Source organism: Argentina anserina, chromosome 3 (genome assembly GCF_933775445.1).
Source record: "Argentina anserina chromosome 3, drPotAnse1.1, whole genome shotgun sequence".
In the NCBI taxonomy this organism is placed as follows: Eukaryota; Viridiplantae; Streptophyta; class Magnoliopsida; order Rosales; family Rosaceae; genus Argentina; species Argentina anserina.
In genome coordinates, this window is record NC_065874.1 from 21812391 (window position 1) to 21884479 (window position 72089).

The window sequence follows — 72089 nt, forward strand, 5'->3', positions numbered from 1 at the left end:
GTTCAAAACATGTTTCAAGCCGGCATTACCCGACCAGCTAAATATTCTCAGTGGTTGTCAAACATAGTACCAGTGCGGAAGAAGAATGGCTAAATTCGTGTGTGTGTAGACTACAGGAATCTGAATGCTGCAACACCAAAAGATGTCTATCCCATGCATGTGGCGGATATGTTGGTAGATGCAGTCGCAGGACACGAGCTACTGTCTTTTATGGATGGCACAGCTAGTTATCACCAGATCCCTGTTTATGAACCAGATAGGCATAAAACAGCATTTAGATGCCCAGGGTTCACGGGAGTGTTTGAGTATAACAATATGCCATTTGGGCTGACCAATACAGGGGCTACGTACCAGCGAGCGATGAACCTGATTTTCCATGATGTGCTTGGGGGCATTCTTGAAGTATATATAGATGACGTGGTGGTTAAGTCTAAGAAGAAAGAAGATCACATCGAGAATTTACGGACAGTGTTCACCAGGATGAGGAAGCACAAGCTCAGGATGAACCCAGCTAAATGCATTTTTTGGGTTCGAGCAGGAGACTTCTTGGGTTTCATAGTGCACGAAAGAGGTATTGAAGTCGCAGAGGACAAAGCAAAAGCGGTTCTAGATACGCCGGCACCTAGGAACAAGAAGGAGCTTCAGAGTTTGCTTGGGAAAATAAACTTCCTTCGACGCTTTATTTCTAATTCCGCTGGCAAAACCACAGTCTTTTCCCCTTTGCTGAAGCTTAAAGCGGATCAAGAGTTTCAGTGGGGACCTACGCAACAAGCAGCTTTTGATAAAATCAAGGAATACCTTACTCATCCACCTGTTCTTAGACCCCCACGGCATGGCATACCGTTGAAGCTATACATCTCAGCTTCCCCCTACTCAATAGCAGGACTCTTAGTATAAGATGGTGATGGAGAGGGGGGCAAGAAGATTGAGCAAGCGGTTTATTACCTGAGCCGAACCTTATTAGACGTTGAAACTAGATACTCGCCAATTGAAAGGTTGTGTTTAGCTTTGTACTTTGCTGGTACTAAGCTCCGCCATTACATGTTGTCCTTCACTATAGTGGTAGTGGCACAAACCGATTTAGTGAAGTATATGCTTACCAGACTTATGCTTAGGGGTCGGATTGGCAAGTGGATCTTGGCGTTATCAGAGTTTTCTTTACAATATACACCCTTAAAGGCGCTCACAGGATAGGCAGTGTCCGACTTTTTGTTGCATCATCTTGTTATCGAGGATATCGAAGACCAGAACTTAGCCGTTTCCTTTGTTCACACTCAACCTTGGGTTCTGTATTTTGATGGCAGCAACATTGATCATTTATCAGGAGCGGGTGTTACATTGGTTAATCCCTCTGGGGCAAGACATTGTTATTCCTTTCAATTAGAATGGAAGTGCACTAACAATCAAGCAGAATATGAAGCAATCATCATCAGACTCGAACTTTTGCTTGATCTGGAAGTAACTGAGGTGGAGGTATTAGGTGACTCACTCCTAGTCATTAACCAGCTCAAGGGTGTTTACAAGTGCAACAATTTTACATTACTCCCTTTTTGGGAGCGAGCATCGGAATTGTTAGACCATTTTGCAGACGTTGTGCTTGATTATATTCCTAGGGAACGAAATTTCGCTACCAATGAATTAGCGCAGTTGGCTACGGGTATTCGCTTGGCAGATGGCGTTCGTGAAAGGATTCTGAAGGTTCAAAAACGCACCTTACCTTCCTTTATGGCAAGACAAAAAGTTAACGATGACTGGTTGGTTGCTATTATCCACACTATTGACGTAGATTGGCGACAACCAATTATCCAGTACCTCACTGATCCTTATGCACCGGTGGACAAGAGGGTTAGATATTTTGCTACTAACTACGTCCTTCGAGGCGGTGAACTATTGCGCAGGGCAGAATATGGCTTGTACCTGCGATGCATCTATGGAGCTGAGGCTAAGAGGTGCTTACGAGAGGTTCATTGTGGCAATTGTGGTTCTCACCAAGCTGGTCTAAAGATGAGATGGCTCATTCGCGGCTATGGTTTCTATTGGCTTACCATGCTCAAGGATTGTATCAGCTTTGCGCAAGGTTGCATCGAATGTCAAATGCATGGACCAATCTAGCATGTGCCAGACGTTCCTCTACAACCAATAATTAAACCTTGGCCGGGTCGCGGTTGAGCTTTAGACTTTATTGGGGAGATTCATCCAAATTCTTCCTTACAACACAAGCATATCTTAATGGCTACAGATTTCTTCACCAAGTGGGTCGAGGCCATACCAGTCAGGACGACATATTCAGAGGTGTCATTGACTTTATCTTCAAATATATTATCACCAGGTATGGCATTCCAGAGTGTCTGGTAACAGACAGGGGGGCAGGATTCATGGCTGAAAAGACTCAGAAGTTCTAGCTGGCTATGGGATCAAGTTTCTGATTTCCAGTCCTTATTATGCTCAAGCAAATGGTCAAGCAGAAGCTAGCAACCGCGTCATTATGTCTATCCTCAAACGAATGTTGGATGCAAATCCGCGATCTTGGCATACAGAGTTGGATCACACGTTATGGGCTTATAGAACTTCCAAACGAACTCCAACTGGTACTACACTTATGCCTTGATGTATGGACATGATGCAGTGCTTCCTATTGAGCTTAATGTTCAGTCGCTGAGGGTTTGCGAGCAGCACCAGTTGATTGGCGAGGACTATGTCCAGGCTATGTATCAAGAGCATGAGGATTTGGATTCTCGTCGGATGGAAGCCTTTGACATCCTTATGGCAGAAAAGCAGAAGATATCACGACTATATGACAAACGCACAAGAAGACGCAGCTTTGGAGTTGGGGACTTAGTGTGGAAAACTTGTTTGCCCTACGGCGAGCGAGTTGATGATCGTGGTAAATGGTCTGCTAAGTGGGAAGGTCATTTTGTGATTGATCGAGTAATGGGCAAGGGCGCTTACTATCTTCGCGACACTGACGGGAATGTTCACAGGAATCCCATGAATGGTCGTCATCTTAAGAAGTACTTTCCTAGTGTAAGGGAGTATGAAGACCCACCGGCAGCGGTGCAATCCCAGTAACTGGTGTTCGGACTTAGTGTTTCCTTGGTTTTTATCCTTTCAACCAAGTAAATAGGGGGGGCAATACCATGGATAATCAGTACTTGTACTTAACGGTCGCGAACCCAGAAAATTTTTTAGGCTCGCGAGTGGCACTTATGGTCGCGAGTGTTATTTACGATCGCGAACCCAGAAAATTTTAGAAACTAAAATTTCGAGTTTCTGTAACTTTATGAGTTTCTTTATCATGCTCCGGCATTTTTTTTAAACACATTGGACCAATACTTGTGGTCCAGAATTGGTTGTAACTTTTGTTACGTAGCAATGAAATAATACAAGTGTTTTTGAAACAAATTGTGTTTTATTTATATGGCTTTGTGGCCAGAAACTTTATACAAGACCTATACTATTACATGAGAGCTTTAACAAGCTCTGATACCATCTATGCTAGGTGGAAAGGTCTTCGCGATTCCTCCTGTTCATCCCACCACCTCGAGAAACTCGAGATTAAGCTGCACCACTTGAAGGCCAATTGGAACCAGCTTGGTGCCAAACATAGGTTCTAATTGGATCCCGTAGAAAGTGATGCAACAAGGGCACGCAGAAATAGATTTCCATTATTAGCTAGTAGTCAAACTGACCGGGCATAACATGCAGCAATCTTCTTAAGAAATCAAGGTACGTCCCACGATTATTAGGAGGTAGTTCGTAGCCGCACATATTACATACAATATATATAGCAAATCAAGCAACCTGCAGTTTAATCTCCATAGCTTATTTCATGAGAGGCTATGGTGGTTTTCGCCTCTAAGGCTTTGCGTTTCTTTTGAGCTTCAGATGGTTGTTTTACCTCAGTTGCTAACCCTAGAACTTCAAGAAATTTTATGAAGTACCAAGTTGTATCAATCTGCCACCATTCAAGGCCTAGCCGAGCCGAGTATTCGAAAGCGTGGTGATTGTTGTGCCATCCTTCTCCATCTGCAAGCACTCCCAACCACCTAACCAAGAGAAACACATGCCTACTCATTAATCTAAAATCTCATTATTAGTCGATATTGATCACTTGGTTTAGGATCTTTACTTAAATTCTCAATAAGTACGTAGGAACATACCAGAGGTTCTTAGATAGATCGCCGGTATTCCAAGCTTGATACCCCCATGTGTGACCAGCCGAATTCACTGCTAAACTGCCGTGGTAAACAGCGACCATCCTCACTCCCTGATAAAATTATTTTAATTGATTCATTTATCCAGTTTAAGGATTCCTTTATCAAATTAAGGGCAATATAATGATAAATGACCAAGAGAATGAAATATAAGAGAAGGAAATAAATACGATCTCACATACCATTCCCCAAACGATGAAGGGAAACCCACCAACGGCATATAGAATTACACCCAGAATAAACGAGTGTAGAAGAAACGTATGATGAAGAAACTTATAGAATGACTGCCTTTTCAAATCGTCAACATTCCTTAGTCCTCCATACTACAATTTAATTGATTGAACAAATTAATTAGTTCTCAACTTCGTTCTTCGGTCCTTTTCAAGTGTACATACAACTATTAAAATGCTTGGTATATGCATTTAGTTATGAAAGTGTAATACGTACTCTTCCAAAACGCCTATTGCTATCAAGAATCCATCCCATATGGCTAAACCAGAAACCCTTCAGAGGGCTGTGAGCATCTTTCTCTGTATCCGTATACTGATGGTGGTGGCGGTGTGTACTCACCCACTCAATCGGGCTACCCTGCAAAACCACAGTCAAGTACATACGTATCAATCTACAGATCGAACGCATACATATATCTCATAATTAAGCTACTCGAGTATACGTAGGTACTTACATGACCCGAAAGGACGGCGATATAGGCAAAGAAGTACTCAAGAAACTTGGGAAGCCTGAAACTCCTGTGCGCAAGGTTTCTGTGGTAAGACAGAGTTACTGCCATTGCTGTGGTATTACCGAGAACCAGAGCGAGGAAAAACCCAGTCCAGCTGAGATAAAAGGGCGCAAATAAACAAAGGATATGGATCGACACGAACATCGCAGCTGTGACCAAGTCCAGTAAATTCCATTTCCTTCCCCAGAAATATGCACAAGGCGTCATGAGAATGGTTGCCCAGATTCTCGCAAGCCCCATATCTGAATATCTGAGATAAGCTTAACTCTCCCTCGACTATACTAATGCACAAGTACGTACGCAGCTAACTGCCTCTGCATGAGAAGCTATTGTATGCAGAGACCATTACATATAGTGGTGAGCCAAGTACGGTAATGAAGAGAGTGGAATCTATTCATCAATTAAGACGTCTGAGGACAGGGCAGGTGAGACCATTAATTCTTACAGCGTGTTGGGAGAAACATTGAAAGGAAAATTGACTGTATGCTTTTTTTTTGGCCGTGAAATTGACTGTATGATAGATCTATATGTATTATATGTCAGATATAGGTAACCTAATCCCCCACTCATATAGCTAGTCAAATTGCTTCCAACTTGAATGCATGCTCTTGAGTACTCTTGGCTATCCTTCAGGGAAGAAAAACATGCATGTTCTTGGATCACAGCTACCACTGCAACTCTGCGAGTACACATGAAGGATCACACTATCCTTTATGTTTCTATTTATTTCAATACAGTACACATGATAGGGATTGATGCATGAAACCCGATCACTTTGGATTTGTTCAAAGGGAGCTTAATACCGGAGTATGGACACCATCAGAACTTTAATTGTAGCTTTTAATGTTTACATTAAATAATTTTTTTATTTAAGGTTTTCCATTCTTACCCTCTTGACCTTTTCTCATCATCATCTCTCATCTGTTATTGAAGTGATTAAACCCAAGGTTCAAAATATCGGTATCGGAGGATATATCATTTTTTTTTTAAAAATGGAGGTATCGGAGATATATCGGGGATATTGGAAAAAAAATATTGTTCATCTTCCGAAATTATTTATTTATTTATTATTAAATTACATAAACACAAATACAATTATTAATTTTATCTAGTACTAGAAAGAGGCTCTAGGTGCTTGAAAAGATGCACGTTGGTCAACAAAACTACAATACTTTGTCCACGGCATACGAGCCATATAGTACGAATTGTAATGGTTAACATGATAATCATATATCTCTTGTGAACTACTAATAGTTTCTCTGAGTATGGGATAGTAAGGATGAACCCAACTCGATAATTGATTATAAACGTCTCCAAATTGACCATAATTGTAAATAGGATGAACAAATTGATAGTTGACTTCATGTGATTCGTTTGACATCCCACTGTGCTATGTGCCTAAACTGATAGAATCAAAATTTAAGGCAACTGAACTAACATCAGATGAAATATTTTGATCATCAATGGCTCCAACTTGTCCTCCTCCTGCACCTATTTTCCTGTTGCGCACCATGACTGCCTGCTCTAGATCCATGATTCTCATCTTGGGTAGCATGATCAAAATTATTTTCACAAGTAAACTGCTCAAATTCTCCACCTACATAAAATTGTCCATATTCAAACCTTGTATCTCCACCACCTTGTCGACTTCCACCACTACCATCACCATTACCACCATCACCACCACCACCATCATCATCATCACTATCTGAACTATCTGGAGTTGCTATACCGCCCCACACACTAGCATTATCAGAATCATCTCCCGGGTCTCCAACTTCATCAGATAATACCTTGTTTACATCAATTCCAAAATCAGTTGCATTTTCTACGACATGTGGAGGAGGATTGCCATTTTCATCATCGTGGTGTGCATGCATAATCCAATCATGAAGAGGATCAATGTCATTTTGAAGTGGTTCACTAGCAACATGAAGTAGATCGATATAGTTGTTTTCATTGATCACATTATACTTTACTCGTTTATCATGTAGTCGTAACTTCATGTTATAGTAGTAGTATACGAGTTTTTCCAACTTCTGATATGCAAGACGGTTCCTTTGCTTTGTATGAATAAGAGCAAAAGTACTCCACTTTCTTTCACAAGCATAAGAGGAAGCCGTTTGTGTTAAAATACGCATGTCAAATTTCAGTATTATCATCATTCCAGGATGGGTTCACAAGTTGCTAGCAATCTATGAAGGTATGAGGGAACTTCTAGGAGACAAAGACTACAATGTGACTTATGTTTTCTTACTTTCCCCAATAGTGCTCAAGGATAACACTCCTTATCTAGATATCCTTTGAGAGGACGTCAGGAGATAAAGATTACTACTCTTTCTATATTCCTCGAGGAGAACACTTGTTACTAAAATTATGGATATTCTCTTATGATCGTCATGAGAGTGTGAGACTATGTTGTGACCCTTTATTTTGGATTCTCTCAAGGTTAAGGAGAGTACTTGTCACTGATATGGCTTGACTTTTAAGAGTTAAGACTTGAATTTTCACTCCTCACGTCGATATCTTTTACGAAAATTTAAAATTAGTCGATTGAATGACTACTCTTCTAATCTTATTTTTTATATCTCTCGAGGCTCGAGGTGATTAATTAATCAAAAAATCCAGATCAAGGAGAGTACGAGACATCCTCAAATTGAGTTAAATTTTTTTAAGTAAAAATTTTCAAATATTTCTCTAAAATATCGAAGATATATTGGATATATCGTAAATATCGGAGAAATATCGGAGATATTTTATGTTATCGGAGAAATATCGCAGATACGGGAAAAAATAAGATATTTACCCCTAAGATATATCATTTTTTAAAAAAATAGGAGATATCGGAGGATATATCGAAAATATCAGGAGATTTTGTTCCTTGATTAAACCCAGTGTATGCCAGGAATTTTTTTTTTGTCTAGGCTAGTTAACTCCCTTATTTGCAATTGATTTGACAATATAGTTTTGGTGTTTATATGTTAGTTTTTTTCTTTGATCAAAATGATATGCAAGCTCAACTTTAGAAAAAAATTGGGAGAGTTTAGAAAAAAAAACTGGGAGAATTACTGTAAAAATACTAGGAGAATAAAGGTTTTAGAGAAAAATTAGAAAAAAAAAAGGAACTAAAAGAAAGAGAAGAGGAAGAAAGAAATGTTAAAAAGTGGGGAAATGGAGAGAAGCAGGACTCGAACTGGGGTTCACTTATAAGATGCAAAGTCACCGACTAACGGATCTGCTCAGTGCTTTGGTAGTACCCATGCAAACATTCTTATTATCGCATTTCTGTCTGGGCTGCATCTCAAGTGGCCATTCAAGTAGGTCCGTCACTGAGTGTATGATGAAACTCTATCAAAAGGATTTCAAGAGGATACATGTTCTAATCATGATATGCACTATTTTCATTGAAACCTAGGAAAAAAAAGAAGATAGCTAGACATCTTTTGCACAAACCTAAAAAATCTAAGGATCGATATCTGCTGCAGAGGTAACCCAGATCATCCAAAGCCCCTGCACCGAATTAACCTTGATTTTACGATGAAATCGGAGTCGTGCTCCTTTAAATTTGGGGTGGTGGAGTGAGGGAGAGGGAGGTTGGTCATGGAGGAAGTTCATCACCTTAATGGCTGCTCCGACGTAATTCGAATGCAGAGAGAGAGAAGAACAAGATGAATTAAAGGAAGAAGCCGAGGAAACGAGGAGGGTATAAGAGGAAAATGATGCAATTACTTAATAGTGGGAAACCATGTGTCAAAATCACAATGGTAGGTGTCCAAACAACATAAATACGAAAGGTTATGTGCCAATATTTTACCTACTAGAGCAGGGTTACAAAGGAAAGGTTACGAAGGAGAAATGAGTTGTCTGATGTGTAATCGTACTGTTGAGGATATTATTCATGAGTTTTTTTCACCAACAGTCCTTTAACTCTGGTGTACCTACCAATGTGATACCTCAACTCTTAATCGTACCAATGTGATACCCAGACTCTAGTATTGCTATCTGATGATTGCTCGATTACTCGACATCAATATTTAACCCTGAACACATCATAGTAGTATAAAGCAAGAGGGTATCGTTCACAAACCGGGGATCCAGCCAGGGCTTAGGATCACAATACTTACACGAATTCATAAAGGTTTTAAGGTTTGATATAGATTTTGGATTGAATCATAAAAACAGTAAATAAAACCTAAACTAATATATACATGTGATCAACCAACCAACACATAAACAATCACCAAAACAAATCACATAGAGGGAATCGAAACAAGCTTCATGTCTTTCTTATAGCATCATGCCGAGACTATGCAATAAATCACCAAGGATGGATCATGCATTTAGGGTTCTAAGCAGTAACCTAAACACATAGACACTTAACACATTCAATCACAACCAAGCAGCCATAATCGAAATTCTAACATGCTCATCTTAATCATGTAATTCCAAAGCCATGCACATTGAATTCATCAAGTATGTCACTTACTTAACCAACAACCATGCAATTCGAAAATCACATAAACAAGAATAAACATGTTCTTAGCATAAGTCTTTAATCCAACAACCTAAATATCATGCTACAAGCATAGTCATAACACATAGGTATCGAAAATTGATCACACATGCATTCGGCAGAAACCAAAAACAGAAAATCATAAAACCAAAACAATTTTCGAATCCTCTATATAAATTGAATCAAGTAGCTATTTCATAGACAAAATTGATACAAGACTACACTACACAAATCGCAAGCTTCATCCAAGAACAAGAACAAAACCAAAACCGAAATTAAACAAGAGTGAATCATGGTTACACTTTATAAATCAAGCAATCCACAAGTGTAGCCGAGACTTCTATGGATGAAACCTCCTTCACAAGCGTGTTTGAAGGCTATAGATTGGTGGGGAATGATGGAATCGGTTTTAGGATTTCTTGGAATGGTGAAGGATGAATTCGGCAGAGCTATGGCTGTGTTTGTGTGTAGGGTTGATGATGTTGCTGAATGGAGAGGCCGGCCTCTATATATAGAGGTCTAGGAAGCCTTCTTGCGTGCCAAAAGGAAATAGAATCCAATTGGGAAACTGAAATCCTCTTTGTTATGGATTTGATTTATGTACTCCATATCCAACTTGATGTAGGAAACCAAGTCCAATAGGGAGATCTCTAAAGGGCAGCTCGGCAACAATCTTGGTCCAACTAGGAGTAGCTAGGCCGGCCTCCTCTTCTCCTTCTTCAACTCGAATATGATTTCCTTGTTCAACTAGGAATGCAACTCGGCAACTCTTCTTCCTTTCCAAATATGATTTGTCTTTCCTGAAAAGAAATCATCGATTAAGGAATAGGAAAGAATGAAAATAGGAAAGTAGAGTCCTAGTCGAGTAAGGAATCCTAGTTCAATCAGGAGTTCTAACACTTAGCACAATTTCATCATCAAATCATCTAAATTCGAAATAGCTCTACCTATAGCATACATATGACAAATATGAACTTAAAACAACTAAATACGAAGTAACAAAGCATAAGAATAGGGCATATAAACATTAAGAACGTCACACTTTGTGCTCCTATCACTATCATTGAAGTACTTCCGTCAGTTTTTTTCAACTTCTCCGTCATCTTAGTGACGTGGCAAGTACGTGAGGCCCACAAAGAGGGTTAAAAGACAAAATTAACCCCATCTAAGAGGAGCAATGTTTTTCCCGCCCTTTACTTTGAGAAAGACACCCAACAATTCCAATTTTGGCGCCAATTTTCCCTCCATACTCCTTAATTTGTGTCTCTTATCTAAACTAAAGAACTACAGCCAACCAGTCGACCACAATCTGATAAAACCTAGATCAATCTCATTTTCTATTTTTACCCTAGCACTTGTTAAACTAACAGAATAAATATAGAAATTTATATAGAACATCTCATTTCCACAATCTCATAAGAATATAGAAACACATAACTTAACGAAATTCAACTACATGTTTAAGTACCATTAGTTCTTACAAGCAAAAATCATGGCAGATCAACATAAAAGGTGGCAACTAATGGTACTTAAACATGTATTTGAATTTCGTTAAGTTATGTGTTTCTATATTCTTATGAGATTGTGGAAATGAGATGTTCCATATAAATTTCTATATTTATTCTGTTAGTTTAACAAGTGCTAGGGTAAAAATAGAAAATGAGATTGATCTAGGTTTTATCAGATTGTGGTCGACTGGTTGGTGGTAGTTCTTTAGTTTAGATAAGAGACACAAATTAAGGAGTAGGAAGGGAAAATTGGCGCCAAAATTGGAATTGTTGGGTGTCTTTCTCAAGGTAAAGGGCGGGAAAAACATTGCTCCTCTCAGATGGGGTTAATTTTGTCTTTTAACCCTCTTTGTGGGTCTCACGTACTTGCCACGTCACCAGGATGACGGAGAAGTTGAAAAAAACTGACGGAAGTACTTCAATGATAGCAATACTAGAGTCTGAGTATCACATTGGTACGATTAAGAGTTGATGTATCACATTGATAGGTACACCAGAATTGAGGCACTGTTGGTGAAAAAAACTCATTATTCATTTGTTCCTTCACCGTCCTTAATGCTCATGAAACATGGAGGGCTGCATCTATCCAAATTGATGGGGCCAATCATGGGACTATGCAAGAGTGGTTGAGGTTATTCATGGACACAATCAATAAAGATATTTTTGCTAAGATTCTTATCATTTTGTGGACTCTTTGAACAAATAGAAATACTCAATTATGGCATGGTAAGAGACAAAGACCCATTGAAGCTACTATGCTTAGTTTAGGATGGCTAAATGAGTTTTCGAAGGCCAATACATCTTGTGGTGGAACTATTGTTCGTGAGCAACAAAAATGAAAAAAGCCAGAGCACAGCTGGTATAAATGCAATTGTGATGGAGCTTTTGTGGCTGGTAGTGTTCAAGGAGAAAGTGAGACTGTGTTCCGAGATGAGCATGAAATTTTTCGTGCTAGGACTGGCAAAGTTTTTCCGCAAATAACATCTCATTTCCGTGCAGAATTGTTAGCGTTATTGGAGGGTGTGACTCTTGCTGAAACTTTGCAGTGCACAAAAGTTGTTTTTGAAACAGATTGCTTGCTACTTCAGTGAGCAGTATTACAACATGAAATTGATATGTCTATCTTGTGTACTATCATTGCTGTGGTGAAAGAAGTTCTTCACCGGAATCCAGATTTTCAAGTTATTCACGTTCCTGAATAACTTGCAAATCATTTACTTACAAATCATGCTTTGAATTATAGGTTAAGCCAAAGTTTGTTTGTCATCACTCTTAAACTTAATTCCTAGTTACAAAACAAAAGAGCATCCGAATTCTCTCATGAGAGATGGAGAGTCTGAGACACTTGTTAGAAAACTTGGAGAACTGCATGTCGTAAAACTTTTAACTTGAATTAAAGCCCTAAACCAGAACTTGCCCTAAACCAACCACTGGTGTACATTTTTGGTATATACCAACTCAACCCCTAGTCATATATTCGAAGCAGTTCCCTCTTAAATGCATGGTCTTGGATCACATATACTCGAGTACATGAAATCATACTAGTGTTCTTATTTTTAGTTATTTTGATCGAGTACGTACTCATGATAGGGATATAACTGATTTCTTACTTTGGGATTTATTTCTTTTTTCTCAAACACCACCGTCTAGTTTCTATAGCACCGATGATTACTGTGTACTCATGATTCCTAGCACAGCTCTAGCGAGCTTTCCCTTCCTCAAGGGTTTCCTCTCATCTCCACTAACTATAAAGCAAACCACATCTTTTAATTCCTTCTTCTCTCCTTGGCCACCACCAGCAGCGCTGCCGCGTGGGTTTAGTCTAGGAGAGGATTGTAGCTTTTAGCTTTTAGTTTGCTGTGATGTTTTTAGACAATTGTAGTTTGGGTCTCTTTTCAGTTGTCATCGGAGCTTGATCTGGTGATTTTCTGGGTTGTTGCCTCAAATGCCCTGTTTGGCGTGCTTAATCATGGCAAGGCTGTTGCATCTTTTCCGTTTGGTTTGAATCAGTGGCGGACCTAGGATTGGAATCTAGGGTGGACTTGAGTTTGCCGATAGACAAAAAAAACTTTGGGAGGAAATTCATTAACTTGAAAGGAGAGATATACCGAAAAGGGGAGGATATAGTCATACCCCTAAAATGTAATTAAAGAGAATAAACTAGCTAAATTTAACTTTACGGTTCAATTAAACGTCAAACTCTTGTATGACATCCTCATTGAAAGTCATGTATGGCTCAGTGGCTGCACTCAATATTAGAGAAGAAACTTCTATTAGGCTAAGTTTAATAGTTTAGTGGGTTTATATATATATATATATATATATATATATATATATATATATATATATAACATCGTAGAACGAGAATCTGAAAACAAACAAGAATGTAGACACGTGTACAAATAAAATGTAATTTATTGAATATCAAGCGCGGGGTTATAATCTTTGTGAACTCCTCTGATTCTATCTCCGTATATGACTTGACTCAAGTGTGACGTGCACTTGATCTTGAGAATTTGAGTTTGACTTGAGTTTGGATTTGGATTTGATGAAGAACGAGCGATTTGGCCGCTTGACGATTCTTCGTGGATTTGAGTTTGGATTTTGATTTGATGAAGAACGAGCGATTTCGTGGCTTGATGATTCTTCGTGGATTTGATGATCTTCGTGGACTTGAGAGACTTCGGGATTTGTCGAGAGTGATTTTGTTTAAGTGATTTTCTCTCTTCTTCTCAAGTCCATTCTCTTCATGTTGGAAGGGGTATTTATAGTGTCAAGACTTCTATTTTGTAGAATATTTTAATGACACTAAAATAATAAATTTCTTTAATTGTATAATTAAATCAATATGTATTTTTTCGATTAATTTAAAATTAGTTATTCCCATAACTAAATTACACAAAAAATAATTAACTTAATTATAACCGTTAAAAAATTAATTATTAAATTAATTAAACGTCCGATTACCATTTCGAATCGTCAATGACATTCAATTTTTCGATTTACGTCTGAATTACGTAGCTTCAATTACGATCATCCATTTATGTGCTGACACGAGTTTTATTCGGATCCGCACCAACTTTGTTGACTTTTGGGCCACGTGTGCAATTTTGTCGGGCTCTTGGTTGATTTAATCATTTAATAAAGATGATTTACTTCATTATATTTCATGTATCTACAAGCATTAGAAAATTTTTTTGCCCGTGAGAACTGGGTGGACTTGAGTCCACTTAGGCCTCATCATTTAGCCCGCGGAGGCCCGCAAGCCCGACGGGCTTTTACCCGGCCCGGCCCGCGAGAAAGTCTGCCAAAGCCCGCTTCCGTGGGTAGAGGGCCGGGCTTAAATTAGAGGTGTGAAACCCGGCTTGGCCCGTGGGACCGGCCCGCCAAAAGCCCGCAAGGCCCGTGAGGCCCGGCCCGTCAAAATCCCACAAGGCTCGGCCCGTAAAATCCCGCCAAATAATAAAATATTATACATACATATTTTATTAGGTTTAGAATAAAACTATTGCATTATGAAGCAACTATATTAAGGAAACTTCTTGGGATCGTTCGACACCAGTAGATATGATCGGTATATATATTTAGTGACCCTGTAAATTTCATCCAATTCGGAACTCGTTTGACCGTCGGAATTTCCGGTAAACCGAAAACAACACTAATATGTCATAAGGGAATACCCATTACCAAAATGCGAATACCAAAAGTCGTTTGCATATCTGAAATCACCTAATTTTTATCACCGATTGTGTGTGGTCGCACCAAGAAAACCAATTTGGCAAACCCCCGGTCAAAGAGGATTTTAATATGTCAAAACGCCTTTTTCTTTGTTAACCGTAGGTACGGACGGTCAAACAATATCCAAAACGGACGAAATTTTTACGGGTTCCCTAAATATATATACCGATCACATCTACTAGTGTCGATCGACCATATTTTGAACTAGAGTTATTGATCGCCGAAGCGTCAACTAATGTATCATACCCTTTATATTAGGCTTATATTAAAACTAACGCATTATGAAGCGACTATATGAAAGAAACTTGTCGGGATTGATCGACACCAGCCGATGTGATTGGTATATATATTTAGTGACCCTGTAAAAAAAATTTCATCCAATTCGGAGTTCGTTTGACCGTCGGAATTTTTGGTAAATCGAAAACACCACTATTATGCCCTAAGGGAGGACCTATTACAAATATGTGAATGCTGAAAGCCGTTTGCATATATGAATCACCTAATTTTTGTCACCTATCCTACGCAGTCGAACTGAAGAAATCTATTTGGCAAAGCCCCGGTCAATGAGGTTTAAATATGTCAAAACGCCTCTTTTTTAGTTGACCATTGGTACGAACGGTCAAACCATGTCCAAAACGAACGAAATTTTTACAGGTTCCCTAAATATATATACCAATCATATCTAGTGGTGTCGATCGACCATATTTAGAATTTGAGTTGCCGATCGTCGAAGTGTCCACTAATGTATTATAACCTTATATTAGGTGTATTATAAAACTATCACATTATGAAGCGACTATATGAAGGAAACTTCTCGGAATCGATCGACACCATCCGATGTGATAAATATATATATTTAATGATCATTTTAAAATTTCATGCAATTCGGACCTCGTTTAACCGTCGGAATTTCCGATAAACCAAAAACAACACTAATATGCCCTAAGGGGGGACCAATTACCAAGATGCGAATGTGGAAATTTGTTTACATATTTGAAATCACCTAATTTTTGTTACCTATCGTGCGCGGTCGAACTGAAGAAATCTAGTTGGCAAAGCCCCGGTCAATGAGGTTTGAATATTTCAAAACGCCTCTTTCTTTGTTAACCGTTGGTACGAACGGTCAAACCATGTCCAAAACGGACAAAATTTTTACGGGTTCCCTAAATATATATACCGATCACATCTACTGGTGTCGATCAACCATATTTTGAATTTAAGTTGTCGATCGCCAAAGTGTCCACTAATGTATTACCTTATATTAGGTTTATAATAAAACTATCACATTATGAAGCGACTATACGAAGGAAACTTCTCGCAATCGATCGACACCATCCGATGTGATAAATATATATATTTAATGATCATTTTAAAATTTCATGCAATTCGGACCTCGTTTAACCGTCGGAATTTCCGGTAAACAAAAAACAACACTAATATGCTCTAAGGGGGGACCAATTACCAAGATGCGAATGTGAAAATTTGTTTACATATTTGAAATCACCTAATTTTTGTTACCTATCGTGCGCGGTCGAACTGAAGAAATCTATTTGGCAAAGCCCCGGTCAATGAGGTTTAAATATGTCAAAACGCCTCTTTTTTAGTTGACCGTTGGTACGAACGGTCAAACTATGTCCAAAACGGACGAAATTTTTACTGGTTCCCTAAATATATATACCGATCACATCTACTGGTGTCGATCGACCATATTTTGAATTTGAGTTTTCGATCGCCGAAGTGTCCATTAATGTATTATAACCTTATATTAGGTTTATAATAAAACTATCACATTATGAAGCGACTATATGAAAGAAACTTATCGGAATCGATCGACACCATCCGATGTGATCAATATATATATTTAATGATCATTTTAAAATTTCATGCAATTCGGACCTCGTTTAACCGTCGGAATTTCCGGTAAACCAAAAACAACACTAATATGCCCTAAGGGGGTACCAATTACCAAGATGCGAATGTGGAAATTTGTTTATATATTTGAAATCACCTAATTTTTGTTACCTATCGTGCGCAGTCGAACTGAAGAAATCTATTTGGCAAAGCCCCGGTCAATGAGATTTTATTATGTGAAAACGCCTATTTTTTTTGTTGACCGAAAATTCCGACGGTTAAACGAGGTCCGAATTAGATGAAATTTTTACACGGTCCCTAAATATATATATCGATCACATCTATTGGTGTCGATCGATAATATTTTGAAACTAGAATTTATTTGTGACTTTTGTTTTAGAATGTTTTCTAACAATTCTTTTATTGTTTCAAACCCTTAAATTAAAGTATTATATTATTTTTCTAATACAAGCCCGTAAGGCCCGGCCCGTAAAAGCTCGCAAGGGCCGGCCCACCTTTGGTGGGCGGGCTTGGATCTTCGTATTTTTGAAAATACCCGGCCCAGTCCGGCCCGTCACTTATTTAAATTTATTAAGGCCCGGTCCGGACCGACCCGGGCCCGTCACTCATGGGCCGGGCCGGGCCGAGCTCGGCCCGTTGACGAGTCCTAAGTCCACTCATCAATACACTTGGGTCCGCCCCTGGTTTGAATAAAGTCCGCCGTCTCGTGGTCGGCTCGGATGGTCACTTTTGGTGGCTCCCCTCGTCGATTCAGTTCGGGTTCAGATGATATGTTGTTCTCTCTTGGGGTTCATCCCCTTTTTCCTGCTCTGCTGCTCTCCATTGTTTTCGGGTCTTCTTGGAGCATGGGTATCGGCATGGGCCTCCTCTTCTACGCGTCCGATTTAACCGTTGGAAGTTGCAGCTTGTCTTTGGATATGTCGGGTTTGTGCTTATCTTGCTTGCAGGTAGTTCCGGTGTCTGGGTTCTGCTCGATTTCTTCAGGATTGAGCCTTCTATCCATGTGGTCTGGCTCTGATCGACACTTGTACTAAGCTATCCAATTTCTTTTACTTGCTCTTTTCTCTTCCCTTTAATTAGTTGTCTATCTCTTCTTCTCTTTTACTGTTCTTAGGGGTTCCGCGTGTGGAATCCAGTGACCCTAGTATTCCGTTGTTCTAGTTTGGAATGGCTGAAGGAACTATCCTTGTACTCTTCGTTTCTTAATGGAGGTTTTATTGATAAAAAAAAAATCCTAGCCTCTTCTTAGTTTTGTACTGTTGCATTTATTGGAGCAAGGTGGGGTGTGTAGCGCATCAACTTTATTTTAATATTGTAAAATGATTCATTAAACTAGTAATATAATCCTTAGTCTTGTAACATGACTCCTTAAAATTGTGAACTCTAATTTCCTGACGAGTCCTTTAAGTACTACTATTAGGGTTGAAAGTGCTAATTCAGTCTTCAAAGTTGTAATTACATGTTTGAAAACTCAATTACCACTTTTAGGACTAAAATGACCATGGGCGCGGCTATGCCCACCTACCATATACTTTGTTCACCCTACTATCTCAACCCAAAGACTACCCTCGTTAAAAATTATAATAATTCACAAAATAATATAAAGAATAATGAATATTAAACTTGTAAGTGATGAACCGTAGTAAATTGCTAGACAGAGAACTGGGAAGTAATTCCTTTGACTTATTTCTTGAAACTCTCTACTTCTTCATTCACTCGTGACTCATGAGTGAATCACTTACCTTCAATTTCTTGACTTTAATTATGAAGAGAGTAAAAAAAAAAAGCTAATTTGGCAGTAATTCATTTGGCTTTTCAACTACGAGAAATTCTGCCTTGCGACGAACGCACCAAGTGTCTGGTGCGACCAGCCACTCACACTTTAACACGTGTACAATTCATCCACGTTGGCACTGCCTGGAACATCTCCGATCAGACTTCTCCACCTCCAAAATTTTCTTCTGGGAAACTCAAATATCATACTGTCTAGTCTCGGGGAGATACTGTCTAGTCTAACTAGATAGTTTTAGTTCATGTTCTGGTTTCTTTGTTCTGGTGTATTTACAACGTACATAGTTGTTTGGGTGGTGGTTGATTGGCTGGTGTTATATATCTCAAACACTTCAATTTGCTAATCCGTATTCTTCTTTCTTGTGAGATTGTGTTGGTGGTTAATTGGTTGTTTCTTCCCAGATGTAGTCTGTTTGCATATTTGGTATGTTATTTGTTATATTACCATTAGTGCTTACAATACTTTACTGTGATCCTTTCTTAATCTTATTTCTTTTGTTTTTTTTTCATATGACAATGGCGGCACGGCTCTTGTTTCATGCAACACACAATCAAATAAGGAAGTTCCATTGATGGGCAGATGCTGGCATGTAATAGAAAATGGAAATGGGCAAGTGGCGCGTGGGTGACGCTCGGTGGTGTTTGATCTAGAGTTTTGTTGTGCAACGGAAAATCAGCATGCCGTTGTAAACGGTTGGTTGCAGTTTTGCAACACAACAACGTGGTGATAACGAGCGGTTATCGATTATCCATTGGATTGGAAATAACTTAAAATGGGAAAGTCGGTGGTACTCTTCCCTCGGTTCGGAGTTTTATCCCACATGGTTTTATCCAAACAAGGTTTTAACGAGGCCACCATCATTTAGATACGAGAAGAAGTGAAGACATCTCCCACTTCCATTTTATTGTTATAAGTATGTATTTGGTGAAAGTTGCAAGCAGCGCACTCGCGCTTTTGTTTCCTAGCTTTCTTATCAGATTGTGGATTGTCATTCCTGATATTCCCATACTTATAGCTTTCTATTGTAATCAATTGATGTATCTATCATATATATCAATAAACGTTCTTATTCTTTAAACAAACAAAAAAAGGTAAAAGTTGGATTTTAGAGTGAACAAAGTGTAGTTAGGGTGGCAAACTGGCAACAACCGCAACTTATTACTATATTTTAAGAACTCAATTGCAACTTTGAAAACAATATTACTACTTTAATGACAATAATTTAAGGATAACTAGTTTTAAAAACTTAAGGATAAAGTTGATGAATAACAAGTATTAACCTCATACTAGAATTTTCCTTTTTTTTTATTAGAACAGTGAAACCATACATAATAGCTACACCTCTGACATCTACCGTCAAAAAACTATTACTAAAACAGTAAAACATACCAACCTTCTTTAAAGCCATTAAGCACATCCAATATTGTAGTTCGATTCATATCTATGAGTATCAATGGCACATATGAGTCGGATACCCTTCCGTCATATTTCTCCAAAAGAAGTAAGAGCATTTTCTAAACAACGAAATTCTCCCCACTTTAGTAAGGTACATGTACCTCCCCTACCATAACAAAATGAAAATTAAATTAAAAATAAATAAAATCAACCCAAAATGAGCTTTTTAATGTTGAAAATGACCATTTTGAGAGATTAAAAAGTCTAATAATTTTAATGAAATGAATGGTTAACTCACCTATCTTTGGAAAAAATTTGCGTACAAACTAGTATGTACGCGTGCGTCCAAACTCTCGTTTATTTACACATTTTGGGAATATAAATACATAATTTTAACCGTTCAAAATTTTAGTTTATTACTAAAGATCATTTCTGTAAAAAATCAACATAAACAAAAATCGTCTTCATAGTTGATTGCATCAAATAAATTGATGGTTGATCATGAGACTACTAACTTTCACCATAACCGTTCATTTGTTTGATGCAATCGACTATGAAAACGATTTTTGTTTATGTTGATCTTTTACAAAAATGATCTTTAGTAATAAACTAAAATTTTGAACGGTTAAAATCATGTATTTATATTCCCAAAGTGTGCAAATAAACGAGAGTTTGGACGCACATGTACATACTAGTTTATACGCAAGTTTTTCTCCCATCTTTTGCGAGAATATATCATACGTTGTCCCGACTTTTATCATATATCCAAAACTTGAACAACATCATCAAAATTCTTTGGTGTTTATATTGTCTTCTCAGGTTGTCTAATTGTGACGACGACTTTGAAACTCCAACGCAACCTCTTTGGCTAAGGTTGGGCTTGTGGGTTAGGAGTCTTCCTCAGAATCGGGCGTGGTTGAAAGGTGTATGGAGTGTGGGGTAGCTATGGATGGAGAAGGCGGTCGAGACGGCAGCGATGGGTCGTTGCAGGTCTATTGTGGGTCGGGTTCAGCATTGGATGCCGAGATCTAGGGCGCCGTCGGGGTTTGCTGATTCGTTGGATTTACGGTTGGCTTTCGTTCGACGACTCCGGCTTGGCGAGTCCTTCTCCCTCCGGCAAGGGTTGGCGGCGATGAGCTTTGTGGGCATATCAAATCTAGATTTTTCCTTCTTTGGTCCGGGTCGGATCTGGCTCCAAATCTGGAGCCGGGTTTGGGACCCTGGTGGATCTTGGGTTGGGATGACTGCCCTACTCTAGTGTGGATATCATGTCATTTTAGTTGGTTTTGGCCACTATTTTGGTATCATTGCTGGTTAACAGACCCACAACTTTGGTTCCTGTTCGTTAGGATCGTTTGTCAATATGGCATCACCCTTGGTCGGCTTCGATTATTTAGGTGCAAGATTACCCTTAATTCTATGTTCGTTCGTAGGATCCGCATGGGTAGTCATACCACCGACTACTCATTTTAGTTGGTGTTTCGGCGTAACGACAATTGTAAATTTTATTTTTCTTTGCCTAGGCGATGCAATTTTATTTTTTTCATGTTTTTGTTTCATATTTCTTTGATGCATCTCTGCATCGTATCATTATAACCTTTATATTCAATAAATTGTTGTCGTTTAGAATATAAAAAAATTGAAGTGAATGAACTTAAAAATAGAAACACTGAGGTACAAAAGGCAATATCTCACATGCTTTTTTTTTAATTGTGGTAATTAAAACTAAATTTGGCGAATAAACACCTTATAAAAAATTTACCAATAGGCAATCAACATTAAAGTGATTATTACCTTAATACCAAATTAAGCCTTAGTCATTTATCAATTAAACACCTTATTAAAAATTGCCTAATAGACAATCAACATTAAAGTGTTTCTTAATACCAAACTATGCCTTAGTCATTTATTAATAATGTATTGAGCCGCATAATAGCGGCTGTTCATTGTTTATTCTTTTATGATTTTAGGGGTTGGCCGACATATTTTCACAGGGTTGGTCAGAGTGTGAAACACCCAACAATGAGCTCTAAACTCTAAACAATGATCTCATTTATATCTGTGGAAGTGTTTAGTGGAGTAGACCTGTCAAAGTTCTATTCTGTGAATATTGAGGGGTTTATATCACTTGTTGTATTCTCAAATGGTCATTTTCATCTACATTCTACAATAAAAGATCGAAGTTAGAAATCAACTTGGTGACCGCGAAAGGGTTATTTTTTTAAAAATATCTCCATCAAGCTGGTCGCTCCACCCAAGCTAATCAAGGCAGATGCAGAATATAAGATTGTTTGTTCGAAGTTAATTTTCTTCAGCATTTCCTTTTTGTTTGTCTGTCCTTTTATACTTTATTTTGCATTTTGATTTGTTTCAGTAAAAGCTTTTTGTGCTTGTATTGGAGTTTACCTTCAGCTTCACTAGGCATAATTCGTAGTATCGCTTTTGCCAATTGGAACGAATCCATTTTCAATTGGAATGAAAAAACTGGCGTCTTCAAGAAGAATTTGAGGCCACCAGTTAATATAATCTAAAACAATAATTATGCTTATAAGTTATAACAAAGCTACTAGTAGTACTAGATATCTCAAATCTTGGGATAAATTTTGCCTATTGTTAGAAAACTGATTAAAGCACTCATCCATTCATTTTGAAAAGGGAAAGAAAATTGTGCTTTATGAATAAGGCTTCTTTTTCTGGTGAATTTAACAAAAAAATTCCTCAAAATGTACATGTACAGAGATAACACTAAAATTAAGAAATGATGCTGACAGGGAAATAAGCTGCTTTGATAGTTGCTAAATACAACAGTACAACAGGAAACCACAGTATTAAGTGTTTCATGTGTTTTTCAATGCCGACAAAGCGTCCTTTGTTGCAGCTGAGATTACAGCGTCTGAGGCATTTGGCAAGTAATAGTATTTTCCTGCAAAACATATATGTGATGAGATTATGAGCAGATCTTCAAATATGATAAGATGTGAACAGTTGATACAAGTTTGAAAAGGAACCTTGAGCAACTCTCGCTATCTCCTTGGCAAAACCGGTCGAAACAAACTTATTTTCAGTGTCAATGACAAGAAGAGACATCCCTGCTTTGTATATCTTACCAGCAACCTCTAGAATCTCATCCTGAAGGATTTCCACAAGTAAATATGATAAAGGAGGTTGAGTGCAAAATCACAAAACCACATTAAGCATATAATTGGCATGGAAAAATACAGGACCACATGAGATCCGATGATAAAACCTATTTCTACAATGTAACATGGGGCCAATTATGAAATCTAAACTTTGACAACATGTTGGAAGGTTCATATTAATAATACATCCGGTGCAAAATTTACCTTCAACTCCTTCGACGTAGGTTTTGGGGCATCAGTAGCAGCAGCTGCAGCTTCAGGGTCATTGGACCTTTTGAGTGATATATTGGCTCTACCATCAGTTATTGCAACAATCATTATACGTCCAACATCACCACTCTTCTCTGCATTTAGCCCAACCCTTACGGCCTAAGCAGTTTGATTATAGGACATTGTCAGTCAAAGAAAAGATGGCTGTGCTTATACACAAGAAGCTACTTGGTAGTTGGTATCACAAATCAAGATTCTTATATTATTAATACAATTGAAGTAACCAACAGTACACGCATAAGAGATAGTGCAGAAATTGGATAAGATATAAGCTGGATGCTTAAATTACATCAAATAGTCATTATATCATAATATGAACAGACATCGTGCAGCCATCTAGTAGGGAAGTCATTAAGACTTCAGAAGTAACTAATGAAATATGAGCCATTGACAATAACATTAGCCCTGAGGTATCAATGGATGTACATACCGTGGTCAGACCATGAGCAAGGGGAGAACCTCCACCACAGGGAAGTCTCTCAAGACGATTTCTTGCCATTGCAATTGATCTAGAAGGAGGCAGAAGAACTTCAGCAGAATCTCCACGAAAAGGAATAATAGAAACCTATCAGAAGTACCAGTTGACACTATTTCAAAGATAATTACCAGAATAGCATTAATACAGACGATACTTATTCCAATTGTTGCAGCAATTTGGGGATGAATTTGATTTTAAATGAATTATTATTATTCTCCTTAAGTATATACCCCGTATTCACAGAACATGGATGATGAGAAACAACATCTGGGTTGCTCATGTGCATGTGAAAATATTTCAAATTAGCTCAGCATGTTCTAGTGCAAATGTGTTTTATTGGGAAGGTAATGACTAGATAATCATGCCCTAATTGAGCGCAATACTTTTCTTTTCTTTCTTTTCTCATAAGAGATAATCAGAAAACATTTGTTTGAACAAGAGCCATGGTAGTCACATCCCTCATAAATAATATAACTTTTTTTTTTGTAAAGATAATATCACTTTTCCTACCTGATCTCTGCTCGTATAACTTTCAGCTAGTAACTTCAAAGCTGCACCTTTTGCATTCTGCATTCGGTTCAGTGCCATGCTTCCACTTGCATCAACAACAAATATAACCTGCCACGTGAATCGAGATTTTTCTCACTATTATATGAGGTATAATTTAGATTAACCACACTTAATCTAAGATGTAGTGAGAGAGGGGCCATTAATTTGATGTGACCAAGTATGGCAACCAGTGCCAAAACAGACGCACAAATATAGATATATCCACATATCTAAACAAATCTATATATTAAAGAGGCAAAAAAGGAGGAAATTGTTTTTGCCAATACCAGTGCTCCTGCTTTCCGTGCCATTCTCTTTGCTCTCATGTCAGTTTTCTCAACAAAAACTTTCCTACCAACTTGAGTATTCTTCTCCCTACGCAATTTTTGATATGGTGCAGCAACTCTAAGAGTTGCATCAACAGCTAATCTCTTTACAGGGCCCTGTTAAGGATAAAGTGTGATTGGATAAGACAAACACGGTCAAGCAAGTTCCAGGCACGTAAGGTTGCATGTTCCACTAAAAAGGGGCAGGCAGAACTAGCTTTTAGATTTATGTAGATGATGAGTGGAAAGCAAATAACTGACATATAAGTTTTGATCGAGAAAATGAACTTTGCAGCCAATGTTATTCATTTGGCTTTCATCAAGTCAGTAGGAGAAGGGGATAAAAGCAAGGTTACACAGGTTATGAGTCTTAAGAGTTTTTTTTATTTAATGAAAATTGAAACAGCAAAAGTAATCTATATTTCTCACGAAGAAAATGGAAGGGAACAGTAAATTTTAAAGGGGGGAAGGTGGAAATGGGAACAAGTAACCTTCGGTAGCATCGGTTTGATGTATCGACCTCTATCCTCTGAAAAAATAACATTCTTAGCTCTCCCAGCCTTCCCTTTGCGTCTTTGCGCTTGTTGTGCAAAAAAGAGAAGCTTCTCATCCACCAAACCCCCTTCTGCATCAAAGACAAACTCTTCAGGTAGTTGATCCTGCTCTTGTTCATTATCTTCATTCTCTTCCTTCTCTTCATCATTTTCATCCTGGTAATATATACTCACATATCATGAATAATGTTAAACCTCTGTTCCCTGATAGATCATTTTTGTAGTAAAATCGAGAAATAAAATTAAAATTGGAGAACACACCACAAATTTTACTCGATCACACCTAAAAAAAAGGAAGGAAGCCTTCAATTATGTGTACTCGAAATTTAAGTTTTGATCAACATGAACAGACCTCTTTTTCTTGTTCCTCCTCATTCTGCTCTTGCCCAGATTCTTGATTTTGAGGAGGTGGTGGAGGTGGAGGGGGTTGATTTTTCTGTTCTGGTGGGTTCTCATTTGGAATTGAACGAGGAAGTATGACCAGTTCTACCTGAAGTAGATAATATTCTCAGAACAAAAAGTAATGATGTAGATGATGACAGATGTAAAACCTAAAATGTTACTAGAGATATTGTACTTACATTTGGCAAATTTATCGTTAATGATGATTATTTATTTTGGAGCTACTATATTATCTTTTATTTTAAATTGGAAAACTCCAGTTGTCAGAATTCAACTGAAAAGTGCAAAAGGCTTACTTTTAAATTCAATCCAATAGATTGCATCCGTTGGTAAAAATAATGAGTTTTCGGCCTAATATAAAGGGCTGCTACAGTTTCATTCATTTATATTATCATTCTAAAGAGATCACAAAACTTCAGTTTTCTGCTGATTTGTGTGAAAATCGAAAGGTTCAAAGAATACATGTGGATTATTTCTCAACTTTCATCATGGTTAACATTTACATGCTTCTCTTCTCCATCCCAACACAAATAATTATGTATCGCACATGTATGATTTTAATTTTTCATATTACAAAAATAACATACCAGTAAACACTTGTAAATACAGAAAGATACTATGTGTAATAAAACAGAAGTATACTTAACAGCTTTTTTCAGGTCATCAGCATAAACTTTTTCTCGTCCGTCTAGAGCAGCTAAGCATTTTGCAACACGGGAAGCATATAGCTCAGCTCGATGTCCCTGATAGTCACATATCACATTAACAATATAGTTGTTAGTTTATGGTCCAGTTACAGAAAACAAGTACAAGTTAGAACAAGAAGCATAAAATGATAAGACTTATCCACCCAAATGTATAAGAAGACATCCTGATGTAGAACAGCTAAGTTAAGAAAGGAAAACTGGCAAGGGGCTTGACAACACAGGATCTTAAAAAGACATGTCAGAAAGACATTTTGTAACCAAATCCCACAACCAACAGGCCGCTTGGGTAAACATGTCTTAAAAGTTATGTTTTATTATATATTTCTTAAGCTGCAAGAAAAAGAATCGAGTTATTATCTACTCTCACATATGTTTTATGTAGACTGTTTGGCCATTACTGAGTAATGGATCCAGTTTTTTATAATTTAGACTAATTAGTAAGCTGGAATAATTACAACTTTTAACATTTACTCTAGATTGAATTTGTAACAGATGTCCTAAATTGAAGTGTTCTGAATTTTTATCTCAGATCAATGATTACCAGTTATGAAGTTAGCACTCTCCATGTCCCAAATTCTAACATGCCAAGTAGAAAAGAAAATATGACACTCATAAGGACATAATCAGGATAACAAAATGATCCCAAATTCGCATGACGAGCTTTGAGAGAGACTTTTCTTAATAAGCAACCAAAATGTGTCTGAAATAGAACCGACTGTTAAACACGTTAAACAGCAAACTCCAGGGGAGGTAACTCATACAGAATCCCACTATGCTCTTTCACTGACATCTACCATCAAAAACCCAAACCATCGCATAGCCCCCTATGCATAAGAAAACCTATTCCTCTTCTTGGTTGCTCTCTTCTTCTTTCATCTAGCTTCTTTTTTTTTTTTTTTTTGAGGTTGCTCTTGTCTTCTGAAGACAGCAATGTTAAGGTAATGAAAGTTGTGATATGCAATGATAATGGGTTAACGATGAATTAAAATTTTAGCAAATGATATATCTTGTCAAAAATTTATATGTATCGGGACACCTGAAAAGTAATGAAAATCTATTTAATGACAAGTTTCACAGTATGAACCTGGCAACCACCTCGCAAGGATTCCAAAACCAGGTACTTGAGTTGTTCTCTGCTTATAATGACGTCCTTTAGATACTCTCTTGCCAAAATGATCTGAAACATGTAAATATACAGAACGGAATCAGAAGACTTATATCTTGCAACCACACCACTAACAATTTATTAGGTAGATATTCCCAAAACATTATTGGTATACATTCATTGGAACTGATTATATCAATCATCTCATCAACATATTTTAAGAGTAAAGTTGGTAAGTTTCCTCAAATAAAAGTCCCTTGACTACTCGTCATAAATTTTGGCATTTCTGTAGGCCGAACTCATAAGAAGTCCAGCTCTACCAATTTTAAGCAAACTTCGTATCACTGCCGTTTTATCAAGAATAATAAATGATACATTAATTTAAAGAAAAAACTAGTGAATGGTTTAAATAAAGTAACAAATTTGAAAAGAAAATGATGCTGATAATCAAAACTAATGTTTGTCCTCTTACAGCATGTGTTGTAAAGAAAAGTTGACTAATATTATACATGATTATTTTTCCTACCACCGTCTTAAGTATATGGCAGTGGATTGCATATACTAAATATGTTCCTCACACATTCACACACAAGGGCATTTTGCCACCATCTTATATACATTGGCTCCATAAGATTTATTGGTCTCTTTACTCTCTTTCCCATAAAAGTAAAACCCCTCCTTTCCAACTTAAAAAAAAAACTCTACTCAACTGTTTGGGGTTGAGAGCCTTGTGCACCAGGCTGCATTTTATCTTTCCTCCTGTTGCCAATCATCTACATGACTTCCTCCTTCATCTCCACTACATCCGTTCATGTACATGTTTCTTGAAATCCCAAGACTTTGTACCGAGAACCATAGCGAGATGTAGAGAAGTTGTACAGATGGGACACTGAGCTTATTCACTTATCAGGCATAACTCAAATTACACGTTTTTACCTCCCCTCCATTTTTCTAATATGTATCCAGCATGCAAACAAAGAAGTAAATTTATGTCATGTCCGAGTACCTGAGTTTTTGCAAATTCTGTTTCCTCTTGAACCATTTGGAAAACTTCATTACTATATTCCTGAAATTTTGTTGCAATCCCCACAGCTGCAACACGGTCATCGAAACTCATTGGAAGATCTGCACTGCAAAAGAATGCACTATTAATAATGAGAAGGCAGATAGCTAGGAATCAACTTGTTGAATAAGGGTAACTGCAAGATCTGTACCTTAAGTTGATTGCGATACGGTCTAGTAGGTGTTCTCGCACAGCGCCCTCTTCTGGATTATAAGTGGCAATCAAGAGTGGCTTGCATGGGTGTCTAAAGCTCATCCCCTCTCTTTCAACAATATTAACTCCTTCAGTTAATACGTTGAGAAGCAAATTACTGATACCCTCATCCAAAAGATTAATTTCATCAACATATAGTACACCTCTATGAGCTTCAGCAAGAAGGCCAGGTTGGAAAACTGTAGTTCCTGTCCTTACGGACTCCTCAACATCAACAGATCCAATGAGTCTGTCCTCTGTGACTCCAAGTGGAATCTAACAATATGAACACAGGCTGTTATATAAATAAGCAGTACTCCTAATTATGGAAGTCTCTTCAATAACTAGTACCTGAACAAAAGGAGACTTTACAATCTGAGTCTTGACGATACCAGAAGAATCAAACTCCATCCGTTCAGATAAAACATCTTCCCACCTGTAGGAATTACAACCAAACTATTCATCATCTGTAGAAGAAACTTAATGCAAGATCAAATAGTGAAACAGAGCTCTGATCAATACTTTTTGTATGAGATATCTATGAAGTTCAGTAACTTTAGAAGAAACTTAATGCAAGACCAAATTTAAAAAGTGAACAGAGCTCTGATAAAAACTTACTGTACGAGATTTCTAGGAATGTAAATCTAAGAGGCAAATATTTGAGCTTTATCTGAATAATCATTACTTCCATCACAAATGCGCACTGTTTTAAATGAAATGTTTTCATTACCGCGAAATAATGTTCTTCATTGTTTAGGATCTATTGGTGAATATAATCACATCATCACAAGAATATGATGATGCACAAAATTGACATGCTAACCAAGTGCTTTTTTTTTCTTCTCTTTTTGTCTTTTTCCTACTAAAATCAACAAAATACCAAACCACATTGAAGAACACGGGCTCCTGCCAAATCATACAACTTCAGAGGCGAACAATTAGCTAGGTAGGTCTGCAAGGTCCCAGACCACAGGAGCAATCGCAAGAAAACCAGCTATCTACCTTCATTGTGATCGCTAGTAAGTACAGAATTTTTTAGAAAGTTTTCAATCTTTTTCTAAATGCTTAAAGAAATTTTCCTCAACAAATTTAATACTCAAAAGAACTCATGGGCCAACCAAGAAGCAATTACATAAGCAGTTTTCACAAAGAAAGTAGAGTAAAAAAAGATGAAACAACACAAATTGACATTCTAAAACTCATAATCTGCTATTTTTCATTCGGTCATGAAAATAGCCTTTCATTAATAATTTGGGTCTATTTTAAAGAACATCAAGTATATGGAGTTACATTATTCTAAAATAAACTCACAAATGAGATATGCAGGTGGGGAAAATAAATTGTAAAGATATATGCCATGCTGTGTCAAAAGTAAGAATAAGATTTTCAAATGTGTTCCATTGACACACTGGCTCAACTTACGTCAATTGGGTACTACTTTCCACATATAACGAAAAAAATAAAAACAAAATTAGAAAGGATTTTTACTAGCACTAACTGACGTTCATGTTGACTTAGCTGAAATCCATTTGACAATACAGACTTTAATTCCAGATTACCGCACTCTATCTATGATTGCAAGATAACCAGTAAGCATTCAGTGTCCATACTCTTCGGGACAGGCAGGATCAGCATTTGCTATCGAACCAACAACTACTTCAATGGGTGGTAAAATTGCATGCAAACCACGAGCCATTACTGTCTTTGCTGTTCCCCTTCTTCCGGAGATAGCAATTCCTCCAATTTCACGGTCAATAGCGCCAAGCAACAGAGCAGTTTTAATAGCATCCTGAGATTTAAACAAAAAAAAAATGTAACATGTAACTATGTATCCAGCCAGCTAACTTGACAAAGAAAGCAAAACAACAGCTCATAGCCTAGATTAATAATAAAGGGGCAAACATAATAATAGAAAGATTATAACAAGCCTTATCCTCAACTATGGGCAGCCAAGATGAAAGGAGGAAAAGATTACTGCCATCCCCTATGGAGTTAAGCATAATATGATAATTATGATCACATTTGACTTTGAAACCGGAAACATATAGATGATAACTAAATCGAAGCCAAAACGCCCAAGGCCAAGAACAAAGCTACGGAAGCAAGTATTGTGGGAAAATGCAGTTTTGTGCAATACCTAAAGCTCTACTTAATCTAGGGTAGGTGGGTTGATACCAAATCACATTGAAACATAAAACACAATCTGGTACAATTGATTTGAGTTCCAAAATAATTTAGCACCAGATAAAGAAACAAATCGATGCAATGTAGTCTAATTGGAATCGTTAGCATATGTAACTGTGAAACTGTTGAAAATTGAGCTCCAAACTTAGTGTTGATCAAGCAAGCGTTGATGAGGGAGGGAGAGAGAGAGAGATGGAATCATACTTGGCCAACGACGGCAGCCAGAGGAAAGAAGTGTCTTCCGTAGTTGGAGTTGGCATCGGAATTGTCTTGGTTAGAGGCGACGGCGCCGTTAGAAGACTCGATAACGGCAGCGGCGGAAGCAGTGATGCGAATGCGAGCTTGACGGTGGAAGTGGAAGCGGAAGCGGGTGGAGAGGAGGAAGGGGCGATGTAACTTGAAAGCGGGAGACACAAGCAGCGAAGAATGGAGGTGGGAGAGAAATGAAGTAGACGAGGGGGATGAGAAAGCCATTGAAAACCTCCCGGGGGTTCACTCCCTTATCTCTCTCTCCCTATTTATACCCTCTGCTGTTTTTTACTTTTTTTACCGTGGTAACAAATCCAATGGTGAAAAGAAATTTGTCCTTCAAATTGACTTGTTCTCTTTTCCATCCACCTTTAAATCCAAGTAAGTGGAACGCACGCGGGCTCAAACATTTGAGGGTAATACTTGACAGTAAGACGTATGCTTCTTACTTTCTTTGGTGGTCATTATTTGCTCATTCATCAAAATTTCCGACTCCTGGTCTCCTATTGGTGTTAATATTATGCACAACGGCAACAATCAAAACCCTTGAGCTCAAGAATCCGTTATTTAGGCTTTACAAAACCCAATTCAATATATCTACGATACATATTAATTCCATCTCAGAACAACAAAAATGCCGATTAATGCAAAGGTGAAGTGAATTTCAAATTCTTCAAATGAACAGATTAATTTTCAATCAGTTCTTTGAGGCTCTATGCAGTTGGAATACACAAAACAACACCATAGACGCAACCTTGTCAACTCTGACCTGAATTCCCAGATCCTAGTACATACCACTAAAATCAATACAAATCCTGACAGACTTTTCTGTCCAATTACTTTTCTATTTTTCATCTAGAAGATGGTTTACAACACAACCACAACCCCCCTCACAGCTCATCCAAATGGAATGCTTGGGACAGATAGGGAAAGACAATTAGATAGCAATTTTAGTAACACCATGGCAAAGTTCAGTGATGGCATCGTCTAATACTGGAAGAAAAAATGTAAATCATCTAACTTACCTAGTCTCTACCCCCGCCCTGAAACAAAACACCATGGTAAGTTGGTAACCTAATCTTGAACTGTTGTACATCTATTTGGCGGAAAAAAAAATTGTATATTTTCTAAATGTCTACCCATCTCCTAAGACAACTATTTGACTTCTCTACTCTAATTAGATTAAATTTCAAGAATTACAATAATTACCGACAGCTACATGAACCAATATCGATCAGCCCAGGATGAAAAAAAAATCTCGATCAATTCATATAATGTCAGGCAACTCTATAAAATGTCCCTCCTGGGAACCCAATATGAGGAGTTTCCAATTTGATCTGCAAGGCAAAGATTTTTACATGAGAGCCTATCACAAAATTCCTCCCAACACTAATAACCGAATAATCAAGAACCATGAGTTACAAAAGTCTAATAAGAGTCATTATGCACCACATTAACTCTATTACTACATGGCCATCCAATGAAACAAAAATATTATTGGGAGAGAGAAAGATCCATAGAGATTACGTGTGTCATATGCTCTAAATTACCAGATGAATGCACAAATACGAACATATGACATAAAAATTGCTACATTAACATGAGAGAACATAAACCCACAGATTTTTAGAAAGAAACAGAAAGTTACTGATGTTATTCCTGCAAGATTACTAGAATATATCAATTTTTTTGTGGGCAAACTAATTATGTCTTTTGGATCAGAGATTTACCAATTTGGCTTGTTCTGTCAATTCATATGCTCATCACGATGGTTTCTTGAAATATGGCTTCGTCGGCACGAATTTCTTCATTGTATGGATGTATTTTCTGACCTCCCACATCTCCTTATCAGACCGCACTGTCCTTGTCGAGAATCTTGAGTGAATGAACTGTGAAACGTACTCCTTTCAAAATTATGCATGTGATCCCACCAATAAGAATCCCTTTATGTACGATCTTACGATCACATGAATCATAACATGAACCAAATGAAGGATTCATCTTGCAATGGAAAATTATCTCATTTGCATGTAATCTGCAATAGTAGGCAATTGGTAATATAGTGAATAATGCCCTTTTTCCAGACGATGCAAGCTAAATACTGAATTATGTGAAAAAACAGCAAATGCGATAAGAAATATAAGCTGCATGAAGTTGTAGAGGTTAAAACGAACTTTGCCTATGTCCCCATGTGCTCTGTCTTCAAACCATTCTGTTCAGGACCTAATCCTTTTTTAATTAAAAATAATGTAAATAAGCACCTCAGTTTTTCTTTCTCAAAACCCAATAGGATACTTGCAGAAACTGCATTCATTAGATTAGCAGGAAAACTTATACTCAATCTCAGTTCCTAATCCATCTAGATGTATCAACATGACAGATAACATAGTAGCAAGTCTGTTTGACTCACTACTCAATTTTCTCCATATGTAAACCAAAACTACAGTATTAGTTATCATGTCAGCATCCAGCAAATTGATTCAATCATAATTTAATACCGAGTAACCAAGCACCAATAATACAAGATTTAATAGACACCAAATATTCATTTTAGGTTTGCTATTCAAGTGAAACTTAGTTTGCACATGAGAAGTGAGGGTCCGGAAAGTAGAAAACAAACACCTGCTATAGTTCTACAAACATACCTCACTCAAAGTCGGGACTGCATTAGGTACTTCCTCTGAACAATCAAGAGAACCATCATTTCGAGCTTCAGGTAATTGGGACATATCAGTATCCACAACTACCGAATTGGGACAGACAGGAGGTTCCGTTTTACGACACACATGGCATCTGAATCCAATAAGCTTATCGATGTTTTCTGAACCCAGCCCAAAAGCCTCTCCATGGAACCACTCTGACATGGTAGATCAAAAGAAAACAGTGAACTTTCTTTTGAGAAAAGCTATATGTAAATTAAAGAACTGAATTCATGTTATGCAGGTTAGGAAGATTAATATCATGATACCCAATCAAACAATCACCGATTCACCTAGAACTATCTCAATGAACATCTAACCGTACACTTCAAATATTCATTTGCATGAACTCGTCATTACCTCCACATAGTTCACACCCGATATAATCTAAAGTAGATGCATATTCTGCTTCACAACAGAGCTGGCATTTGAGTTGACCAAGAATGATAGAGGAACAGCCAGAGATCGCAATTAGTTTTTTATCCCTAAAGAGCATTACACGTTCATCAGTTGGCTTTCTAGACAACTGGAGACCATTTAGCCAGTAACTGCGGTAAACTTGTGTTCTCTTCTTCTGCCATGAAGCCGCCGTCTTAGATGTCTTATACGTACCCTTCTTGGATTTGCTTTGTTTTCCTTTCTTGCATTTGCTCTGCTTTTTATTTTGCAATGTCAAGCACTTACTTTTCCTTGGAGAGCGACGTAAAGGTAGACTTACCGGAACCTTTTTGGTATTTTTCAATTGTACCTTTTTTCCTCCAGCTAAACCTTTCCTTTTGCTTCTCAAACGTAGTGATCTGCGTTCAGTTTGAGAATTTTTTAATTTCTGCGACTTTCCTTTCTCTATTTTTGTACCAACTTTCCCTTTTTTTGTACCAACTTTTCCTTTCTTTTTATCTACTTTCCCACTTTTTGGAACAATCTTCGCAGAGACCCCATTCTGGCACCGGTGACATGTATATGTGCACTCAGAAACAATGGCTCCCGCAGACTTCTTTGCATGCCTTTTGTGGAAAAATCCTGAAATTCATACCTCAGTGATTAGATACCAAGCTTAATAAAGATAACAGCGTATCAATGACAAGCATGAAGCTCTATTTAGCAGTAGTAAAATAAAATCTTGTGTAAATATAGGTAATCCACCACAAACAAGTCTAGCTGTGTGCACACAAAGAAAAAAATGAAACCAAAAGGAATGACACTGACTTGAATCTTCGTTTGGTAAATCCAACAAAAAAAAAGAGGTGGAAATTCCAAAACTTATAACAGAAGCAATAATTGCCAACTGGAAAACATGGGGTCATAAGTCCAAAAATGCCACAGGCAAATCTCAGTAAAGAGAAGCCTCTGGAAAACTAGACTCAAAGCTCAAAGGGCCTCAGCGAATCTTAGACTTCACTTGTCTCCCCAACATCTTGATTTCCCGTACCAAATTCCAAAAATAACCCTCTCAATCCTATGAGAAATAATTATCATATTACTGCATGTTTCCTAGCTGGGTCTACAACAGCTTTTGTCAAGGACTATACACAAGCATGTAATAAACCTAAAAAAACTATTAAAAACAAAAAAGAACTTGAGGTGGCTCTCAGTGAATAATCTCAGTTGTTGAAGATTGAAGATTCATATTGCAACAGACAGCAAACTAATTGGGAATATAACTTCCTACGGAAAACAGTGACTTTATTATCAATAAATACAAAATAAGCCAAACTGGTGGCACAACTAGAGAAGTTTACTGGTAGTTTTGGAAAATGGATTTGATATTTCGATATAAAAAACTCTAAAAATGATCCGTTATGTGGCCACAATCAGCAATAAACTTGTAAGGATTAGCTAACCACCCTATATGTAAACAGAAAAGGACTAATTAATATAAACTTCTTGCGAATTATTGGCGACAGCAGTTAAAAGAGATGAACTTTTGGTATAAATTTAGAAAATAGTATGAAATTGAAAGGTGGCGTGGACATAAAGTTGTAAGATAGACCATACTATCTTGATTCATTGAAAATTTTCTTTGTTGCTTGCATAATAATATTGAGCATGATAACAAATATACTTGCTAATTAAATGATTACCATGAAAAATAACTTGTCAAAAAATGCAACTTATAGATTTGTTGGAATGGTCAAAACCATATATCAGTATATGACAAAAGATAGTGTAAAGCCAAAAAAATCTAGAGAAGGAATTCTCTGAGAGGATATACTGTTGTTACATTGTTTCTTTTCCACCTCTGAAAAAAAAGCAAATAAATTAATTAAAAAAACAATAAAAGGGAAGGCTTCAAAGAGGGAGGGAGACCATGCATACAAGGGAAGAAGAGATTTCCATGAGCACCAACTAAATTATCTCATACACATGGAACAGTATAGCGATCTCAACTAAATCATTTAAACATAACAAATCCATATTTTCCCATTTCTGAAAAATTGCCAAATATTGTGCATGAACAACTATAAATAGACAAATAAAAGATAGCTCGAATTGAATGAGTTGATTGAAAAGGTATATCAACATAATTAGTTAATCAAGAAGTTAAGGATTAAAATCCCAGAGTTAGTGCCATATCACCAAGTCTACGAAACCAAGCTTTGTTTGACTGTTGTCAGTCTATGATAGCCCTACACCACATCATATGCAGTTGGCATGCCTGCATAAGCAGTAATAGAGTCTGATTTACCCTAATATCTTTAAATATTTTGCTACTGTGAAACACATTCCTAGGCACACTGATATCAAACATGAATGTTTTTGACTCAAGGACATGATCCTAACGAGAAGGATGTGCGGAGGATACAGAGCTGCCTCAGTTTTCTGTGTACAAATTGGAGCCTCAATATGATCGGGAAGTAAATTTTGACAACATATTCATTGCTTAGTGCAACACAACTGACCAATCTATTTGCTTAGAAAACCATACTGATTTTCCATGGTTTAATGGATTTAAGGGTGGTTTGGTTAGGCCACATGAAAGTAGAAGTCATGCAAATAGCAAGTACTAAAACATCATACTACCAGATTTCTTACATGCCATTTTTTCTGTTTTAGCCTACCAAGCAGTAACATTGGTGAAGGACACACGTTACAAAAACAATGTCTCGCCACAAATAAGGGTCCAGTAATAAAGCTACAAGTCTGAATATTCCTATCTTTCCTTTCTCGCCAAATCTCACAACAAGAGGCCAAGATTTCCCCAGAACCTCCAAAATGCTGGTGATCCAAGCTGAAAAAATGTGCACATAGGCAGCAATATATTGGATCCTTACAAACAAACAGCCTAGCAAAGATCTGTGTTAGCAAAAGTTAAACATAGGATGTCATCCAGATTGATAAAATCCTAGTACTCCCTCTAAGCCCAACAACTTTCTCCATTCTATTGCAATGAATGCATCTTTTCAATCAAAAGATAAATAGAGGGACCTGATCCTGAGGAAAAGGGCCCAAAATGGCATCTCAAACAAAGAAAAGAGCACACCCTCACGCAATGGAAAGGGACCAAAGATTCTCCAAACTCATCAAGAATAGTTCTATTGAAATTTTAAAACTAGCAGCACAAACTGGACAATTATGTTCTAGAGGATATACAAACTTCACAACTTCGCAATTTTTGCAACTGCCAGGGGTTGGGAACACCATAATGGTGTTAAATTTGGCAAATAATGATTCTTTGAAAAATAGACAATGTGCACAAACAGATAGAAACAACAAGATTTAAACTTTCATCAATATATAAAATAATAATTATTGAAAACCTAGAGTTTACCAAGTGCCAATCCCAAAGTGTACCTAGCAATATTTCAAAAGAACATGACAACAACATGAAGGGAAAGAACAAAAGGAAGGATGAAACCACACCTCTGCAAACTTGACAACTCACAGCTTCCCTGTCATATCGAGTGAAAAAAAACGGGTCAACAATACACAAAGAGAAAAAACAATAAATAATGCAACATTTGACATGCAGGACAATCTCAACCACTTGGTCATTAACACGACTAGCAAACAACAGATTGACCATCTGTTCAAATCATATCAGTTACTTCTAAACATTTAACATATAGGACAATCTCAGAGACTTGGTCATTTAACAAGGGTAGCAAAACAAAAGATTGACCATCTCCTCAAACCATATAAGTTACTCCTCAAAATTTATTATGTGGTCCCAAGGTTGTCTTAGTACTCCGGAAAATTATTTCTCCTATGTTCTACCAGTTTCTTGTTGTTTCCAAGTTTATGTCATCCCAATTAAGTGAGAGAGTCACAAAGCCTCAAGTCCAAATATTTGACTTCTATCCATATATTGGCAAAAGAAATCCTTTCACAGTTACAGTAACTTCGAAATTAGAAGTTCCAGAGTGACATCCTCCTTAAAAACAATACAATCAACTGAACGCAAGCTATCAAAGTAAAACTAGAACATCAAGGAAAAAATATGCGATGACAAGAACATGCAAATAAAAATGTATACGATTTAGTACCTTATCAGGACATCTTTGCGGCAGTGTCCACACTTATAATACTCTGACCTTTCTGCTTTGGCAAACAAATAAGCAAATCCCTTTTCAACCTGGGGACGCTTTATTACTCTATCAACAGGAAGAGCTTTGCCAGACTTCCCATCATTAGACTTCCGGACAATTTTTCTCTCCTCATAATTTTTCAAAAGATGCAGAGGAAGATATGATTCTTCAAGCCAAAACTTTTTCTTTTCACTGGATGGTTCTTCAAGCACACAACCATGTTTCCTGACGATGTCGGGGATTGCTCTTCTCTTTCCAAAATCAAGAAGATACTTGACCACCCCCTTTTCAGAGCACTTCCTACGGACAATGACTTTCCTAAAAAGCTTGATTGATTTTATAGATTCTTTGTCCAACGTAGGCAGAACGTGTGTGTTCTCAATATCATCCCACCTAATATTTGAATAAAGCTCCCTAACCTGAAACCATTGCAATATTATAAGGATCAAAAGTTCTAGATGTTGCTTACTGCAGTTCATAAGTTCTAACGGTCAGAGCAATTGGGCCTATCACCACTCAGGTGGCCAACTAAATACTCATGAAATACATTCATGAGAGAGAGAGAGAGAGAGAGAAAGAAATTAGGTCATTGAAGAACCTAAATATCAGCATAAAAGGAAACAGGCATAAACCGAGATTACCTGCAAAGCAAGATGTTCTGCACTAGTTGAAGTCTCAACAGTAGCTCGCCAGGCAACATATTTGCTTCTCTTTGCATATTCTGAATTCTCAGGATACAATATACCCATTATTTTTGTGCACCCACCTGCAGAATTTCATAACACGAATCAAGTTAATTGACTTTGGACGATTCTGCGGAAGCTCATATATCACAAAAATAACAAAATCAGCGGACCTTGTCTGGCAGCCTTAGATGTCAAGGACCGAGGCAAAATCTTCCAACTAAACACCTGGCGAGAAAGCCTGCCACCTCTCCACCAAAACATTCCCAATCCACTGCCGGCATTTGAAGATGGATTGTCATTATCTGAAAATTTGGGCCTCTTTCTGCTATTCATGTTCTTTGAGGTTGCACGTAATGAAGTCACAACATGCGAAGCTGAACCCACGGTAACAACAGAATCCACATGTTTCAACCAATCTGCAGACAAAGCACGATGGTGCAAATTCTCCACTAGCTGCATCATGGATAATTCACCATAACTTTAGAGATAGTATATAAGGATAAAAAGGAAAAGGTCAATGTACCGCAAAAGTAATGGCAATGCAGCAGACCCTTCAAAATAAAGTAATAAGCTATGATACGCACAAGTATACCTCCACAGAAACTACTTGTGTTAAAATTAGGTAGTGTACAAATTTTTTGCACATATGAATAGGAAGTAGCCTAGGGTTCTAAAGAATCCTATTGAGTATCACGAGATGAGCAAAACAACTGATAAGCCCTAAACTCCATACTATAACTCTATTAGAAGGTAATATCAATGTCTGTAAATGTTCACCAGATCTGAATCGACAAACTCCCTACTAAACTAGTACTACAGAGAAAATGCTTACCAGGAGCAGCAAATGCTTAACGGATGCAAGATCACATGCATTAATAAGACTGTTCCGCCAGAATTCTGTATGATGCGGTTTCAACCACGGACCCAACAACAGCCCAAGCAGGCGATCATGAATGGATAAAATTTGACAGCTGACATCATTAAGATGATCGCTGGGGATTATTTTCAATTGAAGTCCAACTGCATCAGACTTCGAAACGTCCGGTAAAGGAAGCATACTCGTAATATACAAGCAATTCCTATCATCTGCAGGAAATTTGCATGAGAAGCACCAACCACATTTCTCTTTCTGCACATCTATTTTTAAGCTCTCAATATTTGGCCAGGAAAACTTTGAAGATATTTTTATAATGGTCTTCATCTGTGCAGATATTAAATCCTCTTCTGTTATTCCAGTGCCTTCCTTATTTCTTTCTGATGATTTAGACATGAACTCCTCAGCAACAGATGAAGCAATTTGGCCAAAACTGTAGTAATTCATGTAACCAATTCCATAATGTACTTCTGAAGTGCCCTGTTTTCTAGCTGTTATAGCAGATGAAATTTCTCCAAGATGAATAGAACCATTGCTCTCTGGTCTGGCATTCAAGCAAATAGATGTCAAAGAAGAGTCTTCAGGGTGAAACTTTCCTACCAAATCTGATTGATTTGAAATATCAGCAAGATTATTTGAATCATACTGAATGATGGGCGTCCTCAGCACTTGAACAGAATTTGAAACATCAGAACCAAGATTACAAAACTTTTCATGAGTCTCATTTTTAGCACCACATGTTTCTGATAGTTCTAATCGGTCCAGGGACTTGCTACTAACTACTCCATTATAGGTAGTAGAGATGTCCCAGTGCTTAAAGATTTCCAATAATATCCCATTATAGGAAAATTCTGAAGACCTGAGCACTTCAATTACCTTGTTTAGATCATCTCTGTGATAGTAATTGAATGCAGATTCATCATCACAGAAGCCTGATCTGCAAGTACAAATTCATAAATTGGCTTAATATCAGATTAACCAAAAGTAACTAGTGATAACATAGAGATGTCGCACAAGATAAAACAAACACTATCAAGAAATAAAAATTCAGAATTGAAGCCTTTCTCCCTACTTGTAAATAATTTCACAACCCTACCAAATTAGCTGGGTACTGCAACCTTTTATTAAAAGCAATTGCACTAGCACATACAGAAACAGAGAAGGAATCATTGTTTTGAATCCGAGGGTAACATTAATGAGTGACATAAACAAGACAATTTGTAGTTAGACGTAAACAAATTGTAAATAGAACTGATCGGTTAGCAACTAAGAAAGTATACATGATGACTTATTATGCGTTTTAAAATGATTTAGGGACAACCAAAAGAATTTCCACACTTTCTACATTAGAAGTCTTAAAGATCTTGCCGCAACTCATATATATTAATGTTTGTATGAGGATAAAGGAATATGCTTGGGTGTCCTGATAATAAGAGCGAAGTAAAGATAAAGGGAAATAATGTTGACAAAGGAACAGTAGCATTGCGATTAAACTGAGTGCCACGGTGCAAAGACTAGACTTACACCAATAGGTAGCCACAGCTTTTAAAATATAGTCGACCATGAGGATCAATTCCTAATAACTCTGCACCTCGAAGTGACTTGCGGAGTTTCATCCAAGGTTTATGCCTATTGATCATACACTCAGGGCAATACCAATCACCCTCAGGCAAAAGATCACTGGCAACTCCTACACATCTTGAATGGTAAGCTGCTGGGCAGCCATCACAACATATTAAATTTCCATCCATCTTGCAGAGGCAGCATTCATCACTATTCCAGTCAGGAGTTTCATCAACATCTTCATCATTCAAACTGGAGCCACCAGCAACTTGCACAGAAGTCCTCCTTTTCTTGCAGACGTCAAAGTTGACATCACGATCAAAAACCATGTCATGTTCAGATGTTGAACACCTTCTGTTAATCTCTGACTTTATGGCTCCCCCTTCTATCAAATCATCACATAGACAGCGGAGAATTTCAACTTTTAGAGAAGCAGGCTGACTATAGTAGTCACTTTTTAGAAGCTTAAAGTGACTCAGGTCAAATCCAGGTTTCATTCCTGAACAATGAATCAGAAAGTACTCAACCATGAAAACCGGCCACGTAATTAAGTCCAGAAAATTCCAATTAAGACTCCTACATCAAAGGGAAAAAATAAAAAAAAAGGAAATTAAAAATTAGACCACGTCAAGCATCAAACCCAGTAAGTATGAAATCGCCAAATAGATTAAAGAATACTTTAACAATAGTAGGACACCAAATGTACCTTAGACAATGAGAAGCAGATTCGGAACCTTCATTTGAAAGGGAATCCAAATGCTTTCTTAGTGTTTGCAGAACAGAAAGATGAACAGAATCAATTAACAAACTAGGAGACTTGCATTGCAGTGCTGCCACGAAATCCTCCAACTTGAAGGGACTCAGAAACAATAGAGTGCTGAATGATCTAAAACAGGCATAGATAGAAAAAAGGTCAAGCACAGGAACATCCTCTAAATTCAAATGTTGTGACGACGGAGGCAATTCCAGCTTCTGAGGAGCAACACTAGGCTTATCAGCTTCTTCACTGCCAGAAACCACTAGTGCATCCCCTGCTACATCAGCGCCCGCCGAAGACTGCACCGGACTACAAACACCAGCAGAAACATGATTTCGAGCAGATCCCCTGCGAGAACTTCTCCTCAAAACTGTCCCCGTAGTAGCAGACACCGAATTGTCCTGCACCTTCCTTCTCTTTCTTCGGCTACTCTTTTGAACGCTGGGACTCGCCAAATCCCCTAGCTGCACATGTGTCAGTGGAGTAACAGCTTCAGAAGGATCATCTTTCACCACCACACCATTATCCTCCAAAGCACTGGTGTTCAAATCCCCAACACCACACTCGATGCCGCCGTCCAACGCAACTTCTTCATGGATATCAATACACACGAGCTTCCGATCCACACCAGCATTACCATCCTCAACTGCGTTTCCTATCAAATCTCCACTCATCTCTTCAATCCTCTCAAACTTAGGAGTAACGCAGTCACTCTCTCCATCCCTAAGCTCCTCGGCCAGCTCCAAGTTCAAATCGAAATCGCAGCCCCTCCTCTTGGTTCCTTGGGGAGTCACTACAACACTGGAGCCAGCCCCATCGAAATTCTCAACCGAATCACAACAGCCAGTGGCATCCAAATTCAAATCAATACAATCCCTAATTTCAGCATCATTATCATCGTTCAAGCTAAAATTAAACCCCGCATTCAAATCAATCGCGACTCTCACATCACCAGAATGACCAACGCGCTCAGAATCGTGAGCAGAATTACCAGTGCGGCGTCGTTTCTTGGGCCTGCGGCCGGGTCGGGCGGGCTTGACCGGGTCGGGTTCGGAGAGGAGGAGGAGAGGAGAGAGGTGGGCGGAGTCGAAGTCTTGGGAAGTTCCGTCTTCGAAAAGGACACGGAAGAATCCGGAGGAGGGGGAGTAGGATTTGACAGTGCCGACGACGAGGTCTTTCCGCACAGTTCTCCCGACGAACTCCATTTTCCAAGCTTGCTCGGGTCACTTGGGAATTCGCTCTTTCTCTCTCATTGATTTTGGGTTGAGAGAGAGAGAGAATGAGAAAAGGGGAGGACTTTCTCTCTCTAGAAAAGAAACGGTTTCAACGTGCAGAGAGAGAGAGAGAGAGAGAGAGAGAGAGAGAGAGAGAGGACCCAACAACTATCTGAGTCGTCCCGAGAGATGAAGTTAGTTCAAGTAGGAGAAATGGGGATGAATAGATCCAAGGCGAGAGAGAAAATCGGGGGTCGGTAAGAGAATTTCCCCGAGCTACGGAAATAAATAGAGTTTTCTGTTATTTCGAATCAGCTTCCATCCGTACCCCTCCCTATAAATGGTGTTTAGATCTCGTTTATATTTTTATAAATATTTAAAATATTATTTATCCCTTCGTACATTTTCAAAAATACTCATAATTAATATTCATTAATATATTTCTAATTCTATTTTTATATTTATTATTATAAACAAATCGAAAATTTCTTTAGAATTACATAATCTATCTTCTCAAATTAATTTTCTCTTTTATTCATAAATTTATTATTAATAATATTTTTTTATTGATTTAAAATCCACCAAATAGTAAAATCAATTCCGAAAAATTTTAACATCTATTAAACCATTTTTCTCTCTCAGACAAATTTATCAAAAATTCTATTTAGCTTTCCGATTGATACATGAAGATTAATAATATTATATATTTTATTTTTTTAATAATAAAAATGAAAGTAATTAAATTATTTTATTTTATTTATTATTTTAAATTAGGGTTAGTCTGAAATAAATAATAAATAATTGACGAAAAATGAAAAACTATAAAATGGACAGGTTAAGAATTGTCTTTTTTTCACTCTTATATTTCTTTTTGATAATTTCACATCGATTGAAAAAATCAAACTAGAATTAGACTTAAAGGGAGGTCTAAATACTGTTCTGGAACGTACAAATAGAAGTTTCCTTCTTTTTACTATCAAATCAAATTCTAAAAAGGGTTTTATTTGCACTTCTAAAATGACTAAATGCGCATCATTTACTTATTACACCTCAAATATGGCTAGGCGTACCTCCAATATTGATTGGTATTTACACGTGAGTTGAAAAGTCATATTGAAAATAAAAAAAATTGGAGGTACATTTAGGTCATCTCCAACCCCCTAAAGTTCAAGGTTTTTTTTTATTGATGATGATTAGTATAGTTAATTTTATGTTTTGTTGATTAGTACAATTATGTTTTCTTGATTAATATAATTAATTTTAATATTTATTAATAGGCAAATTATAAAAAAAATATATCCCAACTTATATTAGACAAATGTTACTATTTATGAATTAATTATAAAAAAATCATCACATTTAAGTGGAAATTAGAAAAAAGTCAACAAAATTAGAAAAAAAATTACTTTTAAAAATATTTTCTGGACTGTTTTGCCATTTTCTCACTTTTTTCTTTTTCTTTTTCTAATTTCGGTCATAATTTTCTCGTCCAGTGATAGATTTTAACGAAATTGGTACCGTTAGAAAGATCTCGCTCCCCTCTTTCATTTGATATATTACCCACTCCGAATCGACCAACCGTATAAAACACAATAACCATCGCAAATGGTTGTTGTAATCGATGGCGGTGCTCCAAGCAATTCCGACGAAACTGAAGCTTAATGTTCCCTAATTCTAGCTATTCTCTTCATTCTGAGCATATTTATACTAATCTCATTTGAATTTTAACAAAATTTCGCATATTTCCACATTTTCTCTCGGCATGTCACACCTCCTATCACAACCACTGTCACATACACTGTCACACTACCTCTTACACTAACTGTCACACCTACTGTCACAACCGCTATCACACCCACTGTGACAGAACCTGTCACACTATCTATTTACACTAACTGTCAAACCCACTGTCACAACCTCTATCACAACTTCTATCACACTACCTTTCACAACCACTATCACACCACCTGTCGCAACTCCTGTCACACTACTTGCCACAACAAATATCACACTACATACATGTCACAACCAATATCACACCTACATACATGTCACACCACTTGTCACAGCCGTTGTCACACTGTTTTATGTGACTATGTTGTGAAAAGATGAAGAAGAAGAAGAATGACTAGAATTAACGTACATTTGTTTACAATTATATGATCTTGAACTTCTTGAATCAACTAATACGATCCAAATATCGATATTAATGTGATGTCACACCCAACCACACTACCTATCACACTGCTTATCACACTATCTATCACACTACCAGTCACACTAACTTTTTGTTGTGATAGGTAGTGTGATAGGTAATGTAATAACTACTGTGACAGCTCAAGGATGTTACTTTTTGATGTTGGATCCACTTAAATCGAGTACCATGAGTGTCCGTAGCTCTCCAATCACCTCAACATCAAACTTGAGTTTGCAATTCTCTAGAACAAGTGTTTGAAGCTTTTTCAAAAGAGGGAGGGATGGGAGGCTTGAATTCCTGATTATTAAAACCTTAAGATCTTCCATTCCATCGAATATTGTGGTTGGCAGCTCCAATTTGTTGTTGTCCCAATGATATGAATGATATCCCTCAAAGAGTAGAAGTTCGGTAGTACTTGAACTGGTTGTCAATGTACAATAATCCTTGAGCCGGTCATCCAATTCAACTATCTGTTGGAGCGGATCATTCTTCTTCAATTTCCACACTTCTTCAATTCTCAGATCTTCAAGGGCCAAACCAATGGATCTCCATCGCCGCCTTCTCCTCCGAATGATGCCTCGGCGAGGCGTGCTGGAGAAGTTTCCGACGAAGAAAGCTAATGTGAGAAGGCCTAGATCGAATTTTCAGATCAGGTCAATTGATGTTTCAATAATTGGTCAATTTCAGTGGCACATTATAATTTTTAACAACTATAAGGGCAACGGTATAAGAGATTTAAAAAACTGATTTTTTATAATTTTTCAAATCTTACTTGACTTTTTTAAAAATCAGTAATTTTAATTTTGTTGATTTAATACTATTAATTTTAGGAGAATTATAAAATAGTATCATCTCACATCATAAATTAGAAAAAGATCACCACTTATTTCCAATTATAAAAATGTCATCTCATTTGACTAGAAATGAGAAACTAGTTAACAAGTTTAGAACAAAATTAGAAAATAACCACTTTTAAAATATTTTCTGGACAATTTTACATTTTCTTCTTCATCTTCTTCTTCTTTTTTCCTTCTTCTTCTATTTTCGGCTATAATTTTACCATCCGATGATGGATTTGAGAGTGGTTGATACCATTGGAAAGATTTTTCTCTACTCTTTCATTTGATACCATACCCACTCCAAACCGACCACCGTACAAGGCGCAGCAACCCTCATAAGGGGTTGTCGCCGCCGATGGCGGTGCTCTAAGCAATTTCGGCGAAACCAGAGTTCAATGTTCTCTAATTCTAGTTATTCTCTTCATTATAATCATACTCATACCAGCATACTTTGAATTTGAATATAATTTCACATGTTTAAACAGTTTTTCTCAGCATGTCACACCTGATGTCACACTAGTTGTCACATTATCTATCACACCCGTTGTCACAACTTCTATCACACCTCACACATGATGTCACACCCGTTGTCACACAACCTATCACACTAACTGTCACACCCCTGTCACACTACTTAATACACTCGTTGTCACACTATTAATCACACCTGATGTCAAACTCATTGTCACACCCGATGTCACACTAACTGTCTCACCCATTGTTACACTAGCTACCACACCCGCTATCACACTACCTATCACACTAACTGTCACACATCTGTCACACTACTTATTACACTCGTTGTCACACTATCAATCACTCATGTTGTCAAACTCATTGTCACACTCGATGTCACACTACCTATCACACTCGTTATCACACTACCTATCACACTAATTGTCTCACCCACTATTACACTAGCTACCACACCCGCTGTCACACTACCTATCACACTAACTATCACACCCTCTGTCACACTGTTTTATATGATTATTGTGACAAGATCAAGAAGAAGAACAACAATAATAATAATAATAATAATGACTATAATTAACGAACTTTTATTTATTGTTATGTGATATTAAACTTCTCAAATCAACTCATACGATCCAAATTTCGACATTAATGTGATGTCATACCCCTACCCACACTACCTATCACACTACCTATCGCATTACCTGTCACACTGCCTATCACACTACCTGTCATAGTAGAAAGTGACAAGTAGTGTGATAGCTAGTGTGAAAGGCAGTCATAGTGCGACAACAATTTTCTTTAAAATAAAAATACGCAATATTTGAGGTAGGCACCCAAACTACTCTAGGCACCATGTCACCATCTTCTTCAGATTTGTTTTTTTTTTTCGGCGAGCCCTATAGCACCACCAAGCGCTTTGATCACAACCATTATTACGATCAAGCACCAACGCCACCATATAATTAAGAGGCTCATCGACGAAGTTGTGATTCTTGCTGGGAAATCTGAAATTACATCATCACAATCTAGATAAGTCTGACCCCTTCATACAACTAAGATTATCAAATTTTGTTGTGTTAATGGTGAAAAAATGAAGGCAAAAATGCCGATTTCCACCCCAAACTTGGTCATAATTGTCAATTTGCACCCTGAACTTGCATTTGAGTCAATTTACCTCCTAAATTTGGTAAAAATTGCCGATTTTCACCCTATCCGTCAAATTTAATAATTTACATCCAATTTTAAGTCGCATGTCATCAATTTGAAGGACAGTATTGTCATTATATATTTATTCATATTTAATAATGAAATAAATTAATAAAATTACTTAAGAGGAACACTTGCTACAATGTTTTTTTTTTCGAAACATTTTATTGATTTATATATTTATTATTTTAGGTGATATGGTATGTTAAAAAATATTAGAAAAATATAAATAAATACATTGAAAATTAAAAATAACTGTGTTTCCGAGAGAATTACTATTCTACCATTGTGTGTCTTAGCCTTATTAGGATTTTTGTTAGAGATAGATTCACATCTATGTAATAGATTAGGACTCCGAATCCTACGAGATTGTGGTTATGTAATGCCTATATATAGACCTCATTATCAATCACTAAATGGTTACGTTATGTTCCATTACGTCGTTATTATTCTCGTTTCGTTCCTCCTTCAACAATGTGTACATATATAAAAAAAGAATATATATATATATATATATATATACACACAAGATACTATATTTGAATGTGTGAGTATGTTGAATATATAATTCGAAGTAGGGTTAAGTATGTAGAAAAAAAAAGATGTAAATAATTTGATTAAAAAAATAATCCTCCCTTTAAAGAATATTTTTATTTGTTTTTAACAAATATATAAATATAAAATGACAACATTACCCCCTCATGTGTATGACATGTGACGCAAAATTGGATAAAAACAGTTAAATTTAACGGATGTGGTGCAAATCACAATTTTTACCATGTTTAGGAGGTAAATTGACTCAAATACAAGTTCAGGTTATAAACTGACAATTTCAGCCAAATTTGGGGTATATTTTAGCAACTTTTCCTTATATTTATTTATGTTTTCAAGGTGTTACAATTAAGTTCACATTAACAAATTACATGTGAATATCTAACAAAAAATATAAATTTTCAATAAAAAGTGATATATTTTCATATTCGGGTGAAAAAGATTAATATTACATGATATGATTAATTAATTATATATTTTAGAAAATTGTTGTACTGAATTGTCATTTTACACTTAGGTAATATAGTATTTCAGTAATTGAAATTTTTGTGGGCTGAATAAAGGAATTGGTGGGGTGTCAATAGCCGCACCCTTATATTAATGAAAAGATATAGTAATGGATATTAATGATTAAGTGTGTATTTAAAATTTTGAGGGGGCCAAAGTATAGGAATTGGAGACTGCTATAGTAATTATACATGGTTAGGTGAAGAAATTTGAAAACGTTGGGGGTGCCACAGCCCCTTCGGGCCCTAAAGGCGTTTTACCATTGGCTATTTTCTAAACCAGTTCTAACCGGGCGCATGGCTAAATGGGCATTACTATTAAAGCAATACGACATCATATATGTGCCCGCTAAAGCAGTGAAAGGACATGCGTTGGCCGACTTCCTGGCAGACCACCCTATTCCATCAGATTGGGAAATCTCAAATGACTTCTGAAACGAGGAAGTCTTCCTTACAGAGGTCCTCCCTACTTGGAAGATGTTTTTCTATGGCTCATCTAGGACAGACGGAGCAGAGGCTGGTGTTATCTTTGTCTCTTCACATAAACAGATATTGCCTTATTCCTTCACTCTTGGGGAACTGTGCTCCAACAATGTCGCAGAGTACCAAGCGTTGATCATAGGATTGCAAACAACATTAGAAATTGAAATCCAAAGTCTCGAAGTGTATGGAGACTCGAAGTTGGTAATTGATCAACTGCTCACTAATTACGAGGTCAAGAAGAAAGATTTGGTACCTTATTTCCAACTCGCCACACAACTCTTGAAGGGCTTTGATAGCGTTACACTCATACATGTGCCACGGAAAGAAAATCAAATAGCAGACGCATTGGCGAACTTGGTGGCGACCTTGGCATTGTCTGGAGACGAAATTTTGGACATCCCAATTTGCCAAAGGTGGGTCGTGACAACAAAGCCTTTACTCCAGTATGCCAGTTCTCATGTAGTGTTAGTTTACACCATTGATGTTGAAGATTGGAAGCATCCTTTTATCGACTATCTTGAGCACAACAAGCTTCCTGAAGATTCGAAGCAAAAGTGGAGAATCAAGAGGCGAGCACCGCGCTTCCTCTACTACAAATAAACTTTATATCAGAGGTCATTTGGCGGAGTACTCCTTGATGCTTGGGAAAAGATGGAGCGGCCAAAGCTATGGAAGAGCATCATTCTGGAGTGTGTGGACCACATCAGTCAGGACCAAAATTACATTTTCAAGTAAGACGACTAGGGTATTATTGGCCCACCATGGTTAATGATTGTATGGAGTATGCACAGAAATGCCAAGCTTGTCAGTTTCATGCCAATTTCATTCATCAGCCACCTGAGCCGTTGCATCCGACAATTGCTTCGCACCCATTCGATGTCTGGGGAATGGATGCAATCGGACCCATCATTCAGAGATTCATTCCCAAAGTGGGCAGAGGCGATACCGCTCAAATATATAAAGAAGGAAAATGTTGTGGACTTCATTACGGGAAGAATTATACAACGCTATGGCATACCACGGTGCATCATCATAGATAACGCCAAGTATTTCTCGAATACCGCAACCGAAAAGTTGAGTAAGAAATTCCACTTCAAGCTTCATTTCTCTTCGATGTGCAACGCTCCAGCAAATGGTTTGACAGAAGCATTCAATAAAACGCTTTGTAACATTCTGAAGAAAACTGTCACCAAGAAGGAGATGGATTGGCATGAGAAATTGGGCGAAGCTCTCTAAGCTTATAGAACGACGTATCAGACAGCCACAAATGCTACACCTTACTATCTCATCTATGGTGTCGAAACTGTGTTACCATTAGAGAAAGAAATCCTGTCATTGAGAATCGCTTTGCAAGAAGGTCTCACAAATGAGGAAAATGTCAAGTTGTGACTTCAAAAGTTAGAAGCTTTGGACGAGAAGAGGCTTGATGCCCAACAACACCTGAAATGCTACCAAGCTCGGATGTCACACGCCTCCAGCAAAGGTGTTCGACCACGGTCGTTTCAAGTTGATGATTTAGTTCTTGTTGTTCGAAGACTCATCATTATGACGCACAAGACTGACCCCAAATTCAAGTTAAAATGGGATGGTCCTTACGTCATCATAGAAGTATACACCAATGGAGCTTACAAAATTGTGGCGGAAGACGGTTTGAGGATCGGTCTCATTAAAGGCAAGTTTTTGAAGAAGTGCCATGCTTGAAAACATCAAAGTATGCTCTAACTCTACACGTGCCTACACTGCATAAGACAAAAAAACAAAAACAAAAAATGCTCCACGCCTACATGAGCTTAAACTACACAAGGTACAAAAAAAACCCTTGAACTACGTGATGACTTGATTCCTTCTTTAGTAGGATACATAGGCAGCTTGAGCATAACAATATTAAGTTAAGTCACATCAAAATAAAAATAAGGGTTTGTCCGTCAAATGATAGAGCAAATTTTATTTCACTGATAGTAAGTTAAATTTCAAAATCGATTGATTACAAGATGATTGAAAAAAGAGATGAGCAAGTCTTGATCATTCAAGTCAGCTATCACATCCAGATCAAACCCTTAAAGCACTACGATGTTCTTCAAAATTGGCTCGCAACTTCTTTGCCTCTTCAATCTCTGTTGCAGTCAGTTCTGGAATCTCTCGGATTTGACACTTCTTATGTTCTAGATCAGCAAGTCTTGCATCGTGAAGAAAAAAGTTTGCATCTAGCGAGTCCAACGTCTGCTCTAGCTTCTGTTGTTATTTCTTCAAGTTCTCGAGGGACTCAAGCGTAGAATGACGCCGAACAAAACTATTTTGTCGAATTTCTTGGGCTATCGTGATTTCAGACTCTGTTTGTTCCAATTTTTAGGCGCTTGTGCGCATGACGCATTTGTGAGTGCATGCAAGCCTTGTCGAGTCATATAGGGAAGCGCTTGTCATCAACTACTCCAATTTGTTTTTATTTTTGATGGGTCGACTTCGTATTTTCTAAGTTCATTCGTCAACATATCAAACTCATTCTTCCCAGCAATAATCATCTTCAGAGAACACGTCGCTATCACGCCTTCTATCTTTGCACAAACTTCCGCAGCTGCTCGCATGCGGATATCGTGGAGCCATTGACTTGTATCCACTACCTCAATATCGCACACAGAAGCTTCCAGAAATATTGTTCTTTCTGAAGGCTTTGTACTTCCCGTCGCCATTGAAAAACCTGCATATATGAAGGTGAAAATGAGCATAAATTATTGAAGAAATACAGAAAATAATATATAAATAAATTCGTGTGTACCTCTCTGGTCAACTGGCTGTGGTTCACTCTCCTTTTGACGTACGTCTTTTTCTGGGAGAATGTTAGCTGTACACTCCTCAAAAGGAAATTGAACGCCGTCACCTGAGCAGACTTCATCAAAATAACCGATATCTTCAAGCTGGGAGGAACAAAATTGGATCAAGTTAGCAATAAGTGAACTGTTGAATATGATACATAACAAAAGGGGACGAGCACAAAAGCAAATACAACAAAAATAGTTTAAATAAATACCTCAACATGTGCAGGCACGAGTTTTGAAGGACCAGGAACATCCCCAAGAAAATTGCCGCCAAGATCAAAGTCGGCATTGGGATTGAAGTAAATAGGGTCAAGATCAACATCATCCCTCTTTTTGGCGTTTGAAGTGCACGTCACTATGAGGACTACTGCTGCTTCTATTACGACTTTTGGATGTAGCAACCTTCTCCTTCGACTTGGGGCGGAAATCTGCTGAATCTTCGATTCCTTCCAAAGCAAGAGGAGGTGGAATCTGATAGTTATCAACCGGGGGCAAAGCTTCCGCGGAAACAAAAATTCGAAGAGGAGTTGTCGCACTGTCATCTTCTTTAGCTTACGGAGGCTCTTGTTGTAGCAAATTCACAATGGTTATCTTCATAGGCTTCTTCAACGCATGATGATGAACTTTGAACCACCATTCGATATAGTCCTAAGTAACCATAAACTTTGTGATGTCACTTTTCATAGGCAAGATTGCCTCACCCTTTATGCCAAGCTTGGTCAAACTATCTCAAAACGAGTATGTCCGAGCCAAAGGTATAGGTCTACGATCTCTTTGGGAACCTCCGGGAACACCATGAACATATCCGAATTGTCAGCTGAATCGTTGAGGGCTATAGGGTTCGACTACTTGCCAACTATCTTGCCGTATGGACACAAATCTGGAGCGAAGGCTAATGAGATAGGCAGAATCTGAGGAAGGGCTATGTGGGTGTCAACGATCAGTTTGCGCACACTTGAAACTTTGGCAAATCGTTCCATCCGAAGATCATCCCAAGCAGAAAACAAGGCACCGACCCGTCCATCCTCGAAATGTCTTGCTGAAAATTCCCCTGAAATATGAGCCATCAAGGGCATGAAGCTTTTTGGATGTCGAGAGAAGAAATTGGTGCCGAAATACTCGCCCAACCACCCATATAAGTAATGAAAAGGAAGCGCAGTTGGACAGCTTCCTAGATCACTCGAGACAAATATGGCATTTAAACCCTGATATATATTCGCCAATACGAGAACCGCCAGACAATAGTGTTGACCTCGAACCATTCTGTGGGCGATCTTAAAAACTCTCGGACGAATAAAACCTGGATCATTCTTCGGGAATACGAATAAACAAAGCCAACACACATAAAAGGCAGAGAGGTAAACAGATTTCATGCTTGCTTCTTCTACGCCTAAATCCTCGAATGGTGAAAGGTCTTCCGGAGTTCGCTGGCGAATCCCCGGAATGGCGCCCGATTGATCGTGAGTATTAGCGGGCGCGTCTGATAGGAGCACAAAGTGTGACGTTCTTAATGTGATTATGCCCTATTCTTACTCTTTGTTACCTCTTATTTAGTAGGTTTTAGTTTCTTTTGTATGAATAAGTGTCTAGGTAGAGCTTATATCAATTATGAATGAATTGATGATGAAATCGTGCCAAGTGTTAATAATCCTTTCGTATTTCTTTGTTTCTAACATATTATTCTTATTAGGAAATACAAATCCATGTTGGAGAAGGAAAGCAATCCTAGTTCCACAAGGAAAGAGAAGAAAATACACTTAAAAGCCCAATCCATGCAAGAAATCAAAATGCTGTCAAGATTCATAGTCCAACTCGGACGGGCTCCCCTGGATAGCTCCGATCGAGTTAAAAGACGTACCTTATATGGATAAAAAGGATTTTGAGTCTAGTTTCTGTAGTATTTGGAATCCAATCAATATCTTATTCCTACAGGGAGATATGACCGAATCATTGATCGGAGGTCCAGTGAACTCGGCTGAATTATCTCAACCATTGATTTGCTTTTGATCCAAGGGCTATGAGGGAAACTTGGGACTTTGTTCCTCCTGCATACAGAGCACAAATATGTATCAGAATGTCCATAAATCCCTGCACCAAATAATGTCAAAGAAGGCATGCAGCAAATTAAATGAGAAGAGGCAAGAAAGTCAAAGAAGGCATGCAGCAAATTTAATGAGGAGAGGTAAGAAAAATCAAACATGGCTGCAACAATTAAGACTTTTGCTGCCTCCCTAATTCAAAGGAAGAAATTTGTGCAAAAGAAATCAGCATTAAAGGAGGAAGAAGATATGCAATTAATGCAAAGGATATGCAATCCTTATAGAAATCAGAATTCTGGCACTGCAGATCATCCAACTTTGACGAGCTCCCCTGGACAGCTCAGAATGATTGAGAAATTGCATGATATATGGATGAAAATCCACGGAAGTCTAGTTGAAATTGCCAGTTGGAATCATCTCAATATCTATTTTCTAGAGAAAGTTATAGCCACAACAAGGGACAAAGGTCAGATCTGCCGAATCTAGGAAACCTCAACCAATTTGGTTTCAACTTTGTGGCCATCCTCCCTTGGGTTTCTTCCTCTATATATAGCACCCCATTTCCACATAAAATTATGATCAACCTTGCTCACAAGACTAGCCAAAGCTCTGCCTTAAACACTACTCATCATCCTCAAAGTCATTCAAGGCGAAAACACCATCTTCCCTTCATTCCATTCGATCCAAAGCGCTACGCCTCGGATTACCATTCAAGTTGAAGCCGTGCTGCCTTGTTTTGATACCGCTAAGGAGATTTACAAAGTGTAACTCGTTACTTCTTCACTTATGTTTTCGGTTTGGATTCTTTGTGTGATGTTGTGTTTATGTTTTTGGCTAGTTCCGAATTTGTGGAATACTCTCATGTAGTTTACGATTTTCCAAGATGTTATAAAGTAGTTCTGATTTTGTTTTCTATGATTTCTATGTAGATGTCGTGAGTTTATAATTCAATGATTTGATGATTCTCTTTCTTGTGTGTTAACTATATGTGATTCAAGGCGCTAAGTTAGTTTTGCATATAGGATTCTTAAGTGTTTTTGTTAACTTGTTAAAGTAAGTGACATGCTTGACTTGTTAGTAATCACTAGGAATTAACCATGATTCGTTGTTATCTAAGATGCGCTAAGTAATTAGATAAGAGATGAATCAATGAAGTGGTAAGATTGAGAATGACATGTTACCTTGTAATTTCTAAGCGCTAAGATAGGATTACCAGGCCATGTTTCGAGTTAGGGATGCGCTAAGTAACCTAGTTTGGTATTAGGTTGTTGTTTGTTCACTCAATACTTGTCCGCTAAGGCTCGGTGTTTGCATAGGATGAGATTATGATTTTGAAGCTACTTGTGACGATTTGTTTGGTGATGTTTATGTGTTGTTGATCACATGTATATATTAGTTTAGGTTTTATTTTCTGTTTTTATCTTTCAACCCGATCCTATATATCAAACTCTTTTAAACTCGTATGAATTCGTTGTTAAATGTTTGTGATTCTTTACCCTGGTTGGATCCCCGGTTTGTGAACGATATCCCTCTTATTTCATGTACTATTGGTAGGAGGCCTCTTGTATCTCATCTGGCCTTTGTACCAATACCATATCCATGTAGCTATCTTCACGTTGCTACGCTCCCTTTTGCACAATATATAGTAAGCAAGAAACAAATAGCGACAGCTTTTGGGGATGAGAAGCTCCCATTCTTTACTCTTTGCAGAAAACTCGGCAATGGGTGGAATACCTTCGTTATAAAAACTTCCAAGGATAGGCAAGCCTGCAATATGCTCAAGGTCCAAAAGACATATAGACATCTCCCCTTACGATGTGTGCAGAGTGTTTGTAGTAGGGCACCAATACTCACAAAACGCTCGCACAATGGGAGCAACACGATCATAGCTGAATAATGACGCAAACACTGCTCGATAGAGGCCAGTTTTCTTCATGTGGTCTTTGTTTTGGCTTAAAACATCTTCTACCCACTCCTAGTAGCACTCTGTGTAGGTAAAACCGCCGGTAGTTAGAAACGCACCCCATCGCATAGAGTTGTTGGATATAGAGTCGTTGAGAAGCTTGAATGACACCGCGGGAGCATCTTCGTCACAATGTGCAGACTTCAGCATCAGAACGTCTGAACTTAGCTCCTCATTGCCTGACTTCGACGGTCGAAAGCTGGCTACTTGACGGTTCACTGCGTGAGTCCACTTCGAGACGAGAGTGGAGTTGCCATAGAATGGAGTTTTAAAAGAGAATGGTCCAGTAAGAGAGAGATATACAGTTAAGGTGGTGTCATCATGTTGCTCATCTTCAACATCCATGAGGATAATAATCATCCCGTCCTTGAAACTTCTGAAAGCCGTCATGCTGAATGTGATGTGTAAAACCTAAAATGCTTTTATTGAGTGTTGTAGTCTATGAATTGAGAGCAGTCAGCGATTAGGTCTTTTACGTTTTTTAAATCCGCTAGAAATCAATGCATTTCGAAAGCAGTCAAATTTCTAAATCAACCGCAGCGCTCGAATTATTGTCAAAATCCTACAAAAAAAAGGGGGGTCAAAGTCAAACAATGAAAAAAAAATTCTGCAAAAAAAAAAGTCTGAGTCAACCATGAAAAAAAGAGAGGTCAAAGTCAAATCACGAAAAAAAAAGAGGTCAAAGTCAAACCACAAAAAAGTCAAAGTCAAAAAAAAGAGGGGGTCGCATTTTAAGCACGCGAGCATACCTGCACATGATCATACCAGCCAAAACAAAAAGGAAAAAACTCCCTGAGAAGAACCTAGGAGACCTCCGACCAAACCACTCTTGGAAGCCTGATCTCCGGCGCCGCTACACCTCTGGTCGGCGCACCACCTGCATCGCCACCAGCTCGCCGTCGAGGTCCTCCCTCCGGCCTTGGATGGCCTCGCCGCCGTCGGAAACTGGAGAACCAAGGGAGAGACAGTCGGCTCTTTTCAACGTCTCTGATCGCCTCTCCGGCCACCGTTTGGGTCAACTCTGGTACTTTTCTTCTTCTCTTCTTCGTGCTAAACAAGTCTGTATAATTAGTTCTTGGATTGGATGAAGATTTGAGGAATTTGGATTTTGGAAATTTTTGAAGTCGTGTAGTTCTTCGTGCTTCGATCGTAAAGGCTACTTCAGCTTGATTATATTATTCTTAATATCTGTGGTGAAGTCTTGTTGTTAGCTTTCTGAATTGAATGGATCAAAATTCCAAATTGATGCATATTGATGATTGAAATGCATGAATTTTGCCGAGAAGCTATGTGAAAAAGAAAGGGGAAACAAAAAACTACCTTGCATCCATGGCCATCTGTTGCAGTTTGGAGTGGCAGAACGGAAGAACTTCAGGTTGAAGATGAAGATGAAAACTGAACAGCAATGAGTAATGAATGAAATGCTTGTGTGTTGAACTAGAAGATTGCAGGAGATTAAATAGGCAAGCATGCAGCTACATTAATGCAAGCAGGAAGAAAGAAAACCAACATTCCCAAACAATTAATTCTAGAGAATAAATTTGTCAATGATCATCAATAAATGCCAACACTCCAAGCAATTAATGCTAGAGAAGAAATTTGTCAATGATCATCAATAAATGCCAACACTCCCAAGCAATTAATGCTAGAGAAGAAAATTGTCAATGATCATCAATAAATGCTCAAGTCATACCAAATCAACACTAAATCAAATAAATCGACGAGACAGTCATTAATTTCCCTATGTGTCGAACTAAATCTCGAAAGTCATAAGGAAAGATTACTACAAAATTTGCGGAGTCCCGGAAGCTAGCTCCACAAATTCTCCAAATCAAAGTGCATACTTCAAGTTGCGCTTTCGACACGTGACGACGAAATGTCTGCAGCACGACTTGAAGTGGGGGTATTTGTAGACACAAGAAATTTAATGAAGTAAATAATCTTCATTAAATGATTAAATCGATCAAGAACCCGACAAAATTGCACACGTGACCCAAAAGTCAATAAAGTCAGTACGGATCCGAATAAAATTCGCATCAGCACATAAACAGATGATCGTAATCGAAGCTACGTGATTCAGACTTTAATTGGAAATTGAATGTCATTAACGATCGAAATGGTAATCATACATTTGATTAAATTAATAAATTTCTTTACGGTTATAATTAAATCAATTATTTAAATTTGTTTAATTTAGTTATTCTCATAACTAATTTTAAATTAATCATAAAATACATATTGATTTAATTATACAACTAAAGAAATATTTTTTTTTGTGTGATTAAAATATTCTATAAAATAGAAGCCTTGACACTATAAATACCCCTTCCAACATAAAGAGAGAGGGGATTTTTGAGACTTGAGAAGAAGAGAGAAAATCGCTTGAGCAAGATCACTCTCGAGAAATCCCGAAGTCTCCCAAGTCCACGAAGAATCATCAAGCTTCCAAATTGATCGTTCTTCACCAAATCTAAATCTAATCTCAAGTCCACGAAGAATCATCAAGCTTCCAAATCGATCGTTCTTCACCAAATCTAAATTCAAACTCAAGTTCACGAAGAATCATCAAACTTCCAAATCGATCGGTCTTCACCAAATCGAAATCCAAACTCAAGTCCACGAATAATCATTAAGCTGTCAAATCGATCGTTCTTCATCAAATCCAAATACAAACTTAAGTCCACGAATCATCAAGCTGCCAAATCGATCGTTCATCATTAAATCCAAATCAAAATCAAACTCAAATTCTCAAGATCAAGTGCACGTCACCCTTGAGCCAAGTTACATACGGAGATAGAATCAGAGGAGTTCATAAAGATTGTAACCCCGCGCTTGATATTCAATAAATCACACTTTACTTGTACACGTGTCTGCATTCTTGTTTGTTTCCAAATTCTCGTTCTACAGATGCATTTGTGCCCTTAGTGGATTTTGTAAAAGAATGGTTGTATCCATAATTAAGCATATATGTTTATATAAGGTAACCAAAGTAAAAACATTTAACAGCCCATGTTGTGAAGGTTCTTCTATACTCTATTAATAAAAAAAACCCATTTATCAAAAACCTACGATCATCTTCCTTCTGTATTTCAAGAGACCCCAATACTCTAACGAAAACTTCTGCGTCTGTTCCTCATACTCCAAAATTTCAATCTTTTTAGATCAACAAAACCCTTGCTTCTAGGTGTTCTATCATTGTTTACACGAATTGTAGTTGGATCATAAGTTTAGCTACACTACAATCTTCTACTCTTCTTATTATCTTTTTAATGCTTTTATTCTTCTATGTTTTTCAATTTTGAGAACATTGTACCTTCATATAGATATGTTCATTGTCATTGACAATGAAGTTATAATTCAACAATTTTAAAACATTGCATCTCGTCGAGGACAATTATAAATTGCTTAACAACTATTGTTTCTCTTTTTGGTTATCTTTTGCGTTGAAAACAATTTTTGTTTGGTACATGAATATATACAAACTATTAGAGATATATTGTATTAAATTGAATTGGAGCATTATCAATAATAAAAATCTATATGGTGTATGTATTTATTTGTTAAAATTTTTTTTGTGAAAAAACAAAATGCCCCAAGCCACATTTCTTTCTCCCTCTGCCACTGATTGTAAGGGTTCCTTGAAGCGCTGATTAGACAATTTCTCGTGTGGCCGTTCCACATGTGTATAGTACGTTTTAAAAATTTAGTTAAATATTAAAAAGAAAAAAAGGCTAAAAAACGGGTCATTTAACAATGAGGTTTTTGTAATTTCATAAAAGAAAATCAAATAAATAATAAAAAAAACTACTCAAAATTACATGATAACAATTTAGTTTACAAATAACTCATTAATTAATTTGATAAAGCAAATAAAGACTAAAATTTACAAATAATAACTAAATGATGACAAGTTGCCACATGTCATAAAATAATTTACTTTTTTACCCATCTTTGACCCATAGAGTTTGCTACTATCAATTGAGAGGTTATATGCTACTATCGATTCTATAAATTAACTCATACTGTCGACTATAAAAACTAACTGCTTTTGTCGAGTTAAAAAGTAGCTGTTAATATATCGACTTAGAAGACACTTGCTACTGTCGACTTGGAAGACACTTGCTACTGTCGACTTGGAAGACACTTGCTACTGTCGACTATGAATCTAACTGCTACTATCGACTTTGAATGTATTTGCCACTGTCAACGTGGAAGGTACTTGCTACTGTCGACTATAAATCTAACTGTTACTGTTGACTGAGAAACTAACTGCTACTGTGATTTTTGGTGAGCAAAATTCAAAAATTCAAAATTTCTCAAAACATATGCAATATGGTACTTAAATGAAAACATATGCAATATGATACTTAAATGAAAGCCCATGACATAAGGAACAACTTTATATATTGGTCCACCTTCAAATTGTCGGTGGTTTGACCATAAAACTTAAATTTGTCGGAAAAAACTCAAAAATGAAGAGAGAGAAATTTGTTAGATATAATTTGGTAATTTTTACGACAATAAAGATATTTTGGATAATTTTAAATTAATTAATTAATCAGTTTTATTTTACTTACTATTTAGATTTGAGCTTATGTAATACTAATTTGTATAAGAAATATGAAAAATGAATTTTTAATTTATTTAAAATATTATTTATTACAGCTAAGTAATTTTCTAAATAAATAAGTGCGGAGGAGGAGTGATCCCTTTTTAATGTTATCACTGAAATTTGAATCAGACCTGGTGCGCTCTCACTCACTCTTCTTCTTCCTCATCTCCTCCTCCATAGTTACAACCAGAGCACTCTTAGGGTTAGGGCTTCCACCTTCATGCGATTCGAAGGCCCTCTCACTCTATCCTCACTACGATTCCCTTTCATCTAATACCCAATCTGAAATCCCTCACTAATTTCGTGCGCAGATGGATGCTGTCTACTCCAAGCTCTACGACAAGTACTCCAAAATCAAGGTCCATTCTTCTCCTTTATTCCACTTCTTTTGCAGACAATTTGAGTTCGGAGAAATGAAAAGTAGCTTTATTGCTCCTCTATCTCCGAATTACGAGCTTCTCGTTGTTATGATATTTCAGGCCGACAAATTCTCCGAGTTGACTCAGCAAAACAGTCATCAAGATGAAAGGTTCAAGAACTATATCCATGGTACGCGTTTCTTCACTGTTGAAGTTGTGTATTCTTCTTCGGTATGAGTTTTGTTCTGCGTATGCCGCCGACGACGACGTTGTTGTTGTCGTTTGCAGCTTCGGAGGATTTGATGCAGCATTTGAGAAGTGAAAATGAAGAGTTGCGTTTGCAGCTTAATGAGCTTAGGACTGAATTGGCTTCCCTCAGGCATGCTATTTCTGAGTTCCGGCGTAATTTCTTTAGTCGAGTTTTAATGTATGCTGATTGATGAACAACTGGCTGATTTAAAATTAATTGCAGGCTAGTGAAAGATGAACACTTCGCCGAGTACCAGAAGGTTTTAATGGCAGAAAACAAGAAAAGTAAGTAGTTGGCTCATTTGAATTGGACTAAAATAGTGCTCACTGAATGTTTTAGTGAAGATTGAGTTTGTATATCCCTATTAGAAGGAATAGAATGGTCGTGATTGTGAGGCACGTTGAGTGCTTGCGCACAATTTACTGTGGAAGTTGCAACTTTCAACTCACTGCATGGTATCCAGGACATGGTTAATCTGGATTTATATTAGATGGAAGACTAAAACCAGCTGAATGAGGATTTTGCTAAGTTTTGTCGTCTTAGGATTTCCAGTTATTACAACTGGCTTCTGGTGAATATTTGTTACAGAACTAACCTTTTTTTGGCTAAATACATGGTTCTTTTTATTCTGATGACCTTCTCTGCTTCTTTTTGAAATAATCTTTGGGAAAAGCATGGTTAAGTCATCCACTAGTTTATATAGGAACAAATAATTGAATGACCTTGAAAGGTTCATAGAAATGAGAGAATAGGATGTTTGGACTTATACAAAGTGTAGAAGAAATGATATTGGCTAGATATGAACGGCTAGGGCTTTCTACAGCTTTGGTTCAGTTCATCACAATATATTGTATTACCTTACTGGACTAAAGTTATTTGATTCATTAAGAGGCTACGATGTAGAATAGAAAGTTTCACACTAATGCCTCGCTACCTTACTGGACTGTTTAGTTTAGAAATAACTGTTACCTTACTGGGTGGTTCAGTTGGTCTACATGGCAAATCTTTCTTCCTCTTGTTTTTGTACCTAAAATGCGAAGTAACAAGGACAAATCCCCCTAATAAGACAAAAAAAGGAAAACTCTTTCATGTGTTCAGTATCTGTTAAACTTGCACATACTTGGTAAAATGATTAAAATTGATATGTTCTCAATTTGATACATCACATTCTTTCTAAACTTTTCCAGGAACTGTTAAACCTGTCGGACTGCATTGTTATGTTTGCTCTTTGTTGAGACCAAGTGATTTATTGATTGTGAATACTCTTATATGTCCAACTGTTCTCTTTATGAATTATAGTTAAATTTTTTGAGTACTCTTTTGTGTCCAGCTGTTGTCTGCTATGAATAACTGTGGGTAAAAGTATTCGCAGTGATCAGCAGTTTAACCTTGTTGTACATTTAAGAAGTTCTCTAGTTTGTTTCTCTCTGAGCTTTTAATTGGATTATATAATACTTATCTGTGACTATGTCTCAATTTCACAACAGATAAGGAGCTTTCCGAAGAAGTAAAAAGGCTCCAAAAGATGCTACAGGCGGACACTTGTAGTAGAATGAAGGATAGCAACACAGACAATGAAGAATTGTGTATGTCTGGTGATGAAGTATCAGGAAAAGCAGGCAAGACCTCAAGGAGAAGAGATACAAACAAACGTAAGAGGCATTCTGGTTTAGAGGCAGGGGAGATAGATATGCCTTCTAGGATTCATGAAGATAGTGTATTACAAAGAGAATCTGCTAAAGACATAGACAAGGAAACTATGCACCGTGAATCTCTTGTTGTTTCTCAGAAGGTACTTTAAAAAGTCCCCATATCTCTTGTTATTATTATTGTTTTTCTAGAAGTTCTCATAAATGGAAAATCTGAACCAGATTCTTATTGTCTTTTCTTTCACAGACCAATGTGAATTTTCAGCCACTGTGCTGTAGAAATCTTGAAGGACCAGGTATGGTCTGGAATTGAAGATCATGTTTTTTTCTTTGTGCGTATGGTTTTGAGTGATATATTTTGCATTTTACTTCGTGTCTAGGTGGCAGTGTGAGTGGAACATCTAATTGTCTGTTTCAAGAGCTTATTGAGTATGTGTTGGGCTTAAAGTTCTCCATTGTTGATCTAAGTGAAGGAAGATGCATTTCAGTTGCGCATCAATCAAGTGGTAATCTCTAGAATTTAAAATAAATTGCTAGTGTTCTGTGCCGCTGTTTTAGCATTTTGTTATTTTTCATTCTCTCTCTCTCTCTCTCTCCCTCTATATATATATATATATATATATATATTATCTCACTCCCTCCATAATTCTTCTAGTATTGGAAGAATGACATTGTATCAACTGGCTCACTTAGAGGAGTAGATGATGAATTGCTAACAACCTATGTTTGGCTAGCACTTCTCAAAGCATGAACAGTAGCCTCTTGTTGACTAATCAATCATGCTCAGGTTGCCGTGAATGGAAGTTGTGAAACCTAGCCTGAAAATTAGTCAATTAGATATAAGATACACGTAAGAGTCAGTGAGCTAGAGAGGTTTGAGAGAGTAACCCGGAGGTACATCCCTTATCCTCTGAGACTGACTAACAGCACAATCAATGGCATTAGGAAAAAGATCTTAGCAATAAATTTAATCTATTTTGCTCATGTTAGTTTGCCTCATCTCTACTACTTGAGTGTACCTTGCGTGCTTCCTCGTTGTTAGGTAACATGACATGTGTTGGGTTTAGTCGGGTGGCCTAAACCATAATACTCTGGCTAAACTGTTCTATCCTGTTAAGAACTATTATTGTTGAGTGATTGTTATTCACATGTTCCTATTAGAAAAATCAGAATTCACTCTTTAAAGTTAAAAATAATAGAAGTTAGAGCTCTCTCCATCATTTACATCAACTTATCATTTGGCTTAAGATTGATTTGATACTACGTAAGTTTCTTGGCTCAAGGCTTAGTTCCTTTTTTTTTTTGAGGAATGGCTTAGTTCCTAATAAAATACAAAGTTAATGATCAGTTGGAACCAGCAACTTCTGGGATATTGTTCTTGATTTTTTTTGGTCTTCATAGTTGATTGATTCCAGAATTTAAGGAATCTTATGTTCTGTATTTTTCCTGTTTCTATGTGATTGTTTCTACTTATATGGACTGTATCCGTATCAAGAGTTGGTTTCTGGTTTCAAAAATTGATGATGACTATGTTGCTGTAACAGGTTACTCCTTCACTCTGACATGGATGAACAGTGCTACAGGGAAGAATCCAGAAATACTGTACCGGTTTTTATCCTTGGGGACCTTTGAGAGGGTAGCACCAGAGTGGATGACCGACGATCTTATGTTTAGCACAACTATGTGCCCCATCTTCTTCGAAAGGGTATCCCGTGTTGTTAAGATATCCTAGTTGGTTTCCCAGAATTGTAGTTTTTATGTACAAATCTGGTAGTGATGTTCTTCTGAGTTCACGTACAGTAAAAAGTTTGACGATGAGCACGTCTGCATAATTAGCTGTAAAAAATCTCCTTTCATCAAGGAAACTGATGGGACTGTGTTTTTAGATCTCTTGTAAGAGGTAGAGAGAAAAGATCTTGGATTTTATGAGGGTAGTATAATACCTTGTATCTCGGGTATGCATGAGTGATGCAACCGCAATTAGGATGTAGTGATGTACGTGATGGAGATGTCGTGATTACGATTTATGCAGCTGCAAAATTGTTTGAATTAGTTTTCTGGTACGTGTTAATTTCGTCTGACACTCAGCTGTTGATGGTTACATGACAACTTAATGGCTGTTAATTGAAGTATTTACTAATAATCAGCAAGCTATAGGTGGAAGTGTCGTCTGCTGCCCCTTATTGACGCATTTGGAATTGTAATATTCTGCTGCACCCTCTTGGTGACGTGCTTCAGAGTTGTAAACTTGTAATTTGTATTTTGTAAGCATATTAAGGCATCTTTGAGATTTCTGTAATCGAAATGGTTCTTCAGATGTCATAAGTCATAAGTATGTACGCAGGCTTAAGTGTGGAACCAAAGCGCAAACCAATTTTGTATTAAATGCCAAGGTTATAACAATGGTCAAACTATTTGGCTGCTTCGCATGTAAATTAGAGCGAGTGTTTCTTCTTACATTGTGAAGTTGGAACACTGACCGCCCTCTACTTGATCTTTCTATCTTCCCCCACCACCGCTAGAAGTCTAGAAACGCGGCACAATCCTATGCATATCTCTGCACACAAGTGTTTAGGGAGCTGAAAAGAGCTTTATTACATACTGCTTCGATGCCTCTTAACGCACTTAGGTTATCTCCATCTTAAAGTGCTAAACTAGCTAAAATGTAAAATCTTAGCATCTTGGTATCTGCACTATTTATTAATGTGACATTAACCGTCTCTAACCCGTTGTGACTTAATTTGTAAATTCAAATTTGGAATATCTTAAGTATAGACATATGGTTAAGAGTTGCCTTCTCCATTGGCGTGCCTATGTGGCGTCGCCCTATGATGGGTTATGGGAAATTGGCCGATCTATATTGATATGATGGTGTCGAAGTACTTGAAAACGAAACGCAATTGGCTGGGCTATTCTGGGATGATGCTAAGATCGACGTTCACCTAAAGGGGATGAATTGATGGAGGCAGAGGTGGGATGAGTACTAAATTTGATCTATTGGCCGGATCAATCTTATTTGGTGTTTCTCTGCTCGTTTTTCGATGTTACAAGATCTATTGTTGGGAGTTTTGGGTTCAGATATAGCTTTGTTCAATTATTTGTAAATAAATCTTTTCTTAAAAAAAAATTATGCTAACATTGCGCACTTGGAGACATATAGTGCACGTTTGGTACCTGAGATTGTTGTGAGTCACCTTATTAATCGGTTTGATTACTCGACATTAATATTTAACCCTGTAAACATCGTTAGTAGTATAAAACAAGAGGGTATCGTTCACAAACCGGGGATCCAGCCAGGACATAGAATCACAAACATTCAACAACGAATTCATAAAGATATAAAAGAGTTTGATATAGGATCAGTATCAAAACAGAAAATAAAACCTAAACTAATATATACATGTGATCAACCAACCAACACACAATACATCACCAAAACAAATCATATAAAGCTAATGAAAATTAGATTCTAGTTCTCCTTATAGAATCATGCCGAGACACTATCATGAATAACTAAGGTTAGATATAATGCAATTAGGGTCCTAAGCAGTAACCTAAACACATAGACACTTAACACATTCAACTCTTTCCAAGCGATCTTAATCGAAATCTAACATACTTATCCTATCATGCAACTTCAAAACCACGCATATTGAATTCATTAAGCATGTCACATACTTAACCAACAATCATGCAATTTTGAAAATCACATAGAAAAGATAAACATATTCATGGCACAAGTCATAAATCCAACAACCTAAATATCATGCTACAAGCGTATACATGACACATAGATACTTTCGAAATCACACAAGAATAGATCACGGCATAAACTAAAATCATAGAACTAAAAACCTAAAATCGCAACTTTATATAATTTGAAATCAATAATCAACTTCATACACAAAGTCGAAAATAAATTAACAAAACCAAACACATAGTCATCCAAGAACAGAAACTAAAACACGAAATCAAAGTTAGAAGGATCATGGTTACACTTTATGATGTCTTACTCGGTGTCACAAAGGAGAAACAAGTCTTCTAGGTGGATGGATCTTCAAGCCAAATCCGCACTTGAAGGTTAGAATGGTGAAGGTATGATGAAATCATGTTTAGGATTTTCTGTATTGGTGAGTATGGAATTCGGTAGAGCTTTGGCTTGTGCGCAAGATTGATGATGATTAAACAATGAGGTTGTGCCTCTATATATAGGAGTCACAAAAGCCTTCATGCCGTCCCAAATAGGAGATAGAATCAGATTGAGAAGCTGAAATCTTCTTTGATATGGATTTTGATTTATGTACTCCAAATCCAACTTGATGTAGGAAACCAAATCCAATAGGAAAACACATAGGCTGCACGGCATCTCTCCTTCTTCAACTAGGAATAGCTAGGCCGGCCTCTTCTCTCCTTATCCAACTCGGACATGACTTCCTTGTCTCACTAGGATTACATCACGACATCACTACTCGTCCAAATAAGATTTGTCTTTCCTGAAAATAATTTGACGATTAAGGAATATGAAAGAATGAAAATAGGAAAGTAGAGTCCTAGTCGAGTAAGGAATCCTAACTCAATAAGGATTTCTAGTACTGAACACAATTTCATCATCAATTCACTCAAAATCGGCATAGCTCTACCTAAACACACAAATAACAAATATGAACCTAAAACAACTAAATAAGAAGTAACAAAGCATAAGAATATGGCATATATACATTAAGAACGTCACACTTTGTGTTCCTATCACTTATTCTTAATACTTGGGTTACTTCCACCTGAGTAGCCTTACATAGTGCTGGTTTGAACCATGTTTGGTGAGACAGTACTGCATAAGATAGGACTTCACCACAGCCAACACCCAACTATCTTCACATAATCACAAAACATCAACATTCAACCCAAATTGATGATTGATCTAAACCCATAACCCATATTGACCAAATTCAGCATATTTTCATCAATCCAAAACCCAAAACCTCAAATCACAAAACATTAACTAAATTTTGCACTACCAAAAAGTTTCATCAGACTTGAAAAAGCAGTACCACAGAGATTACAAAATAAAATTGAAGAAAGCAATAGAACCCATAATCTCAAATCACTAAACCCCAAAAACTCAACAGATCCAAATATCCGATCCAAAGCTTTGTAGGAGATGTTGAGCAAAATCTTCTTCAATCCCCAATTTGTTGCTGAAGAGTTCTTCTCCAAACATCAGCATCCTCCAACCAAGAACAATGATTATCCAGATTGTAACAGAGAATAAGTGGAGAAGCAAAGAAGAAATTGGGTGCTAAGAACCTTGAAAGAGAAAGAAATAAATCTGGTGAATTGATAAAGAGGAAGAAGACTGACTTCTGTTTGTTCTAAGATTGGTGGCTCTCATCTTCTAAGCTAAGGTACAACTTTTTCTCTACCCAAGCTTAGGCGAGTTAACGAGGTCAAATTGATGTTTGGGTATTAGGTAGTGTCATTTAAGCTAGTGTCGGGTTAGAACAAACACCGCCCAAAATCCTTTTGGGTTCTTAATTAAGGTAATGCAGGTTAATCCCGCGAAACAAACGTGCACGTATAGTCTTAAATGAGTAATGTAAGTTTTACTTGGTTCAATAATTGATTTGGACTATTGATTGTATACCTAATTTCAGTTTCATCTATCTATCTTTATTGTTATAAAACAAACATGTTTAGCTAGTCAAAAGGTACGTGAAGTTACATATACATCATTCACGTACCTTTTGGCTATCTTTACCTTTCAATGTCATACATGTTTTGCTTCATAAGTTAATTTGAGATTTCTTAAAATAATTAACGGGTATTATCCAAAAAAAAAAAATCATTAACGGGTATTGAAAGGTAAATGGAGGTTCTATTTGCACCTCTTAAATTTCTAAATAGACCTTTTAATTTTTTTTATAATTTCAAAAATCCTAAATTACCGTTTATATAAAAAAATTAAGATGAATAGATGATAAATCCTTTAATAAAAATATCTGCACAAAGAGAGTGACAAACAAGATGGACGAAAATTTGGGTAAGGAGTCTTTAATCAAAAACATATATTGTAGGATAAATATATCGATCTATGAAAGCATAATACAAAAGTTAAAAGCTTGATCTAATCATTGTTGGAATCATGTGAAAGTTTCAAAATATTGGTTTTTCAATAATTTGTGAACAATTGCAATAAATATTATAAATTTTGATTTCTAATTAATTGTTGATTATTAATTTGATTTTCAAAAGATTTGTCTTCCAATTTATTTTTTTATAATTGTATAAATGATGGAGAAGAATAAAAGGAAAAATAGGAGGTGTAGATAGTGATGACAAGGGGTAAAACTTGAAGTTTTATAGAAAAAAAGAATTGATGGAGGTATATATACCAATAAGGGAGGTGCAACTAGAACCTCTCAAAGGTAAATACTAAATAGCAAAATCAAAATAAAACAGAATTTTAGATGTTATTCACTTACTCTGCGGATAACTACCCTCTACCAATATTTGTCATTGATATAACCGCCCACTATCATCCTTCTTTTCTTTTTTTTCTATTTTTATTTGACAAATTAATCTCACACATGTTCTGCATGTCTTCATGACTCTAAACCCCAACACATGTTAAGGGAAGTTAGAAAATAATGTGGAAACATTTCAGATAATCACCATTTTTTTTGTTATTTATTATTGTATAATTTAATTATTATTTATCCCGATTAATTAGAACTATCGTAAGGTATTTTAATTTATAAGAGCAACTCCAACGGTAGTGTCTTTTGACACCTGGAGTGGCCAACGTCCATAATTAACAGTTTTGCTTACTCCAATCCAAGGGTCGAATCTTACCTGGCAAATGTCAATTCATCTGTGGCTTTTGACGATTCGGGGGGGGGGGGGGGGGGGGGCTGTCAAATTTGACATCCCTGAGAAACACTGTCTTTTATTTTTTTTATTATCACATCCCTGAGAAGCTATATATGAATCAACCTAATTATACCAATGACTGTGATGATCAACTGGGAGTAGCAGCCATGGCCGGAGAGGTGGCGATAGCGACATTGGAAGCTGCGCCGTTGGGGATGGACAAGAATCCGATGGAGGCGTAAGTGTCTTGGTCATCCAAGAAGAGATCCTCTGGAATCCTAATAGCACCGTGAACAAGAGCGACGACGACGACTCCGACCATGAGGGCGGAGATGAAGACGAATCCAACGGAGGTGAGGAAGACGCTGAAGATGCTGAGGGCGACGAGGCTGAGAAGAGTTTGGGTGTCGGAGAAGGTCCGAAGATGAAAAGGGGCTGATCGAAATGGTATCCTTATTGGAGATGCTCTAAGGATCATTTTGGTAAAATTTTATGTTTTAGCTAGCATACCCCTTAAGTATAGTTGTATATAACCAAATGAATAATTGGTATAAGAGTGCCCCTCTCAGAAATAAAGCAAAAAAGGGAATTACAAACCAAAATTGAGAATAAGTAGCCGTTGAAGATAAAGAAAGCAAAGTCCGATCGGGTATATGACTCACCGTCATTGCAACGTTCAAAAACTTTTGAATAACCCTACCAAACTCACTATATACGACGCCGTTTCGCACCACCTCGCAGCGTTTTGAACCAAACCCCTCACCCCTCTTCCCCATCGCTCTCTCTCTCTCTCTGATTGGAAGAAGAAGGCCGAGAAACCCTTCTCTCTCTCAATCTCTCCCTCTCTTCCTCCAATTCGGTTTCCCCATGGCTTCTGTCAACCAAGACAACATCCCAGGGGCCACCGGCACCGCTCCGGCCAAGAAATCTCAGCCGCCGGCCAAAGCCGCCGACTCTCAATCGGTTCTCAAGAGGTGAGTCGAGTCACACTCAATTTCTTAGGGTTCTGCTTTCTTGATTGATTATGCGTATAGGGTTTCTGATATCTTGACTTTATGTGTCCGTCTGCAACAGGCTTCAATCGGAATTAATGGCGCTCATGGTGAGTAATCACTTCAAAGTTGAAGTCATAATTTGGGGTTTTTATTTTTATTTTTTAGGGTTCTTGAGTGAATGTGACAGAGACACAAATTGTGATACAGATGGGTGGAGATTCGGGGATCTCTGCGTTTCCGGAAGAAGACAACATATTCTGCTGGAAAGGGACAATCAACGGAAGCAAGGATACGGTTTTCGAAGGGACTCAGTACAAATTAACGCTGTCGTTCCCGAATGACTATCCCTTTAAGCCTCCCAAGGTCAAGTTTGAGACCTTCTGCTTTCACCCCAATGTCGATGTCCGCGGACATATTTGCTTGGACATTCTTCAGGTACTTTACTTGTATTTGTTATACACTCTTAATGTGGTGTTTTGTTTGCGCGGTGGTTTTCGATTTGATTTGTGCCTTTTTTTGAAACGAATTGCAGGATAAATGGTCTTCGGCTTATGATGTGAGAACCATCCTCTTATCGATCCAGAGTCTTCTCGGAGGTAAAAACTTGAGCATTTTATCTTTTACTGGTTTTCTTACATGTTGCTATTGTTAGTTGACATCCTAATGACATTCCGGGTCTTGGTTTTTTTTGAACACCAGAACCAAACACAAGCTCACCTCTGAACCCCCAAGCAGCACAACTGTGGAGCAATCAAGAAGGTAAAATCTTTGGGTCTCGTTTTACTTGCTTCATTTGTTTTGGTTTGTAAGTACTTTTATATGGGAAGCAGTGTCTGAATAATGCTGTGTGTTTCTCTTTGTCTGCTACAGATTATAGGAAGATGGTGGAGAAGTTGTACAAGGCTCCAAATGCTTAATTGAGATGCAAGGAAACTTCTTTACGTTTATCTCATTGTTGTTCCTTTCTCTT

At 37.4% G+C, this 72089-nt stretch overlaps 5 protein-coding genes across 6 annotated transcripts in view; 2 read left to right on the forward strand and 3 right to left on the reverse strand.

Moving 5' to 3' along the window:
* Positions 1-3808: 3808 nt before the first annotated feature.
* LOC126786622 (palmitoyl-monogalactosyldiacylglycerol delta-7 desaturase, chloroplastic-like) lies at positions 3809-5196 on the reverse strand. Its single transcript, XM_050512498.1, has 5 exons — positions 4900-5196; positions 4662-4802; positions 4397-4537; positions 4161-4267; positions 3809-4046 (listed from the first exon to the last, which is right to left on the reverse strand). The coding sequence occupies exons 1-5, from the start codon at positions 5194-5196 to the stop codon at positions 3809-3811; spliced, it is 924 nt and encodes a 307-aa protein (XP_050368455.1).
* Positions 5197-22393: 17197 nt separating this feature from the next.
* On the reverse strand, positions 22394-31219 carry LOC126787769 (magnesium-chelatase subunit ChlD, chloroplastic). The gene is made up of 15 exons (XM_050513669.1): positions 30949-31219; positions 30171-30349; positions 28912-28996; positions 28520-28836; positions 28312-28435; positions 27285-27377; positions 26141-26236; positions 25444-25581; positions 25029-25247; positions 24499-24654; positions 24173-24280; positions 23615-23749; positions 23119-23283; positions 22783-22903; positions 22394-22697 (listed from the first exon to the last, which is right to left on the reverse strand). Exons 1-15 carry the CDS (start codon positions 31216-31218, stop codon positions 22612-22614), a joined length of 2292 nt encoding a protein of 763 aa, XP_050369626.1. The 5' UTR covers position 31219; the 3' UTR covers positions 22394-22611.
* A 415-nt stretch (positions 31220-31634) lies between these two features.
* Positions 31635-43502, reverse strand: LOC126786558 (DDT domain-containing protein PTM). The gene is made up of 11 exons (XM_050512408.1): positions 42048-43502; positions 41303-41917; positions 39737-40715; positions 39075-39357; positions 38860-38984; positions 38177-38637; positions 37554-37582; positions 34053-34712; positions 33639-33850; positions 32724-33028; positions 31635-32330 (listed from the first exon to the last, which is right to left on the reverse strand). The coding sequence occupies exons 1-10, from the start codon at positions 43301-43303 to the stop codon at positions 33014-33016; spliced, it is 4635 nt and encodes a 1544-aa protein (XP_050368365.1). The 5' UTR covers positions 43304-43502; the 3' UTR covers positions 31635-32330; positions 32724-33013.
* Positions 43503-61124: 17622 nt separating this feature from the next.
* Positions 61125-65676, forward strand: LOC126787982 (uncharacterized). Of its 2 annotated transcripts, XR_007671321.1 has the most exons (8): positions 61125-61358; positions 61479-61548; positions 61647-61892; positions 63096-63400; positions 63505-63553; positions 63638-63763; positions 64802-65317; positions 65405-65421. XR_007671321.1 is itself a non-coding variant. In XM_050513915.1 (7 exons), the coding sequence occupies exons 3-7, from the start codon at positions 61874-61876 to the stop codon at positions 64987-64989; spliced, it is 687 nt and encodes a 228-aa protein (XP_050369872.1). In that variant the 5' UTR covers positions 61125-61358; positions 61479-61548; positions 61647-61873; the 3' UTR covers positions 64990-65676. The 2 variants fall into 2 exon arrangements, 1 of the variants encoding a protein (XP_050369872.1); XM_050513915.1 differs by having other exon boundaries at positions 64802-65676.
* Positions 65677-70895: 5219 nt separating this feature from the next.
* Positions 70896-72089, forward strand: part of LOC126787976 (ubiquitin-conjugating enzyme E2 20-like) — a 1267-nt gene continuing 73 nt past the window's right edge. Inside the window, exons 1-6 of the mRNA XM_050513901.1 lie at positions 70896-71098; positions 71199-71226; positions 71327-71554; positions 71652-71715; positions 71819-71878; positions 71990-72089. The exon at positions 71990-72089 is cut by the window's right edge and continues 73 nt beyond it. Coding sequence (XP_050369858.1) covers positions 70992-71098; positions 71199-71226; positions 71327-71554; positions 71652-71715; positions 71819-71878; positions 71990-72036 — 534 coding nt within the window. The 5' untranslated portion in view covers positions 70896-70991 and the 3' untranslated portion in view covers positions 72037-72089. The remainder of the gene's footprint in view (positions 71099-71198; positions 71227-71326; positions 71555-71651; positions 71716-71818; positions 71879-71989) is intronic.

Coding starts and splice junctions, on each gene's coding strand:
- LOC126786558 (XM_050512408.1), bottom strand. CDS start 43,303: ATGGAGTTCGTCGGGAGAACTGTGCGGAAAGACCTCGTCGTCGGCACT. Junction 37,583..38,176: donor CGCAAAGATGTCCTGATAAG/GTACTAAATCGT, acceptor TCGATATGACAG/GGAAGCTGTGAGTTGTCAAG. Junction 34,713..37,553: donor GAGTTGTCAAGTTTGCAGAG/GTGTGGTTTCAT, acceptor TATGAATTTCAG/GATTTTTCCACAAAAGGCAT.
- LOC126787769 (XM_050513669.1), bottom strand. CDS start 31,218: ATGGCTTTCTCATCCCCCTCGTCTACTTCATTTCTCTCCCACCTCCAT. Junction 28,997..30,170: donor GATCCTGCCTGTCCCGAAGA/GTATGGACACTG, acceptor TAATTCCTACAG/GTGGGAAGATGTTTTATCTG. Junction 23,750..24,172: donor GTTATACGAGCAGAGATCAG/GTAGGAAAAGTG, acceptor TACTTCTGATAG/GTTTCTATTATTCCTTTTCG.
- LOC126786622 (XM_050512498.1), bottom strand. CDS start 5,196: ATGGGGCTTGCGAGAATCTGGGCAACCATTCTCATGACGCCTTGTGCA. Junction 4,538..4,661: donor GCAATAGGCGTTTTGGAAGA/GTACGTATTACA, acceptor ATTAAATTGTAG/TATGGAGGACTAAGGAATGT. Junction 4,047..4,160: donor GATCTATCTAAGAACCTCTG/GTATGTTCCTAC, acceptor TCTCTTGGTTAG/GTGGTTGGGAGTGCTTGCAG.
- LOC126787982 (XM_050513915.1), top strand. Junction 63,554..63,637: donor TAGAAATCTTGAAGGACCAG/GTATGGTCTGGA, acceptor CTTCGTGTCTAG/GTGGCAGTGTGAGTGGAACA. Junction 63,764..64,801: donor AGTTGCGCATCAATCAAGTG/GTAATCTCTAGA, acceptor TTGCTGTAACAG/GTTACTCCTTCACTCTGACA.